At 37.2% G+C, this 72,089-nt stretch overlaps 3 protein-coding genes and 1 long non-coding RNA gene across 4 annotated transcripts; 1 reads left to right on the top strand and 3 right to left on the bottom strand.

Annotated features, from left to right (window-relative positions):
- Positions 1–34,046: 34,046 nt before the first annotated feature.
- LOC109166765 lies at positions 34,047–35,957 on the bottom strand. Its single transcript, XM_019315654.1, has one exon. It carries the CDS (start codon positions 35,955–35,957, stop codon positions 34,047–34,049), a length of 1,911 nt encoding a protein of 636 aa, XP_019171199.1.
- Positions 35,958–40,606: 4,649 nt separating this feature from the next.
- Positions 40,607–41,569, bottom strand: LOC109166764. The gene is made up of 3 exons (XM_019315653.1): positions 41,426–41,569; positions 40,835–41,335; positions 40,607–40,617 (listed from the first exon to the last, which is right to left on the bottom strand). Exons 1-3 carry the CDS (start codon positions 41,532–41,534, stop codon positions 40,607–40,609), a joined length of 621 nt encoding a protein of 206 aa, XP_019171198.1. The 5' UTR covers positions 41,535–41,569.
- Positions 41,570–44,920: 3,351 nt separating this feature from the next.
- LOC109166763 (disease resistance protein RPP13-like) lies at positions 44,921–46,789 on the top strand. Its single transcript, XM_019315652.1, has 3 exons — positions 44,921–45,104; positions 45,244–45,727; positions 46,262–46,789. The coding sequence occupies exons 1-3, from the start codon at positions 44,921–44,923 to the stop codon at positions 46,704–46,706; spliced, it is 1,113 nt and encodes a 370-aa protein (XP_019171197.1). The 3' UTR covers positions 46,707–46,789.
- Positions 46,790–49,163: 2,374 nt separating this feature from the next.
- On the bottom strand, positions 49,164–50,572 carry LOC109166751. The gene is made up of 3 exons (XR_002051727.1): positions 50,199–50,572; positions 49,369–49,523; positions 49,164–49,284 (listed from the first exon to the last, which is right to left on the bottom strand). It is a non-coding gene; the product is annotated as an uncharacterized LOC109166751 (long non-coding RNA).
- Between the last annotated feature and the right edge of the window lie 21,517 nt (positions 50,573–72,089).

The raw sequence follows: 72,089 nt of genomic DNA, 5'->3' as shown, positions 1-72,089 counted from the left end.
AGTTTCAGTTCAACACAACTACAGTTTCATTTCGATATAACTACAGTTTCATTCAATATTTATACACTCAAATATGTGAAAATGTTATTTAATTTTATTTTATATACGCTATAGTTTCATTAAAACACAACTACATGACCATTTCGATATAATTACAGCTTCATTGTACAATATGTTGGATAAAGTGCTTGTAATCTGTAATACATGTGAGACACAACAAAAATACAGAAGACAACAGGGAACAAAAAGGGGATTATTTGATATCTTCAAGCGTGTAATCACTTTCCTATAAGCTTTAAATCTCCCTCTATAAAAGCAACTAGGTTCAAGATTTAATCTTATGGGATGCAAGAAGAAGAATGAAATTCCCAAGTTGCTTTGTTTGAGAATTTCCTGTTGAAATGCAATACTGTGAAATATCTCAGTCTTATGCAAGTTTATTGCATGTGTGTTTTTCAGATGATTCTCCAGATTTTATAGATGTAAAAATCAGTTTCGAGAAGTTTACATGGAAGTTAATTATTTAAATTTAAAACTTAACTTCCAATAGATATATCTTATCTAATATATCACACATGGGAAAAGATAATTACGTATAATATATACGTAACTAACACAGTATGAACTTTCATATGCATACAATATTATTAAATAAATAATATCAATATATATATATATATATATATATATATATATATATATATATATCTATATATAGAGGAGTGATCACATGTGGCCATGTTGTTAGGTGTGGTCATATGGTCAATTATAGACCATTAGATTAGATAGATCTAATGAATCATATTAATCAAGATTTTTTCAGCATTTTCGCGCACATTCTTCTACCCAGCGAACTGTAAGGGTAAACTTGTAATAAAACACCGGAATAAGGAAAATCACATTGTTGTGTGTTTTATTACACTATTGGTGCATGTTGTCAACACTGTTGGTGTATTCTGGAACTCGACCGCTATAAATGGCCACTGTAATTACCATAACACGGGAATACACCATTGGTGTGTTTCACTATGGTGTGTTTTATTACACTATTGGTGTATGTTGTCAACACTGTTGGTGTATTCTGGAACCCGCCCGCTATAAATGGTCATTGTAATTACCATAACACCCCCACTTACTAAAACGCGCGAAAATCCTCAGAATTACCACAGCCTTTAGATTAAACTGATTCAACGACACAGATACGACCACACGACCACACCTAATAACATGACCACATATGAGCGTTTTTCTCTATATATATATATATATATATATATATATATATATATATATATATATATATATATATATATATATATATATTTTTATATATATACCTATGGTTTACTTGAGTGCATGTGACCATGCAAAGAGTAAAAAAGGATACACATATACATTCCATGCATACTGCATGCATAACCACACCAAATCAACAAAACAGATGCCCGTCGATTTGATGGACATCGAAAGCATTGATTCGTTTAAAACTAACGATTCGTTAACACCAACGAATCATTAAACTTTGGTTCCAAAACATTTTTCCCAACTTACTTTATACCAAGCTAAAATAATATTTATAACTCCACAACTCCAAATATTATTTAAGCTTTCATGGTAGTCCATCTGAAACATTAATCTCCATTACTATATAAATTTCCAACATTCCTCCTCCATTTATATAGTAAAAATTAATATTGTACCAAGATAAATCCAAAACTCATGCATAAATGAAAGTGTCTTAGAGATTGAACTTACACATAGTATTATATGTGTTACATTAATTCGGAGTGCAGTGATGGACGAACCTTGAATCACGCAGTCTCTTTGAAGAAACGTAGATATAACACACACAAGTTTTACAGTCATTACAACTCACTGTAACTTGACACTATTAAGGCCATGTGTCTGTATCCATTAATGAGCACATACCAAGTAAATCCCAAACTTGTTTGAAGCGGCCACACTTCATGCTCACAGAGGCTAATATTTTAACTCATGCATTGCATCTTGCATTTTTTCAAAAGATCAGTTAATAGTAAAACTCATCTCTACTTCAATGCAGAACCAAACATCACTTTTCCTTGGGATACAAATTTAAATTTAAAATTTTGATGCTTGCAATCACAAGATGAAGTACTCATCTACATTGAACTCAAGGCCTAACGTAATAACTTAGACGTGAGTTGAGCTTTCCTTCACTTGCAATTAAATAATTAGGCTTTCCATATCCCTTCCGATGTCTTTAGAACCATGTCCCTTGCAAAGACTTTTGCAAACGAATCCGTTAAAATCGGGACTGTACCAAGTCCAGTGCTACAACACTATTACTTAGGAGCTCCCTCACATAGCTATGCTACAACATAGAGTTTGGGAGGGGATGCCGGGAATGATGGTGATGAAGACCAAGAAGAGGAAGGAGGCGGGGAAGAAGCCAAAGAAGCCGAGGAGAGCAACTCCAATGATGAAGATAATCTAAGAAGGAAGGAAGCTAGAACCAAGAGGGAACATGACACCATGACACACGAGGAGCGTGTGGTCACCCTCCTTCGTCAGCAGAATAGAATGATAGAGGAAGGCTTCGCCTACATGAAGACGCAGTTCGTCGCGGTTAACCCGAGGTTGGACCAGCTCGAGGCCGGTTCTAGCCGATGAAGATTCAGACGAAGACACCGAGGAGTCGGAGAGCGAGTCTTTCTAGTTCGGAGTTGTGGTAATCTCGTCTTCCTTCCCTCGTTGGTGGTTATCGTTTTGTTGTTGCTGCTTGTTAGTTGTGTTGTTGTGTGTCTTGTGCTATCTTTCCTGCTTGTTAGTTGTGTTGTGTAGTTAGTTTTGTGGGTTGTTTTACTAGAATCTAGCGGTTTAGAACTCTAGTGTTGTTTAGAAGGCTTTGGTTGTTGTGTTTTGGCCTTAGTGTTTGTTGTGCTCAAGGAATTTCGTTGGTAACTTCTTGCAATGCCATGACTTCTTGACAATTTTTGCATCTTTTTGAATTCTTGAAGTTTGGTCAAAAGATGTTCTTGTTTTTTCTTGTCACATTGTTGGTTCATGTTTCCGTTTTGTTTGAACTCGTCGTACCCACGCTTCGGGGACGAAGCTTCTTTTTAGGGTGAGAGGATGTGACACCCCGTAAATCCAAAATCTATTTAAGGATTAAGTAGATAATTAATCCTAGTTTATTTGGTAATTTATTCCCAAAATCTTGAAAATTCAATAGTCGGAGGACTAGAAATTGACTAGTCAATCCAAGTCAAAGAGTTGTACTCTATGTGTAACACCCCAAATTTTCAAGACATTTTAAGCTTATATAATAAAGGTAATATCTCATTACATCCCAAAGTATATCATAAGTGTACGGGGTGCTATGCCACACCTGGGCTAGAGAACCCAGGTGCACAGGCTGTCTAACTAATATCCATTGAAACACAATGCATAATATGGCACGCAGGCCGAAAGGGAAACTACTCTACTTCTACGCTCCAGTTCTAGCGCGCTCCAGTGCTCTAGTCCTCTGTGCCTGAAAGCCAAATATATCTGTTCAGCGAGAGATGCTGGTAACCCACTCCAACGCGTTGAAATACAATACATATAGAGATATATATAGATATACGAAAACCATTTTGAGCATGAAGATATATCCTACGAACACTAGCTTTAAAACCGGGAATGACTCGACAGATAAGGCTAGACACAAGCACAGTTATAACGAGCACATACAGTTCACAACAGATAAGGTAGATAAGACAAAGCATAAACAATGATCATAACCCAACATGAACGATCCCCAATATAAATCCCATAGTCACATCCCCCAAGACACTCGTAATCACAACTCGTCCAGGTCACAACACATAACACACTTTGTTGGCGCCACAGGACCAATCGCATGCCCACACATGAGGGTCAGCGCATATAGCTCTGACACGGCCCCACAGCACCTTGCCCCGTATCGCAACACGGAGGGGTCGATCGCAACCGACCGATGAACCGCAGCTCATCATAGTGTTTGATCGCAACCAAACAGTGGACCGCAGCCCAAGAGAATGTCATCTGACCGCAGCCAGGAAAAACGACGAACCGCAGCTCGTATAGAAACGTTTGATTGCAACCAAACGGTGGACCGCAGCCCAAGAGTATCAATCTGACCGCAGCCAGCTTCTGAACCGCAGCTCAGGATAACCAATCCGATCGCAACCGAATTGGGGTAACACACACATAACACATAGCAAGCACATGCAACCCACATTACACAGTAGGAAGGGGGAGAAAACGTATAACAAAACCTATGCGTGATCCATCACTTACTAAGAATAGTCCTAAGGGGTTCATACTTCTTCCACCTAGGTCAACGGGATACCAATTCAACTAGCATGCAATATAATAGACTCATAAACCTACGAACGGTACCCGAAACATCAAACTAGACATAGGCACGATAAACGGAGTCCGTTGGGACACCACGGGGAACGGGGAACATCAAACGGGGAAGCCGGGATCCCGGGTGGGATGAATTTCCAGCGGGTAGCCGGTGGGTGGGGGGCCACCCGCCGGCTGCCCGCCGGTTTTACTGTTCCGGGCAGCTGGTCGCCGGCGGGCAGCGGGTCGCCGGCGGGCAGCTGCTCGCCCGCCGGCCACCCGCTGCCAGGCGGTGATTCTCGGCACCGGGTAGGTGGCGGGTCCCCTACCCCCCACCTACCCCCCACTGACTCTTTTTCATCAATTGCGCCCCGGGAACCGTTGTGGAACCCGAAACCATGCTTAGACACTTTACAACGCAATTAACGACAACACGTAGACAATTAACGGATCAATTACGAGAAACGAACGACACATAACCTATCATGCTTTTCTAAACACAATCAACACCCAAACATGCGATTTCCTCACCCAACAACCCAAGAATAAGATCATACGATACAACCTAGGGTTCTAATCGCTTTTATATCAACAGGAATACGATTCGTCTTCTAATTACAAGATTCGGTAAGAATAACGCATCGGCATCAAGAACATCACACAATTATCAAGAACAACACATAATTATCAAGAATCCCAAATAATCATCAAGAACATCATAATTATCAAGAGACTCCCAATATCAAGATTATCAAGATCCCTCATGGGATCATCACGTCAAACATCAACAATAATTATCATAACTCGCCAAACACAATAATATGGGGGAAACCCTAAGGGGGAATCATAACTATAAAAATAGGTTTTGTTGAGACATGGGTTACCTCTTAGCCTTAATTAATTCCTTGGCTATGAAGGATCTTTCTTTAAGCTTTTTTGCTTTCTTGATTTCTCCTAAGGGGATTCTTGGAGCTCTTTTGGGGTGGTGGGGCATTATTTTTTGTGGGAAGTTCTAGGTGCCTCCTAAGTCCCCTATTTATATATTTAGGAGTCCTAATTAGGAACTAATATTATAGGCTCGCTAATTCTATTCCTTTTGGAACTAAGGATTGGGTTTAGGGGTTGGGTTTATATATGAGGGCCCATGGACTATGGTGGGCCTTTTTCCCTAATTAATCATTATGATTTATTCTTTCTCTTGGGTTATTGATTAATTAATTAAATGGTTTTAGGGGCCGTAACACGGGGTGTTACACTCTCCCCCCCTTACAAGGGGCTTCGTCCCCGAAGCCCCGTGTTATAGTCTATCCTTTCACCCCTAGACACCTCGTAGCTCGGCTTCCTGATTAGGGTTGCGGCCTTACGTTTGTCTTGGCTTGGGGTAGGCTGAACTTTTGATGGTGTTGTGATAGAGAATTTTTCGGTTGTACCTCGGTTTCCTGCGCTGGAACTGGATGCACCACGAGTGCCCAAGGTGGACTCGATCGCTGCTACCCTTTGATCGAGTGCGCGTGTGGTGCGAATCAAGGATGAGAACCCTTCTTCCATGATTTGATTCTGCCGATCGAGCTGAGCGAGTATGCGTTCGTTGACCGAACCCTCGTTTTGTCCCCTCGGGTTCCCTCCTGGCTGTGGGTGCACTGACGGGTTAGGCCCGTCTTCCTCCTCTTGTCCCTCATTTCCCTCCGTACCTCCGCAATCTTGCATGGCTCGCTTGAGCTTTTTGTTGGAGATGTCCAATCGATCAACCAATTCTCTACGTTCCTCCTCGGGTTTTTGGCAAATTTCTTCGAGGGTGAGATAGTGTCCTCCCTCGGTGTAGTAGATGTCATTGCGGCGGAGGTTTTGGGCATTGAAAACCATGCCGTTGGCGGTTTTGACCTCGGTGTGGCTTAGGTCTACCCCCTTTTTCTCCATGATCCAACTTAGGATCATCCCGTAGGGTAGGCTAAGCCGGTTGTTTGTCTTGCAGAACTCTATGTGCTTTAGCATGAGTGCCGGCAGGTTGAACTTGATTTTATGTTTTAGGAGATACGCAAAGGTGCACTCCAAGCTCCCCACATCCTTGCTCTTGTTATGGGTGGGCAAGAGGCTATCGGTTACAATCATAACCAATATCTTTTGCTCCACCGATAGCCACTTTCGATTTGGTCGAGTGGCCGAGGTGAAGCCGTCCTCTTTCCCGAGTAAGTACCTAAGATAGTCCTTGTATCCCGTAGTTTGGGTATTAATCCACCCCTTTCGGTCATAGTCAGACACACCCGTGGTGGTCAATTTCAAGAGCTTGGCCAACCAGCCTTCGGAAAGCACAATTTCCTTGCCACGGACCTTGGTGGTAATTTCTACTTTGTCACCCCGCTTGGTGGCCACAAGGTGTTGGTAGAATTCTTTCACCAATTCGGGGTATGTGTCCCCTTTGATGGCGAGGTAAGTATCTAAAAGCCCTTGGTGTTTGAGCATGTCAACCAATTCCGGAGAGAATTGGTCGGGTTCAAGTGCTTTACCTCCGATTACGGTGTAATCGGCGTTGCTCCACTCCGGGGTGCGGAGTCCGAGGGGCTTTTTCGGCATCTTGAATTTTTCTTTTGGCGGTGAGGAATTCCGGGAGAAATTCCGGCAGCTTTCCGGCGGGTCTCCGGCGAAGTTTCCGGCGGCCTCTTTTCCGGCGGTGGTTCGAGCCGCTACAAGGTGGCGATGGTGGGGCGGAGCTCGGCAATTTTCCGGCGGGGCGGTGGAGGCCTACGGTCGCGTGGGCGTTGGTGGCAGCGGGCGAAGCTTGGGTGGATGGCGGGCGGCGTCGCTCGGGTAGGGAGGCAGCGGGTCGCCGCTGGGTGCTCTCCGGGCGGTGGGCGAGGTCGGCTGGGACGGCGGCGCGGCGGTGTGGCGCTTAGCGGCGGTGTGGCGCTTAGCGGTGGCGTTCGGCCAGCGACGGTGGTGCGTGGTCGTCGGTTCTGCTGGGGTGGGGCGGCGAGGTGTGTGAGGTGGGGAAGGGAAAGAGTGGGGAAGAAGAAGGGGAGGAAGAAGAATGAGGGTTTTTGATTTGGGGGTTTTGTGGGTTTTAGGGACTTGGAGGGATTTAACAAGGGGTTATCCCCTTAAGGTTTCAAGAAACACTCATGGCTTAGTGGTTGGGACTTGTATTTGTAAATGTGAGGTCTAGAGTTCAATTCCTAATGGTGACATTAGGTATTTCTTGGTGGTGTGGTCCTCCTTTGTCTTTTTCCTTATTTTGTCCTTTAGTGGGGGAAGGGTTGGGTTGATGATATAACTTGTGCTTTATCTTCGTAGTGGAAATTGAAGTTTGACCAAAGATCCTTATTCATAATACTTTCGAAGTAGCTAAGCTAAATAGACATAATGTTTTCGAAGTATTTAAGCTAAATAGGTGGTCCATACGATACAAGGGGTGGTTACAAGGGGTGTGATGGTTTATCCTACACAGAATTCGTTTTCTGGGTTTTCCTCGGTGGGATCCGTATGGTCCTCGTCTTCCGGGATTGGGTTTTCCCCTTCTAGGTCTTCTTCGTTTCCGAGTTTGGCTTGCGTGTGACTCATAACGAATACTTTTCCAGGAGCGCCGTAACCCCCTTGGTGACTGGTGCCCCCGTGTTGACCCACAGTGGCGGGGCGTGGTCTTTGGGGTCGAGTGCACTGGAAGGCCTTGTGCCCCTCCTCTCCGCAGTTGAAGCATCGCCAGGGGTTACCCGCGCAATCCTTGCCTCTGTGGCTTTTGTTACACCTTGGGCAAGGGAAGCTTCTTGGATTAGCTTCATTGTTTCCCAGGGGTGGCCTTGGGTTGGTCGGGTTGTTCGGCCTCATGCCGGTGTCGTTCCTCGTTCTTTTCACTGGCGGTGCCCCACTTCCGGTGTTTCTTCTTCGTATTTGTTCCTGAACCCCGCGTTGGAGTAGTTGGATTCGATAGAGGTTCGCGGCACTGGAATAAGCCTCGTTGAGGGTCCGGGGTCTGCTTACCTCTAGCGCTTTCCGAGCTTCGAAGTTGAGGCCTGACACGAACCTCTCTATCTTGGTTACCTCGGTGGGGACTAGCTCTGGTGCGAAGCGCGCCAGTTCGAGGAATCGTCTATGGTATTCTATGACGGTGGCCGTTCCTTGTTTTAGATGAAGGAACTCTTCGTACATGGATGCTTTTACGTGGGTTGGATAGAACCTCTCTCGTAGTCGTGTCTTGAGGTTCTCCCAATTGAACCCCGGTTCTTGTTGATAGGTGGGTCCCTCGTGGATCCACCAGAGATCGGCCTCGTGCCCGAAGTAGAACGAGGCTATCTCTACGCGGCGTTCCTCTGGGCATTCCACTACTCCAAAAATCTTATCAAGCGTCCGGATCCATTCTTCTAGGACCGCGGGATCCTCTTCTCCCGAAAACGTGGGTGGTCGGTGATTTGAGACTTGTCGGGCGACGTCCGAGTTTGCGTTTGATGGAGGCGGTGGGGGCCTATTGTTGCGAAGGGCCGCGTCACTTAGTGCCTGTGCGACTTGTGTTAGTTGCTGCAGGGTTTGGGTCAAGGGGTCGTCGGTGGCGGGCTCTGGAGTTCTGGATTGCCTTCTGTTTGGCGCCATGCTATCGTCTTTCTGGTCAGTGTTTATAAGAATGTTAAGTTAGAGTCTGATGCACTTCTTGTGAAGTGATGAGTGGGGAAGGGTAACGTGTAGAGAAGTTATGTGTAGGTTTCACAATCTCACCGCGCGTCCTAAGATTCCTGAGTCCTATGTTCCTAGGTACCTAGAGTTCAAGCCTAACGTCCTAAAGTCCGGTCTTAAGAGTCTTTTCCTAGGGTCAAACTTAGGCTCTGATACCAACTGTAACACCCCAGATTTTCAAGACATTTTAAGCTTATATAATAAAGGTAATATCTCATTACATCCCAAAGTATATCATAAGTGTACGGGGTGCTATGCCACACCTGGGCTAGAGAACCCAGGTGCACAGGCTGTCTAACTAATATCCATTGAGACACAATGCATAATATGGCACGCAGGCCGAAAGGGAAACTACTCTACTTCTACGCTCCAGTTCTAGCGCGCTCCAGTGCTCTAGTCCTCTGTGCCTGAAAGCCAAATATATCTGTTCAGCGAGAGATGCTGGTAACCCACTCCAACGCGTTGAAATACAATACATATAGAGATATATATAGATATACGAAAACCATTTTGAGCATGAAGATATATCCTACGAACACTAACTTTAAAACCGGGAATGACTCGACAGATAAGGCTAGACACAAGCACAGTTATAACGAGCACATGCAGTTCACAACAGATAAGGTAGATAAGGCAAAGCATAAACAATGATCATAACCCAACATGAACGATCCCCAATATAAATCCCATAGTCACATCCCCCAAGACACTCGTAATCACATAGTCCAGTGCCGCCAACCTCTACCGAATCCAACTACTCCAACGCGGGGTTCAGGAGCAAATGCGGAAGAGGAACCCCGGAGGGGGGGCGCCACCAGTAAAAAGAACAAGGAGCGACACCAACACGAGACCCGGCAACCCGACCAACAAAAGGCCACCTCGGGAAAACAACGACGCCAGCGCCAGGGGCTTCCCTTGCCCGAAATGCAACAAGAGCCATAGAGGCAAGGATTGCATGGGCAAACCCTTGCGATGCTTCAACTGCGGAGAAGAGGGACACAAGGCCTTCCTTTGCACCCAACCCCAAAGGCCACGCACTACCACCATGGGACAACATGGGGGCACCACCCATCAAGGAAACTACGGCACTCCCGGAAAAAAATTCGTCATGAGCCGCACTCAAGCCGACCTCGGAAACGAGGGCGATCTCGAGGAAGGGAACCAAGGCCTAGAAGACGAGGACCACGCAAATCCCGTGGGAGAAAGCCAAGAAGACGAATTCTGCCTAGGTTATGTTAGCAATTTCTTGTAATCACCTTTGTGGTAGAGTTACTTACTTAGCTTAATTACTTGGAAATATTATAAATAAAAGATTAGTTCGTAATTCGGTTCTACTTGCAAACTAGCCAAACCTCACCACTAGAAGCCGAAATAAGGAAAAAGACATAGGCCCCATCATCAAAGAACCGAGTGTTGCCAATGAGAATTGAACTCTAGACCTCCTATTTACAAGTCCAAGCCCCTAACCACTAAACCATGAGTGTTTCTTGAAACCTCAAGGGAATACGCCCTTATTAAACCCCTCCAAATCCCTAAACCCCACAAAACCCCCAAATCAAAAACCCTTCTTCTTATTCCTCCCCTTCTTCTTCCCCACTCTTCCCCTTCTCCTTCTCACACACCTCACCGCCCCACCTCAAAGAAACCAACAACCACCCATCGTCACCACCGATCAACCGCCGCCGCCGGCCGAACCCCACCCGCCAACGTCACACCGCCGCGCCGCCGTCCCAGCCGGCCGCAACCCGCCACCCGGAGGCTCCCCAGCGGCGACCCGCTGCTCCTCCACCCGAACGACGCCATCCCGCCATCTCACCCCCACCGCACCAACGCCGGACCTCCACCTCGCCGCCGTCCCCCTCGAAAACAAGAAACCACGCCGCCTAGAAACTCGCCGGAAAAACGCGTCGGAGCGCCGTTCACCTCGCCGGAAAAACACGCCGGAGCCCCGCCGCCGCCTCGCCGGAAAACGTCGCCATCAACCGAAGCACCACGATGCCAAAGAAACCCCTCGGAACCCGCACCCCGGAGTGGAGCAATGCCGATTACACCGTGATCGGAGGTAAAGCACTAGAACCCGACCAATTCTCTCCGGAATTGGTTGATATGCTCAAACATCAAGGGCTTTTAGATGCGTATCTCACCATCAAAGGGGATACGTACCCCGAATTAGTGAAGGAGTTCTATCAAAACCTTGTAGCCACCAAACGGGGCGACAAGGTAGAAATCACCACCAAGGTCCGTGGCAAGGAAATTGTGTTTTCCGAAGGCCGTTTGGCCAAGCTCTTGAAATTGACCACCACGGGTGTGTCTGACTATGACCGAAAAGGGTGGATTGATACCCAAACTACGGGATACAAGGACTACCTCGGGTACCTACTCGGGAAGGAGGACGGGTTCACCTCGGCCACTCGACCAAACTAAAAGTGGCTAACGGCGGAGCAAAAGATATTGGTTATGATTGTAACCGATAGCCTCTTGCCCACCAATAACAAAAGCAAGGATGTGGGAAGCCTGGAGTGCACCTTTGCTTACCTCCTGAAACATAAAATCAAGTTCAACCTACCGGCACTCATGTTAAAACACATGGAATTCTGCAAGTCAAACAACCGGCTTAGCCTACCCTACGGGATGATCCTAAGTTGGATCATGGAGAAAAAGGGGGTAGACCTAAGCCACACCGAGGTCAAGACCGCAAATGGCATGGTTTTTAACGCACAGAACCTCCGCCGCAACGACATCTACTACACCGAAGGGGGACACTACCTCACCATCGAGGAAATTTGCCAAAAACACGAGGAGGAACGAAGAGAATTGGTCGACCAATTGGACATCTCCAACAAGAAACTCAAGCGGGCAATGCAAGATTGTGGGATCCCGGGAGAAAATGAGGACCAGGAGAAGGACGATGAGCCCGGACCACCATTGCACCCACAATCAAGAGGGAATCCCAGGGAGCAAAACGAGAGCTCGATCAATGAGCGCATACTCGCACAACTCAACCGACAAAGCCAAATCATGGAGGAAGGTTTCTCATCCTTGATCCGTACGACTCGCGCACTAGATCAGAGAGTGGCAGCAATCGAGGCCGCCTTGGGCACTCGCGGGGCATCCAGCTCAGGAGCAGGAGACCGAGGTAGACCTAAAACCCTTCTACCACAACGCCACCAGAAATCCAGTCTACCCCAGCTAAGGCAAAACGTAAGGGCCACACTCCTAACCGGGAGGCCAAGATACGGGATGCCTAGGGGTGAAAGAGTGGATTAACACACCGGGCTTCGGGGACGAAGCCCCTCGTAAGGGGGGGAGAGTGTAACACCCCGTGTTACGACCCCAAAAATCAATTAATCAATTACCCAAAAGAAAGGATTAAATCACAATAATTAATTAGGAAAGGCCCACCATAGTCCACGGGCCCTTATCCCTAAAACCCAATCCTTAGTCCCAAAAGAAATAGAACTAGCAAGCCCATAATATTAGTTCCTAACTAGGACTCCTAAATATATAAATAGGGGACTTAAGAGGCACCTAGAAACCCCCCACCACAATAAACGCCCACCACCCCAAAGAGCTCCAAGAATCCCCTAGAAGAAATCAAGAAAGCAAGAAAACCTAAAGAAAGACCCTTCATAGCCAAGGAACTAAATAAAGGCTAAGAGGTAACCCATGTCTCAACAAAACCTATTTTCATAGTTATGATTCCCCCTTAGGGTTTCCCCCATATTATTGTGATTGGCGAGATATAATGATGATTATTAATGTTTGATGTGATGATCCCATGAGGGATCTTGATAATCTTGATGTTGGGAGATTCTTGATAATTATGGTGTTCTTGATGATTATATGGAGTCCTTGATGATTATGTGTTGTTCTTGATAATTGTGTGATGCCCTTGATGCTTATGTGTTATTCCTACCGAATCTTGCAATTAGAAAACGAATCGTATCCTTGTTGATATAAAAGTGATTAGAACCCTAGGTTGTGTCGTATGATATTATTCTTGGATTATCGGGTGGGGAAATCGCATGTTTGGGTGTCGATTATGTTTAGAAAAGCATGATAGGTCATGTGCCGTTCGTTTCTCGTATTTGATCCGTTAATTGTCTACGTGTTGTCGTTAATTGCGTTGTAAAGTGTCTAAGCATGGTTTCGGGTTCCACAATGGATCCCGGGGCGAAATTGTGTGATAAGAGTCAGTGGGGGTAGGTGGGGGGTAGGGGACCCGCCACCTACCCACGGCCAGAAATTGTATCTCCGGCAGCGGGCAGCCGGCGGGCGGGCAGCTACCCGCCGGCGACCCGCTGCCCGGAACAGTGTTACCGGCGGGCAGCCGGCGGGTGGCCCCCCACCCACCGGCTACCCGCTGGAAATTCTCCCACTTCGGGATCCCGGCCTCCCCGTTTGATGTTCCCCCGTTCCCCGTGGTGTCCCAACGGACTCCGTTTATCGTGCCTGTGTCTAGTTTGATATTTCGGGTACGGGTCGTAGGTATATGAGTCTACTGTATTGCATGCTAGTTGAATTGGTATCCCGTTGACCTAGGTGGAAGAAGTATGAACCCCGTAGGACTATTCTTAGTATGTGATGGATCACGCATAGGTTTCGTTATACGTTTTCTCCCCCTTCCCAATGTGTTAATGTGGGTTGCATGTACTTGCTATGTGTTATGTGTGCATGTAACCCCGAGTTGGTTAAGATCAATCGGGCTATACGAGCAGTCGGGTGGGCTGAGAACCATACCGGCTGTTAACCAGGCTGGTAGAGGCCGGTCAGGTATATAAATATTATATAGGACTAAGTTCCACTATACGGGCAGTCGGATGGGCTGAGAACCATACCGGCTGTTAACCAGGCTGGTAGAGACCGGTCAGGTATATAAATATTATATAGGACTAAGTTCCACTATACGGGCAGTCGGATGGGCTGAGAACCATACCGGCTGTTAACCAGGCTGGTAGAGACCGGTCAGGTATATAAATATTATATAGGACAAAGGTCCACTATACGGGCAATTGAATGGGCTGAGAACCATCTCAACTGTTAACCAGGCTGGTAAAGATCGGTCAGGTATATAAATATTATGTAGGACAAAGGTCCATCAGTCGGTTGCGATCGGCTCCTCCGTAATGTGAGACGGGGCAGGGTGCTGCGGGGCCGTGTCAGAGCTATATGCGCTGACCCTCATGTATGGGCATGCGATTGGTCCTGTGGCGCCAACAAAGTGTGCTATGGGATGAGATATAGATGAGTTGTGGTTATGAGTATCTCGGGGAATGTGACTATGGGACTTATGCTGGGGATTGTTTATGTTGGGTTATGATTATTAATTGTGCTCAGCTTTATCTGTCTTGCTTATCGTAGATTGTATATGCTTCTTATACTGTTGCTTGTGTCTAGCCTTATCTGTCGAGTCATTCCCGGTTTTAAAAGGTAGAGTTCGTAGGATATATCTTCATGCTCAAAATGATTTTCGTATATCTATATATATCTCTATATGTAATGTATTTCCACGCGTTGGAGTGGGTTACCAGCATCTCTCGCTGAACAGATATATTTGGCTTTCAGGCACAGAAGAGTAAGTCACTGGAGCGCGCTAGAACTTGGAACGTAGATGTAGTTAGTTTCCCTTTCGGCCTGCGTGCCATGTTTATGCATTTACTTTACCAAGGATATTAGATAGTTAGCCTGTGCACCTGAGTTCTCTAGATCAGGTGTGGCATAGCACCCCGCACTCTTGTATTATGTTTTGGGATTTAACGAGATTTCACCCTTATTTTATAAGCTTTAAATATCTTGAAAATCTGGGGTGTTACACGCCACCCCACCCGCGGGGTACATATGATTTTGGAGTGTGGTAACCGCGGGTGGAACCACGGGTGGAGGTCCACCCGTGGCCCCACCCGCGGGGTACAACTTTGTGGTCGGTCGGGGATTTGTTCCCCGTGATTCTTTTGACTCGGTAATTGATGTTTTGACATCCCGATGTTGTTTTATTGGGCTTTTTGAGTGTCTTCTTGATGTTTCGTATGTCTATAACGGTATAATAGGAATCCATGTAAGATTTGGCGTCTTGAATCGTGCTAAGTGTTCAACTTCGTGATTCGTTGGACCATGATGAGTCTTGTATGTTCTACGGAACTATGTTTGGTTACCCGTTTGATAAGCATGCTAGTTTGATGTTGAAATGCTAGTTGGTATTCTTGTCTTGTTGTTGTCTTGGGATGTTGATTTCCCTTGTTCTTTTGAGAGTGAAATAGAGTCTTTGCAATTGACTTTTCTCTATGACTTTTGAACTAGTATATACTGTATCCCGTTTCGAAAATGATTTTGTTTTATACTATCTATATATGCTACTTAACGCGTATTGATGGGTTACCAGCAATGTTCGCTGGCCGGGCGTCGTCCTCTTTCTTTATGTTGCTTTACAGGTCCTGAGTAGCTTATGGCGAACGCGTTAGCTGTCTGTTTGTTAGTGTAGCTCCCTTGGACTATTTAGTTAGTGTTTTTGGGCCTGTGATCCATGGGTTGTATGGATATGAATAGTATGTTTTGTTTAGACTAGCCTGTGCATCCACTTTGATGTGGATGTGGCATAGCACTTCCCGTTTTTCCCGTTTTTAAGTAAAGTCTTCCGCTGATGTTTAAGTTTATGCTACCTGTTAGTTACCTTGCCTTATGAATTTAAGTTTTTAATTTGTCGTGAAAATCGGGCGTGTTACAATTATAACCATTGTTATATGCTTTGGCTAGTGTAGTAGCGCTGTCACAGTGTACCAAAACTGGTGACCTCGGTTTTGGCCAAACCGGAATCTCAATAATTAAATTCCTTAGCCAATCAACTTTCTTGCATGCCAAAACCAATGCAATAAATTCAGATGCCAAAGTTGAATCTGAAATGCAACTTTGCTTTTTAGAAGTCCAGGAAAAAACACCTCCTCCAAGCAGATACACTCATCCACTAATTGAGGAAAACTCTTCCTGATTAGATATAACTGGCATCATAGAATTTTAATATTCAATGAATGAACTTGTGAAAATAAAATATTTGTTTGATCATACCGGAACCACTTTACATGTTCCTAGCCAATAAATATTTATTTTCATGTAAATTCTATAACCAAGAATTTTCAATCACCATGTAGAAATAATTAACAGTGAGTGATTCCTTAATAAAAAATTAAACATCCTCCACTTGGAATACCATCCACTTTGGAGAATAATCATATACTAATAAACCTCCTCCATTCAAAAATATCAATTCACTTTAGAGAATAATCATATATGATTTTAAGCTTTAACTTTTCATGTTTCTTCTAAACTGAAGAATCATACCTTAAATCATAATCCATGATTTAAATTTAAAATTTCTTTTCACTGTCAATTTCCATACTAGATAAACCAGTAAACTTTTTGGCTTTCAATATTTTAACACATTCTCAATATGAGAAACTTTGTGTTAAAGACATTCATAAATTTTATTAATTTCATTATGCATATCTCATGCATAAAAGTTACTGCATGCCTTTATAAGAAATATAACAGAATATTTCCTGTGTTTTCTGCCTTTATCAAAAATATAACAAATATTTCAAAGGCTTCATGCCTTAATCAGAAATATATATATATATATATATATATATATATATATATATATATATATATATATATATATATAACATAGTATTTCACACTTTCACAAGGATAAAATTATCTGTGTGATAAAATAATCAATAATTCCATGCATGACATTGAAATTAATTCCAACTTACAATCATTAAACATTGTAACCATGCATAGGAAAACAAGAAATTGATAACACTAAATTAATCCAAATTTGGTAAAATTATAGCACCTCAAGATCCAACATATTATATATGTATCTTGTATACTATGCATGCAACAGAAACAAAGTCTCACTATAAAAATATTTATACACATGCATAAACATATCCTTGTATTTAACAGGCTTTGCAAAACTCAACAGATTTTGCAAATCTTCTAGACATAATCCAGAACTTAGCCAATAAATAAAATAAAACTTACAATATTCATGCCAAGACCGAAACAAATAAAAAGTATTGTACCGATTTCATTCTATAACATGTATTTGCTTTAATGATCATCACTTCTGGCCTTTGATACGCTGAAACTGCACACCCACTCTAGGGAAGTACACATCTTCTCATGCCAATTAAATCATTGCTAATAAATGATTTATTTATATAAAATCATTTTCACATCTCACTAATCATCTTGGCATAATTTGATACCCCATGATTTTTGTGAACATGAAAACAGACTGCATAACATGGATCAAATCCATATGTACTGCATGCACACTACCTGCCATGAATACCATGCAAACATCTACAAAGAAATCTTCTTGTACATAAACAAAGACAAACACAAAAGTGATTTATGTCATCCTCCCATCACCATATTCGAAATCTCATTCCAAAAATATTACCGTAATGGGAAATTGTTTTTTCACGCCTGACATCTTGCCTTCAAAACTTTCAAGGCAAGACCAATGATCACAAGTTTATAACTTTAAAGCTTATCGATTGTTGGATAAAGTGCTTGTAATCTATAATACATGTGAGACACAACAAAAATACAGAAGCCAACAGGGAACAAAAACTGGATCATTTGATAACTTCAGGCGTGTAATCACTTTCCTATAAGCTTTAAATCTCCCTTTATAAAAGCAACAATGTTCAAGATTTAATCTTATGGGATACAAGAAGAAGAATGAAATTTCCAAGTTGCTTTGTTTGAGAATTTCCTGTTGAAATGCAATTCTGTGAAATATATCAGTCTTATGCAAGTTTATTGCATGTATGTTTTTCAAATGATTCTCTAGATTTTATAAATGCAAAAATCAATTTGGAGAAGTTTACATGAAATTTAATTATTTAAATTTAAAACTTAACTTCCAATAGATATATCTTATCTAATATATCACACATGGGAAAAGATAATTACGTATAATATATACGTAACTAACAAAGTATGAACTTTCATATGCATACAATATTATTAAATAAATAATATGAATATATATATATATATATATATATATATATATATATATATATATACCTATGGTTTACTTGAGTGCATATGACCATGCAAAGAGTAAAGAAGGATACACATATACATTCCATGCATACTACATGCATAACCACACCAAATCAACAAAGCAGATGCCCGTCGATTTGATGGACACCGAAAGCATTGATTCGTTTAAAACTAACGATTCGTTAATACCAACGAATCATTAAACTTCGGTTCCAAAACATTTTTCCCAACTTACTTTCTACCAAACTAAAATAATATTTATAACTCCACAACTCCAAATATTATTTAAGCTTTCATGGTAGTCCATCTGAAACATAAATCTCCATTACTATATAAATTTCCAACACAATATACACTCAAATATGTGAAATGTTATTCAGTTTCATTTTATATATACTGCAGTTTCATTTCACCACAACTACAGTATCATTTTGATATAACTGCAGTTTCATTTGATAATTTAAAAATAATACGTGAGGCAGTGTCGGTTTAAATACACTGTATTGTCACTCCGTTAACACTGCGCAGTGCATAATCGATTATGCACCGCGGTGCACGATATAACGACCCCTTAAAAGTGAGCAAATTTTTCTATGCACCATGAATACAAAGTACATTTTTAATAAGCAAGCATGTGTTGTTAAAACATATATTATGAATATGTTTAGAGTGTATTAAAATAATACAATATAAAATTTAACATGAACTTTTGTTAATTAATTAGAATCAGTATTGAGCATTGATGAAACGGTACACCTAATTTACTGTATATATTCAACATAGTAATTATGCTAGGATACTATCCACTGAGAATGTTTCCTTCTAAAACTACTATTGCACCACTTAATTTTATGAGAAGGTTAAATTATGCCACATGTCATAGTTATGCATTCTTTAAATACTCCCTCTGTGGCGTCTTTGTAGAGGCATTTTGGCCTTTTTGCGTTGAAATAAAAAATAAAAATTAAATAAAAAAAATATTGTATTTAGTTTTATGAAAAATTTGATAATCTTGCATTGATATACTAAAAAAGTAAAAGATACCGAATGATACTTTGATAAATTTTTAAACTCTAATTTAAAAATACACATTATGCATTAGACTATTCGCGCAATACGCGTGTGGTAACTAGTTGTTTAATAACCTCTAATTTTGTTGCTGCCCATGTTGGATCTAGCTACATCTAAATAAACACAAAACTTTAAAAATAACAATAAACAAAGAAGTTGTTGTGTGGTCCAAATTGTATGATTTCGACCCACTCATTTGGTAAAAAGAAATTACCAAGACCCAAAAAAAAAAAAAAAAAAAAAAGATAGTAATGAGAAAGAGAAATGGAAAGAACAATGGGTTATATTGATTTAAAGAGTACGCTTAATCTTTCTTTTTTTTTTTAATTTTGAAGTAGTATCACACATTATAGAAGTCAGATACACTAACATTTCACTATAAACTTAATTTCAACAAAAGTTCTCCCAATATTTATTTTTTTTCACAATTGGTTTTCACCTATGAATTTGGACAGATAGCTGCAGAATTGAAGAGTGTTGCTAATTTTTTTGCTTCAAGTTGTTGGCTGATACTAGGAATATAATGAGCAATATAATCTGCTTCTAAAGAGTGATTTGCATTTTAGTTTTTTAGCTTTTGTTGGGCTTTCTTTTATCTCTTTAAAATGTCAAGAGTTCTGCACGTACACTTACAAGCTTTAACTTTACTTTCTACTTCCTGATACAACACTAGATCACTGTTTGAAGGCTTTCAACCAACAATTACAATTGTACTCACAATGATAAAATTTTCACCACATGTTGTCTACTCTTTCCCGCAAAATAATAAGAGCATATTATGTTGGTACGAAGTAAAAAGTATGTCCTCAAAACTCCAAAACTGTCATTGTGAACTGTGCAAATAAACAAATGATTTGAAGGTTTTCATGGGCTAAAAACAGCGAGTAAGCAATTAAAAACTTAACATTATCAAAAATATTATTATATTACCTAATTCCAGTTGATATCATTCATCTTCATCTTCCTTCTGCTAACCTTCACTCCAACAAACTCACAAAACAACTCTCCTTTCCATTACACCTACAGAGAGAGAGAAGAATGGCTTGCGTGGCTCTACTTTCTCTTATGAGGACTCTAGAGCTTGAGTTTCAGGCTCGACGCGTCGAAAACTTCCAGTAACATTTCATCTTGCGCAGATTAGCGACAGTTTATTATTTTAATCATATATCATTCTAGGAATGTTCGATTGAGGTGATTCTTGCGCCATTGGAAAGAAGACTCGAAGGGCTACAACTCTTATGAAGACATCAATCAATGTCTAAATAATAAGAGAAAAGGGTCAAAATAATCTTTCAAACCATACCTATTGCACTGGGCGCAATTTTTAGGAACTTCCTAATTTAAAATGACAATATTCCAAAGCAAGATGGCTACAATAATTGCCTAATCATTTCAAAGATAAACTTCCAAATTTAGATTAAAGATAGCAAATTTCCAAATTTAAACAATTTCCAAAATAAACTAAATAGAAAATTCCTATTTCTCCCTAGCTTTGTACTTACTATAAAATCCCTCATTCCTCAACCCTAATGGGGGGAATTCAGACATTCAGAGATCTTTGGAGACAAGATAAAGAGAAATCAAGAGCCACAAGTTGTCTTGGGAAGCAAGAAGAAGACTAGGGAGATTCAAGAGAATCGTCTAGTTCATTCTTGTACTCTTTTGATGATTTGTAATTATTTATTTATATTTGTTATGTATGATTTAGCCATGCTTGGCTAAATTCTTTAGAGATTCTTGGGTAAAAGTGTTTATGAACCTATGTGCCTGAGCTCTCAGATTCTTTAATATATTATTATTTGGGTTTAATATTTGTGTTGCAATTGTGATTTAATTGTTTGATGCTTGTAATTAGTGGCCATACTTACTTGTTTCGTTTGCTATCTTTGTGTCACAACGAGAGTTGAGCATAATTTAGGGCACACACAATTGCAACTAACTGTTGCACCTTGAGAAAGGGTAATTTTGTTAGAGAGTTTAATTCTTGATTATTGCGCATCGAGGGATGGTAGTATTTAGGAATTTATGATGCTTGATCTTGTTTTATTGGGTGTTTAAGCCACGAGAGTGGAAATTCACTAGTGTTAGTGACTACGAGAGTAGCTCTATACCACCTTGCATCTTCACACTTGTTAAACCCAGATTTTAATATTGTCTTTAAGATTTGGCACTAGGTGATTAAATACTTGAATCCCAGGAATCTCATTTCCTCTCTAATTGTTTTCAAAATCCTGAATCTCTACTTTATTTTATTTATTTTTTGCAAATCAATCATCCAAACAATTGTTAGGATTCGCTCTAATGAATAAATTAGTAACTAGTGCTTGATACAACCACTTCTATGTGGATCGATAACTCGTACTCCGAAAATTATTTGTTTGCAAATATACTACGCATCAAATTGGCGCCGTTGCCGGGGAGGTGGCGTTCAGTATTGACATTAGTGAAAATTTTATTCTAGGAGACTAATCCATTTTTTATTTTTATTTTTATTAACAATTTTTTTAGTTTATGGATGGATATGAATTTCAAGGAACCATGTCACCGTTCTACCCTCATTCTCAGGGTTATGAGATGAGTTGGAATACGAATCAGGTATATGGAGGAATGGAACAACAATTTTCTTTCTCAAATTTTTCCTACTCTAGACAAGGATATTTTCAAGAAAGTTCATCTCAAGCATTCTTATCACAACCTCAATAGTGCTCATTTTGTGGAAAATTGTTACATGCTCAACCCCACCAACCATGTTCCTCGACAACCTACTCCAGTGTAATTTTTCATTTCCTCAATTTACTATTATTGTTAGAGATAATCGACTAATGTAAAGGACTGACTGATTCGGAGATGTGAATTATCAGTCCGTTAGATAGATTGCAGATTAGTTTGTAGAGAAAAAACTAAAACATATAATAAATCAACACATACGATGTTTACCCAGTTCGATACAGTGTGTATCTACATCTGGGGGACGATCACCGAGGTGTCTAATCCACTAACTCATAATCCAATGTACAAAGGTAGAGAAACAACAATCTCACCCAAGTGCCCCACACAAGGTACGTACCCAGTCTACAAAGGTTTAGTGGATTGTTGAAGTCGGAGAGCCACGCATGCAGAAGTCCAATGAAATCCCTTCAATTGGAGAGCTAACTCTGATGTAGTCCGCTTCAATGACGCAGTCCCACGTTGTTCCCACAACTGAGTGATCTTCGCGTCCTTTCGTTTAAGCAACGATAGTTCTTCTCAAGTTCTTCATCATTATCACCAAGAACTTATTATCTTGAGAAGAGGCATGATAATCAAAGATGTGTGTCTCTGTATAGCATAGAGTGTTTTCGTCTTCTATAAACCGTAACCCTAATTCTTGACCGAATAAGGATACTTATACTTCCGTGGTAAGAACACTCTCCAAAAATATCTTTGATTGTAGATGGTAGGACATATTGTGAAGAATGTAATCTTAAAGATTCGGTCCATAACTTCCAAAACAGATCCGCTGATTATCTTTCCAAAACTGTCTTCTCAAACCGCATTCAACATTGTGGAAACATCTTCCTTTATCAGATCTTCAGTGTCAGTGCGTCTGTTGATGAACCTGATCAATTAGTCTTCTGTAAAAACAAACAGACACCAAGCTAAACCATATCTTAGATTGTCATAATAATATTGCCAATTATATGTTGGGGTTTTTTGGAGAAAAATAAAACACTAACATCCAGGATTTTGTGCCAACATGAGTCAAGTCACTTATCAAAGATGCACACCACCTACTCCACAACCCTTATGATATGTGGTGGACCTCATGAGGCAGAAAATTGCTTCATCGTAGATCCCAATTACAAATATCGAGGGCAAGCTCAAGAGTCTCTATACCAAGAGTTTCAACAAGAATGCCAACCACTTGACCAAACAATTGAGATGAAGTCCATAGAGACCAAGTTAATGCAATTGTGCACGAAATTTATGGAGCGACAAGCTCAAATTGATCACATGATAGCTCAAATTGATCACACGATGGCTCAATAGCAAGATTTGATAATTCAAGAGCCATTTCAAGATTCATTTAATGGAGAGGCTCTAGAAGAGTTTCTCTTGCCAAATGAAGGTCATGAGGTTGAGAGTAATAAGAAGGATGGTGAGGACCTCGAAAATGATGATGATGAGGTTATGGATGAATGCATTGAGATGGAGACACCAAGTTGGGAGGGAAATGAAGCGGATGAAGTGAATGGTGGCAAGGAACACATGGAGAGTTTCTCGTTAGATGAGGAAGTTTTTGATGGAGTACATGATTTGAACGAAGATGTCTCACCAATGGAGAACACTTCCATTGGAGGGAACTTTAGAGAAGTTTTGAATTTTGGAGGCATTGGAGTTTTTAAGAATGGTGGCACACATTTGCCTATTTATACATCCAATGACTCCCAATACTTGCTGGTTCATGTGAATGATCCGAGACTCTCATTACTTGTTGAGCAAGAGAATGTTGAAAAAAAAGGAAAAGAGAATGGATGCATAATTCTTGATTCGGGCGAATGTGGTTCCTTACATGATGACATTTGAGCTTGAAGGAATTTATCAATGGCTATTACTTGGAGAAATATCTTGAATTCAAAGTGGATAGAGAAAGGGAGATTTTTCTTCTCCAATCACTTGATGGCTAGAGAGGTAACGTCGAGCTAACGACGTTAAACTTAGCGCTTCATGGGAGGCACCCCATGTTATCTTTTATTACTTTCCTTATTTATTTATTGCTTTCTAGATTCGTTTTATTTAGTTTTATTGCTTTCTAGTTCGTGATTATTTTATTGCTTTTCAGTTTTCTCTTTTCTCTTGTTCTCCTTTTCTTTTATTTTGCATCAGGGACGATGCAAATTTTTAAGTGTGGGGAGAAGTCAATAATTTGGGGATAATTTTAAAATTTTTGCTTTTTCTTGGATGACTCATATGCTATTTTTGGTGAATAAGTTACTTGTCTCATCATGCAGTTACAATTACTCTCTCTTGTTGGTTTGTGGTTTGTTTTAGTGGTACTTGCTGCATCTCAATTTGTGATTGATGATTTGAGGTGCAACACATAATTTATCTTTTCCCCTACCAATAGCTTTGTTAACCACTTAATAATTGGATTAATTTTTGACCTTGTGTGTTATGCATTGCTAGTGAATGCTTATGTGAGATTACGGTCATGGGTGTTTTGCTAGAACTTGTCTCATTACTCCCTAAGTGATGTCTAAGTTTTGCATGTTTTGAAGTGATTTAGGCCATTTTTGTTTAGTCATAGCCTTTAAACATGTCCCTATATATATTTTTATCATTTGTGTCCCCATTGTGCCTTTTGTTTGTTTAAATAAGTTCTAAGCACTTATCCCCTCATTGTGATTGTTTTTCTTTGATTTACCCCTATTATTAAACCCTTAGCCCTTGGCCAAATATTTCCCTTCCACCCTTTGAGAGAATAAAACTTTTATCTTTATTATTTCTGTAAGAAGAGTTTTATGGAGTTGTGCCAAAAAACAGTTGTTATTACAAATGTTCAAGTGTGGGGGTCATGAATGATTGGATTAAAATTATCTTGCTGAATTCAAAAGAAATCCAAAGAAAAAGAATCAAAGAAAAGAAGAGAAAAGAAAAGAAAGAAAGATTGAAAGTTTTTGAGTTTGGACCCCCACTTTACCAAAGAGTTGCTAAGTTCTTAAAAGAAATTTGCTACTTGAAATTATGATTATCTCATCTCTTCTAAATTTTGAAAAGTTTAGATAAATTGTGACATTCTCTCTTTTTGATTAATTTTTCCATACCACTTCTTTGTTAGTCATCACCTGTAGCCCCATTACAAGCTAAATAAAGTCCTAGTTGATCTTAACATGCTTTCTTAGATTTGATCTTGGGGAGTAAGAAGGGCAAGCCTACGGGATCTCATTCATGCATGAGCCGTGTCCTGCATAATCTCAACTGAGTATTTGCGCACACTTGATCCTCACGCTCTTAAAATTCTTGGTGCTTGGTTATTGGCTTGGAAATGGGTTTCTTATGTGCCAAACTAATTTGATTCTTGAAGCTTGTTGTTTTGTAGCAAGTTGGTTGGTGGTTTGAAAGGTTGTGCAAGAGTGAGTATGAGTAATTTGTATGTTTTGACTTGTGATTTATTTCTTGGTTTTGCTTGAGGACAAGCAAACGCTTAAGTGTGGGGAGATTTGATGTGCGTCTAATTGTGCACATTTTTAGCATTGATTTGATTATGTTTGTTAGGCTTGAGTTCATGATTTTTGTAATTTATTGGCATAATCCTTTATTTTATTATTTAATTATGGTTCACACTTGTTTTGAATATTTTACGGTGTTTATGAGTGTTTTTGAACCATTTTAGGTCAAAGTTAAAAGCAAGGGAAGTTCTATGACGAGTTTGGAGCCAAAAAAAAGTCAAGGTGAAGCTAAGGAGGTGGCTAAAATGCTTCAAAGCGAGCCAAAAGTGGTACTTTCAATTGTAATTCCCGTTGAATTCGGTGACAGCTTAGTATTTTGATCATATCTCATGCTAGGAATGTCCGATTCAGGTGATACTTGCGCCATTGGAAAGAAGACCCGAAGGGCTACAACCTATGATACAGCAGAAAACACGACACATCGAGTCCCAGGCTCGACGCGTCGAAAACATCCAGTAAAATTTCATCTCGCACAGATTGGCGACAGTTTAGTATTTTGATCATATCTCATTCTAGAAATGTCAGATTGATGTGATTATTGCGCCATTTGAAAGAAGACTCGTAGGGCTACAACTCTTATGAAGACATCAAAGTCTAGATAATAAGATCAAAGGGTCAAAATAATCTTTCAAACCGTACCTATTGCACTGGGCGCGATTTTTAGAAACTTCCTAATTTAAAATGGCAATATTCCAAAGCAAGATGGCTACAATAATTGCCTAATCATTCCAAAGCTAAACTTCCAAATTTAGATTAAAGATAGCAAATTTCCAAATTTCAACAATTTCCAAAATAAATTAAATAGAAAATTCCTATTTCGCCGTAGCTTTGTACCTACTATAGAAACCCCCTTCCTCAACCCTAATGAGGGGAATTCAAACATTCAGAGATCTTTGGAAACAAGATAGAGAGAAATCAAGAGCCACAAGTTGTCTTGGGAAGCAAGAAGAAGACTAGGGAGATTCGAGAAAATCGTCTGGTTCATTCTTGTACTCTTTTGATGATTTGTAATTATTTATTTATATTTGCTATGTATGATTTAGCCATGCTTGGCTAAATTCTTTAGAGATTTTTGGATAAAAGTGTTTATGAACCTATGTGCCTGAGCTCTCAAATTCTTTAATATATTATTATTTGGTTTTAATACTTGTGTTGCAATTGTGATTTAATTGATTGATGCTTGTAATTAGTGGCCATAGTTACTTGTTTCGTTTGCTATCTTTGTGTCACAACTAGAGTTGGGCATAATTTAGGGCACACACAATTGCACATAACTGTTGCACCTTGAGAAATGGTAATTTTGTTAGGGAGTTTAATTCTTGATTATTGCGCATCGAGAGATGGTAGTAGTTAAGAATTTATGATGCTTGATCTTGTTTTCTTGGGTGTTTAAGCCACGAGAGTGGAAATTCACTAGTGTTAGTGACTACGAGAGTAGCTCTATACCACCTTGCATCCTCACACTTGTTAAACCCAGATTTTAATATTGTCCTTAAGATTTGGCACTAGGTGATTAAATACTTGAATCCCAGGAATCTCATTTCTGATAAAATTTCAATTTTGGTGCACTGACTATTGCGTTTGTGTGAATTGCAACACTTGATTATCAAAAATGTTAATTTAGTACCTTGACTATGCAATTCTTATCAATTTTGATCACGCCGGCCAAATTACTGACCAAATGTGACCGAAAAATTTTAAAACTCAAAATAGTAAGGATATTTTAGTCTTTTACATGTATTTTTCTTTCTTTTCCCATTCCTTCGATCGGATCTTCTGCAAATTCGTCGGAGTCGCCGAAGAAGAAGGTCGCCTGAACATTATATCTTTAAAAAAGCGCAGGTCCGCTCGATTGCTCCCGGACGCACCGACCACGTCGCCAAGAATCGCTGGAACTCCAGGCACCAACAACTGCAAAAACGACCTCAACCGTCTGATATTCCAATTTCGGCGGCGGACGTTAACTCACCAAGATCTACAGAATTGAAGACGGAAAAATCATCCGAACGTACAGTGAGAGTCCGAGATTGAACACTGGTAAGAAAAATTGTGATGGCGTCTCCGGGATTGGGCGGTCACTTGAGGTCGGTTGAGAGCTTGCCGGCGCTGTTTTGGGATGCCATGGAAAATGTGATTGCCAAGGAAGTGAGGGATTACATTACGCCGTCATTAGCATGAAAGGGATGATGTTTACTGGTTGCTAATTAATTATTTGTTAATAGTTTTCATTTGGGAATGGAAATCTATGGCCATCATGAGATAATCATGGTCTGTTATTTGCTGCAAAAATGCAGATCGATTGCAGCAGATCGGCTAAGGAATGAAGAGGAAGAAAGGAGATGTAAAAAGACTAAAATATCCTCACTATTTTAAGTATTAAAATTTTTCGGTCACATTTGGCCGATAATTTGACCGGCGTGACCAAAATTGATAAAAATTGTATAGTTAAGGTACTAAATTAACATTTTTAATAGTCAAGTGTTGCAATTAACACAAACGCAATAGTCAGTGCTCTATTTCCTCTCTAATTGTTTTCAAAATCCTGAATCTCTACTTTATTTTATTTATTTTATGCTGTTGGAAAAAAGTGCTTGTATTCTGTAATACATTTGAGATACAACAAAAATATAGAATACAACAGGGAACAAAAACTAGATCATTTGATATCTTCAGGCGTGTAATCACTTTCTATAAGCTTTAAATCTCCCTCTATAAAAGCAACAAGGTTCAAGATTTAATCTTATTGCATACAAGAAGATAATGAAATTCTCAAGTTGCTTTGTTTGAAAATTTCCTGTGGAACTGTACGACTGTGAAGTATCTTGGTTTTCTGCAAAATGATTGCTTGTAAAAAAATTGATGTCCTTTCAGATGCTTCCCCAAACTATTTATAGATGTAAATATAACTGTTTAGAGAAGTTAATGAAAGATCTTATTTGAATTTAAAACTTAACTTCCATAAGATATATCTTAACTTATATATCAGGCATGGGAAATAATAATTACATATAACATATACGTAATTCATATAATATGAACCTTCATAGATTATGTATGCATACAATATTATTACGTAAATAATATATAATATATACATGTTTTACTTTAGTGCATGTGACCATGCGAAGAGTAAAAGAGTATATACATATACTTTCCATGCATACTACATGCATGTCCATCCACCGAATCAACAAAGCAGTGGCCAGCTGCGTTGATTGGCACCGAATGCATGCATGTACATAATCCAACGAATGGAGAGTCTTCCACCGAATTGACGAAAAGACGATTTGTACACAATTTTAACAAATTGTTAAAGGAGCGATTCTTGGCGAATCTTCCACTTGATTTGATCAACACGATTTGTACAATAATTAACAAATCGTTAAACACGATTCAATAAGTCACCAATGATTCGTTATCATCTAATCATAAAAACCAACAAAACGTGTATGTCAAATTGTGTACTATTTGGTTCCCACCGTCCGAGATATTCATATTTACCAACTTACTTTCTACCAAACTAAAATAATATTTATAACTCCACAACTCCAAATATTATTTAAGCTTTCATGGTAGTCCATCTGAAATATTAATCTCCATTACTATATAAATTTCCAACATTCAAATCAATCATCCAAACAATTGTTAGGATTAGCTCTAATGAATAAATTCGTAACTAGTGCTTGATACAATCACTTCCCTGTAGATCGATAACTCGTACTCCAAGAATTATTTGTTTGCAAATATACTACGCATCATAGGACTCACTTACCACTCACACCAAAATTATAGCTAGCAAAGACGTAACTTTATTTCCTTATAGATCGTCATCACATTGTTCGAGACATTAGGTGTTACGTTGGACTTGGCCTTAGGCCATTACTGGCTTCCGCCTAATGATCTCCTAGATAGTCACCAAGTGCTAGACTTGGCCTTTTTTACGGGCCTCCGCCCAAGTGATAGAAATAGACGTACAAAGTAATAAGATTCTTTTGTATAGGTTAAATAATAATACTCCGTATCTTAACTATAATAAAGTTATATGGTTTGGGAAGTAATTTATATTACAATTAATGGCACAACATCCTTTATTATAAAAAATAAAAAAATAAAAAAAAACACAACATTTGAAAAATAAAATAGCTATATATTATATAATCATATAAGAAATGTACTTTTGTAAAATAAAATAGCTATAAAGTATATAATCATATAAAAAATGTGTTCAATTAGAGTTTAAATTTACTCATACAAAATTTGAAATTTGCTTTCCAAATGTAATATCTTAGTTATTATTCGTATTGTGAAAATTATAATATAGATGAAATACAATTAAGAATAAATCAATGTAATTATGTAAATTCTCTCTATACCATCAGTGAAGGCGTTATTGGCTCTTTGTGTTTCAGTAGGTTGAGAAAGTATATGAACAGATACTACATTGTAATAGAGCTAGTAGCATTCAAAAAAAAAATGTAAATTCTCTCTATAGAGCTAGTAGCATTCAAAAAAAAATGTAAATTCTCTCTATAAGTTTATTTGGATATGCACATAACTATAGATTATATTAACCATACAAAATTTTAATTTTATTTGTAATTTTTTATTCTATAAAAATAATAAATACTTGACCAATAGAAGCTCCAAAATATTATTATATTAAACAATTTAAAATTTTTTAATTTTTTAATTTTTTATTTATATTTATAATAACATAATTTTTTCCCGTGCATCGCGCGAGTGAATTACTAGTTGAATACTAATATACAAACTCTACAATATTAGACTAACTATAAGTAGTCATTATCTTATCTATTTACACACATACTGTACGTAATAATAGGTATTTACTCGGGATTGATGATGTGTGGAGCATGGAGGAATGCGATGCTATCATAGGTTGTGCACCTGATGATGAAAATGGTAGTCGAATATTATTAACTACTCGCCTTAAGAAGAATATGATTTATAATAGTAGATACAGAAAGTACGTGTTTTATAAAATGCAAATGCACCCGTTAAATGAAAGCGAGAGTTGGAATCTATTTTGTATAAAGGCTGGCAGTACTGAATTTGAATTTGAATTTGAGACTATTGGGAAACCAGGCCAATTGTTGAGAAATGCGATGGAGTAGCTTTGGCAATTGTTATGGTAGCAAGCCTATTTTCAAAACTCAACACATTAAGTGAGTTGGAGAATATTGCTAATTTATCAGCTATGACAACTCTTGCCGAAGCAGTGAAGCACGGTCAAGAATATTCTCATCAAGTTGCAATAACTTGTCATATAACTTTCAAGCTTGTTTTTTATATTTGAGGGTATTTCCAGAAGGGAAAGTGATCTATGTTAAGGATCTTGTAAAGTTATGGGCCAGTGAAGGACTTATAAAGGAGTTTGAGAACCAGAGCCTTGATGAAGTGGGTGAAAGATGCGTACGGGAACTTTTGGATAAAAACCTGATTTTTGAAAGCAAGCAAAGTTATTGTGGAAGAAAAATTAAGGCCTTTGAGATGCATGGTTTACAGCATGCATTTTGTGTAAACCAAGCTCATAAAGAGAATCTTCTACATGTGGTAGGTGGAAATGGTTTCAATTTCTGTGTAAAAGGTTTCCGTTGGCTAAGCATCCAATCAACAGATTTTGATGATGACGACACTCGTACAATAATATTACATTCTTCTACATTGTGTCGGTCCATTTTCTATTTTTTTGGAGGCGGAAGCGAAATCTTTACATTTGAAAAGATTCAATCTATTGAGAGTATTCTACTTTAGTGATGCTAGCATGTTGTGATGACCCTCCAAACACAAGGACTGCAAAAGAAGGTGAGAAGGAGAAGCAGGGAGATTTAGGGTTAGGGAAGGAGAGAAAGAGGGGAAAGGAAAAGAAAACTTTAATTGCTAGAATCAACATAACATCCCTCAGCTACTTTTCAGTGTTTATATTCTATCCACACTCTAAGACTACCACTCCATGATGGAGGAAACAAACAAAAGTAGTTACATAAAGAGACAAATAACAGCTAGCCTCAAAACGTCATCGTCAGATTGCTTGTTGTAACAGCCAACCGCCCACACGTGAAACGACGTCGTTGGATCGCAAGCTAACCACCTCCAACCGCTGGTTATCCTGCGACGTCGTTTGATGAGTTTTCCCTTTCCCTGGTTACGGATTTCTCTTCCAATTTCTGCTTTTCCCTTTGCTCCATCCTCACTCGTTTCTTCTCCTTCTTTCTTCCTTCCAAGGCTGTTACATTACCCCCTCCTTCCAAAGATCCTTGACCCCAAGGATCAAATAATGGAAATTGGCTAGTTACATGGTGATAGTCTTCCCATGTAGCTTGCTCCTTGGGCAGATTAGACCATTGCACCAAAATTTGAGATACGGCTTGGTTACCTCTTTTCACTATCCTCTTGTCCAGAGTTGCCACTGGTTCAGCTCGAACTTCTCCCTCTGGGCCAACTGTTGGGGGGTCATATTGGGGCAGGCTTCCTTCTCCAACCCTCTTCTTCAATTGGGAAATGTGGAAGACTAGATGTAGTAGGGTTCCAGGAGGCAACTGTAGTTTGTAAGCAACTTCACCCACTCTTTTAACCACTTGGTAAGGCCAATAGTATCTGGATGAGAGTTTCAAGTTGTTCCTCACTGCCAGGGACACTTGTCTATATGGCTGGATTTTCAAGTAGACCCAATCTCCTTCTTCTAAGGTTCTCTCACTCCTGCCCTTATCTGCTTGTTGTTTCATCCTGTGTTGTGCTTGTCTGAGGTTTTCCTTTAAGGTAGACAAGAGAGCACTCCTCTCAGCTATCCAAGGGTGCCCCCCATTTCCAGCAGTAACTCCAATGGCCAACATAGGAGGTGCATACCCATACAAGGCTTGAAAGGGAGTGCATTTTAGGGAGGTGTGGTGATTGGTATTGTACCAATATTCAGCAAGATAAAGCCACTTAGCCCAACTCTTAGGCTTCTGGAACACCATGCACCTGAGGTATGTTTCCAAACACTTATTTACTCTCTCAGTTTGACCATATGTTTGTGAATGGTATGCTGTGGACAGACTCAGTGTGACCCCCATTCTCCTGAATATGGTCTGCCAAAAAGTACTAGTAAAGACCTTATCCCTATCTGACACAATATCTTTAGGGAGCCCATGCAGTTTGTATACATTTTCCATGAAAGTTTCAGCTACACTTTCAGCAGTATAAGGATGAGTTATAGCTAGAAAGTGGCTATACTTAGTCAGCCTATCCACCACCACAAAAATGACTTCCTTGTTGTGAGATTTAGGAAGCCCTTCTATGAAGTCCATATAGATGCTATTCCAGGCTTCCTCTGGTATGGCCAAGGGTTGTAGCAGTCCAGGATTAGCTACATTCTCAGCCTTACACCTTTGGCACACTTCACAGTTCCTTACCAGATTGGAAACATCCCTTTTCATTCCTTTCCACCAGAAACTCTGCTTCATCCTCTGATAGGTCCCTTGTTGGCCAGAGTGCCCTCCTAGGGCTGACTTATGTAATTGCAACATCAACCTTTTTTCTGAGGTCTCCATTTGACCCTACATAGATTCTCTATTTATATCTCAATATTCCTCCAACCACAGTCATTTCTGTCACTGCAGTGGGGTCAATGAGGCAGGAGGTCAGTGTTTCATTAGCCCAAGTATCATCCTTATAGCTTTCCAACACCTCTGTAATCCATTGTGGTTGTACTGCTGAGATGGCACTCAATTCAACCCCAGTTTCCTCCATCTGCCTAGATAGTGCATCAGCTACACAGTTTTCAGTCCCTTTCTTATACTTGATAGAGTAGTCTAAGCCCAGCAATTTGGTTAACCTTCTCTGTTGGACAGCAGTAGTGATTTTTTGCTCCAAGAGATACTTCAGGCTATGGTGATCAGTCATGATGGTGAAATGCCTTCCTAACAGATAGGGTCTCCATCTTTCAATAGCATTTATGATGGACAAGTATTCTTTTTCATAGATAGACATGCCTAGATGTTTCTCACCAAATGCTTTGCTAAAGAAGGCAATTGGCCTCCCTTCTTGGAGTAACACAGCTCCCATTCCCTTGAAACTGGCATTTGCTTCTACTATGAATTCTTTGTGGAAGTTGGGGAGTGCCAAAACTGGGGCACTACACAAGGCTTTTTTCAGTATCTCAAATGCTTCCTCAGCCTCACTGCTCCAAACAAATGCATTTTTCTTGAGGAGGTTAGATAGTGGCTTACTGATAACCCCATAGGATCTTATGAACCTCCTGTAATAACCAGCTAGTCCCAAAAATCCCCTTAGGGCTTTAACAATTAGGGGTTTAGGACAGGCAGAAATTGCTTCCAGTTTTGAAGGATCAGTCTTCAATCCTTCCCTAGAAATAATATGTCCTAGGTATTCCACTTGCTCCTGGGCAAAAGAGCACTCACTTAACTTGGCCAGCAACTTGTGGGACTTCATAACCTGCAAGACTTCTCTTAAATGCTGCCAATGTTCTTTCCAAGTGGTGTTGTAGACCAATATGTCATCAAAGAAAACCAACACTGATTTCCTTAGCCAAGGTTTGAATATGTGGTTCATTAGGGCTTGGAAGGTTGCTGGGGCATTTGTAAGGCCAAAGGGCATCACCCTGAATTTATATAGCCCATTGTGGGTTTTGAAGGCTGTTTTATACTCTTCTCATTCCTTCATCCTGACCTGATGGTACCTTGACCTCAAATCCAGTTTAGAAAAGCAACCTACCCCAGCCAACTCAGAGAATAAGTCCTCCACTAAGGGTATGGGGAACTTATTTTTTATGGTTATGTTGTTGAGGGCTCTGTAATCTATGCAAAATCTCCAGTTATTGTCCTTCTTTGGCACTAAGAGGACAGGTGAGGCAAAACTTGATGTGCTGGGGGTAATCACTCCAGCTTCTAACATTTCATTCACCATTTTCTCTATTGCATTTTTCTGATCATATGAATATCTGTAGGGTCCCATATTAACAGGTTTAGCTCCTGGAACTAGGGGAATAGAGTGATCAAGAACTCTGGGAGGTGGAAGGTCTGTGGGCTCAGCAAACACATCTTGGAACTCCTGCAAAAGAAGTGTAAGTTCTAGGAAGGGTGTGTGGGGTAAGGTTAGAAAAAGGTGGGGCTCATAATGGTGGAAAATTGTATGGGTTGGGGGTGTGTCATGTGGAACAATGTTGGGCTGAACTAGAAATCCTCTAATCCCCTTCTGATGCCATCTCCTAATCTGCTTTCCAGAGGCTGCCTTTAGCATAATAGCCTTAGTCAAACCCTTCAAGATGATTTTCCTCTCATCTTTGTGAAATGAGAGGCTGGGGGGTCTAGTGTGTAACTGAATAAGGGCATATAGGTCTATCCAATCCATCCCAAGCACCATGTCACAGCCCCTTAAATTCAACAATCTGAAATCCTTAGTAAATTCCTCCCCTTGCACTTCCCAATTCAGTCCCAAGCACACTGAATCACTCCTCACTTGTTCTCCATTAGCTATAGTTACTGTTAATGGGGATGCTTTCACAGGATCCTTCCTTAGTTGGCTGAGCAACTTTGGATCTAAGAAGCTGTGGGTACTACCACTATCCACCAATATAAGTATTTTCTGTCTCTGTACAAAGCCTAGCAGCTTGATGGTGTGCATACCCTCTCCCACTACCATGGCACACAGAGAGACCTCAGCCTCTTCCTTGTTTGTTTCTGGTTCTGCCTGCTCCACATAATCCTGGTCATACCCTTCATCTTCCTCTATCAAGTGGAAGGTAGGACCCTTGCATTTGTGCCCTGGCTTCCAACTCTCAAAACATTTGAAACACCTCCTCTGCTCCCTCAATTGTGCCTTGAACCTGGTCAATTCTGGGGAAGGTGAGTTTGCATATTGGGATGATAGGGCTGGTTTTTTGTTGTGGGGAGGGTTTAAAGGTTCAGTGGGGTGAGTTTTTGTGGGTGGAGTTTGTCTAGAGTTCCAAGGAATTGACCTGTTAGGTTCACTGGTTTTCAATCCCCTCTCAAACTGTCCAGCATACCATATGGCATCACTCAGTGTTGTGGGCTTAGCAGTTCGCACAAAACACCTGAGATTTGGTTTAAGTCTAGCTACAAAATTCTCCATAAAGTACCCCTCAGTTAAGTAAGGATGACCTACCAACAGTTGGCTCTTGAATTCCTCATATTTTTCTGTGAAATCCTCCACAGTTCCCCATTGTTTCAAACTTGCAAACTCCTCCATCAATGATTCCCCCTTGTTCTCAAACCTTTTGCAGACAGCTTCTGCAAAATGGTGCCATTGAAACCCCTGTCTAAGCTCACTCACATACCCCTCGTACCATAACCCCACCTTTCCAGAGAGATTAACAAACAACAAGTTCATAACTTCATTCCTAGGGGTATGGGAGAACATAAAGAACCTCTCACACCGAACAATCCAATTCCTGGGGTGCTCATAATCAAACGCAGGGAAGTCAGCTTTATACCTTGGATAGAAGTCTGCTTGTTGATGAAGGTTCCCCTCCGGTCCTGGTCTCCTTGGAGCCCACTCTCTTTCAGGAACCTCAACTGGATCTTCCTCCTGAGCTGGATCCATTGGGGCCTTGTCAGCCCTTCTGCCGGGATCTGCGCTGGCTTCTCACGGAGAAGCGTGCTGGGGAGCATACTCCGGAGCATGGCCACGCACTGAGGACTGACCCGGTGTCCTCTCCATCACTGGTGGTGCCGGGCAGTTCAACCGTAAAAGGTTCAGAATCTCCTCCCGGAATCCAGTGAACTACATATTGAGCTGATCGGATGAGGCCTGGGATTGAGCTTCCACATAGCCCTTTAGTTCTGCCAACTGTGCCTCCATGGTTTTCCTCCATTCTTCCATGATCACGAGCACTGATACCAGAAGTGATGACCCTCCAAACACAAGGACTGCAAAAGAAGGTGAGAAGGAGAAGCAGAGAGACTTATTAGGGTTAGGGAAGGAAAGAAAGAGGGGAAAGGAAAAGAAAACTTTAATTGCTAAAATCAACATAACATCCCTCAGCTACTCTTCAGTGTTTATATTCTATCCACACTCTAAGACTACCACTCCATGATGGAGGAAACAAACAAAAGTAGTTACATAAAGAGACAAATAACAGCTAGCCTCAAAGCGTCGTCGTCGGATTGCTTGTTGTAACAGCCAACCGCCCACACGTGAAACGACGTCGTTGGATTGCAAGCTAACCACCTCCAACCGCTGGTTGTCCTGCGACGTCGTTTGATGAGTTTTCCCTTTCCCTGGTTACAGATTTCTCTTCCAATTTCTGCTTTTCCCTTTGCTCCATCCTCACTCGTTTCTTCTCCTTCTTTCTTCCTTCCAAGGCTGTTACACATGTGCAAGAAGATTGTGGATCTCGTCCATTTGAGATACTTACCTCAGGTAGTTAGAGATTTTAGAATCTTAAAACTATTAAAGGCTTGGAATCTTCAAACACTTGATGATGGAAGGAACAACTTGAAGATGTTTCGACAGCAAAGTCCTTCCAAACTGTTGTTGAAGCCTTGTGATTGCACAATATATTTCTTTCTAAAAAATAAGTACCTTAAGGAGGTGATAGTTACAGGTGAAAGAAGAAATTGCAATGAGTGCATTGACACCCTTGTCTATTTACCGCAGCTTAGGGGACTGTATATTAATGGCAGTGTATCGGATTCTACCACTCCTAAAATGATTTCAATGAATAACCAAATTGGTTGCTTGAAAGGCATTGTGGAGTTGTCATTTAAGTGTATGAATTTTGAGTGGGAAGGATCGGAATTAATGTTCTTTGCCAGTTGCTTAGGCTAGAAGTGCTCAGGTTATTAATGTTTTCCGGCATAGGCAAGGAGTGTCCTGGGAATTATCAGAAAAGGATGTATTCCCTAGCTTAATTTATTTTGAAATATTTTCATCTGATCTCAAGCATTGGAAAGCTAGTTATGACCAATTCCCGTGTCTTGAGCGCCTACTCCTTCGCAATTGCTGTGAGTTGAGAGAGATCCCAGACAGCTTTGAAGATTCTTTGAGATGGAAGTCAATCGAATTAACAGGATGCCTTCCTTCTGCGGTGAATTCAGCCAAGGAAATCCAAAGTATGCAGATTGTGTCGGAGATAATGAACCAAAATCGATTTAATATCCCAAAATAATATTTATATATACACACGAAAATATAAAAAATATTATTGGATATATATGTCTGAAATATATATATATATACACACAAATATATATAAAACGGACCCAAAAGTTATATATGCATATATATCTACGAAAAGATATACCAATATATATCAACCAAAAATTGGAACTTATAATCCTCATATTATAATTCAAATCCAACGACAATATCAAATAAAGAGAGGATTTTGCTTAGAAGCATAATCCAAAACCGAAAGAAGGAAAAGATGGCTCGTGTATGAGTATAGGGTTTTTAGCGCGAGTCAAGAGACCACTCTTTCCTTAAAACCTTATTTGCCACCTCCCAAAAGTGCTAGGAGCGCTGTGGCCTAGGTTTCCTAGGATAAAACGAGCTATGGTTTGACGTTTGAGCACCCAAACAAACGAACCCGGTGAACTAGAGCAAAGCCTTGAACACAGTTAGGCTTAAGAAAGGAGTAGAAGCAGAAGTATTTTGAAGCTTGAAAACATAATTTCGTGTGTGAGCTCTTGTGCTTGTTGTAAAAAGCTTCTGCCCTCTACCCCTTCTTATATAGAGGAGGAGTACTTAATAGCATTGATCATGGCCATTAAAATTTGCCTATGTAACATCTAAAACAGCAAGCCTTTTAAATTCAAAATTAAAATTGGAATTAATTTCCACTTTTGTGGGCCGAAACAATGCTTAGTTCAGCAGTTCGGCCTGGACCGAGCTCAACCAAGTGGCTAGTGTGTTGGAAAATATGATACCGAAAGCGCAGGGCCAGCCAATTTTCGGACAACATTCGTGTCTGCACACACAAGATTAGTAGGAATTTGATTTGCACCCCACCTCCCCGCGCGAGAGAGCCTCTATGCTATACATTTCTACAAGCTCCAAAAGAGCTCTTGTATAAAGGGGGGCAAATCCTCTTTCCAAATCAAGTGGGACAAAAGCTCACTTTTTCCCTTCGTTTTCCAACTCAAATGAGTCTACTTTGAGAATCAATATCTCATTCACCCATTATCCGTTTTAAGCGTACGATATATCAATCTCTTCGTCTCACTACGAAGAATCCGAATCCACTTTGACCCGACCCATTTCGAAAGTGGACCCCACTGATAATTGTACAACAAAATAGCCACTTAAAATGCCATTTTAATGCTATTTTTCCAATAGATTGAATGTGGAAACAAAGATATGGTTGTGATTGAGAAGGAAACAATACTGCAGGTCTTTTGATCTCTATCCATTTCTCTTTCACTCTCAGCTCAACTCCTTTAATTTTTCTCTAAACATAACTTCATTATATAGTTTCATTATATCCTAATTTGTTTTCATTCATTCATGGCAACTTAGTTCTGATGAAGATGATGCAGAGGAGAGCTAGAGCAAAGAAGACGCTAAAGCTGCAGCTTATTAATTAATGAAACTTCATATATAATAATATTATATTATGTTTTAATTTAATACTCGGAAGCATAAATTAAAGCGTTCATAGACTTTTCTTTTTATGGCTTCATTCATTTAAAACTTTGAAATATTACATTGCTTTTTGAAAACCAAAATGACGATATTTTATTAAATCAAGTTTTGAATACAAATAGGAATTTAAGAAATCCAAGTAGAGAGATCAATCTGCGAATGTGCAGTCCGAGTTAAAGCATGGGCGGCCTTATTCGCTGATCTAAGAATAAAATTGAAAGATACTATTTCAAAGTGTCTTTTATAAGCTCTTATATCATTAATCACACAACCTGCATACAGGGACGGAGCCAGAAATTCGGTTGAGGGGGGGGGGGGGGGGGCGAAACAGTACAGACGGATTCAGAAAATTTTTCCAATAAAGGCGAAACATTAAAACAAAAGAGATAATTTAAAAATAAATAAATAAACTACCTAAGAAATATAATTGTAAATATTGTTCGATATGGACGGAAAATAAAACACATCGAAACTTTATAAAAATATTCATAACAAAATATGAAACATAATTAATAAAATAATTTGAATAGAAAACACATTATAAATTACAAATCTTATTGTAGAGTAAATAAATAAATAAACTACCTAAGAAATATAATTGTAAATATTGTTCGATATGGACGGAAAATAAAACACATCGAAACTTTATAAAAATATTCATAACAAAATATGAAACATAATTAATAAAATAATTTGAATAGAAAACACATTATAAATTACAAATCTTATTGTAGAGTGTGTAATCATAATTAGGGCTGTTAACGAACCGAACATAAACGAACGGAGCTTGTTCGTGTTCGTTTGTTAAGGAATTTGGAGTGTTTGTGTTCGTGTTCGTTTGTTAAGATTTTTGAAAATCCTGTTCGTGTTCGTTTGTTAAGCGTTCGTTAGTGTTTGTTAACGTTCGCGAACATGTTCACGAACGTGTTTGTTAACGTTAACGAACATGTTCGCGAACGTGTTTGTTAACGTTCGTGAACACGTTCGCAAACGTGTTCGTTAACGTTAACAAACACGTTCACAAACATGTTCATTAACAAGCACGTTCACGAACATATTCATTTACGTTCATGAATACTTAATAAACAAACACCTGCACATGTTCATGATCATAATTCGTTCGTGAACAATAAATAATATACGTTCACGAACAATAATCAAACAAACAACACAACTACAAAACTATTATAATATAATATAATATATGTTTGTGAACATGTTCGCGAACATTATTAAACGAACACAAACGAGCTTGTTCACGAACATTATTAAACGAATATAAACGAGCTTGTTCACGAACATTAGTAAACGAACACAAACGAGCTTGTTCACGATCTCTTAGCAAACGAGCTTACAACTGTTCAAGCTCTGTTCGTTTATTAACCGAGCTCTAAATTTTGTTTGTTAATGTTCGTTTACCTTAACAAACGAACATAAACGAACGCTTACCGAACACGAACACGAGTAGTTTGCCGAAAGCTCTGTTCGCTAACACCCCTAATCATAATTAATAAAATAATTTGAATAGAAAACACATTATAAATTACAAATCTTATTGTAGAGTGTGTGTGAGATATTAAAAAAGCTATTGAAAAAGAATTGTAAAACTATGTTGATGCTAAAATTGGAACCCTTAAACCTCATTATTATTAGTAAAGATGTGCTCCACCACCTAATCTAACTCACTTTTTGTTAATATTTTATAGTTTTTAATACTAATACTAAAACATGTACTATATATACATATATACATACAAAGACTATATATGGGGTGGGGGTGGGGTGAGGGGGGGCAGCCGCCCCCTTGCCCCCCCCCCCTCTGGCTCCGTCCTTGCCTGCATAAGATAAATCCACTTGCGGTTGATTAATAGCCCTGCAAACCATTTGACAATCTGAACACACCATAATTCTTGTAAAACGTCTATCCTTAGCCCAAGATAGGGCTTCCTTCACAGCCATAGCCTCAGCAATATGAGCATCTTTCAAACACCGTAGGCTTCCATTTTTTGCACCAATAAAACCTCCATTGCAATCTAGAATAACCACACCAAAATAGCCATGGTCAGAGTCGTTAAAAATTGTTGTACCCACAAATATTCGCAGGACACCTTGTGGAACACTTGGTTGCAAAGTTTCAGGAGAATGATTGGTTTGAACTGCATTATTTGGAATCGTCAGTACCTGCCACTCAGAAGATAAATGAACAGCTTCCATTTTCACAGACAATGAGTTCCATGGTTTAGCATTCCACTCCACCTCGTTGCGCCTCCTCCAGATACACCAACACCTTGCCAAAACTTGCAGCAGGGTAGTGATATTCCCATCCATAACCATCCCTGCCAACCAAGATGCAAAATTATTTGCCGCATCAACAAGAGAGAATCCAGTAAGATCAGACCAAACCGCAGCAACACAAACACACTCACACAAAAGATGTTGGAGTGTCTCTGGAACATGATGACACAGCGGGTAATTAACATCCAGTGTTACGCTCCGTGAATGTAGGGTAACCATCGTAGGCACGACCCCATGCATGCATCGCCAAATAAAATTTAATATGTTGGGTGGAATCTTCAATGCCTATAGCTTTCGCCAAAAGCCAACATTAGCCAATCCTTGGGTAGATGGGGAACCAGACAGAAGGCGATACCCATGCTTCGCTGAATAGCAGCCGCGAATGTCCCCTCTCCAGCTCCAGACATCCTCATAACTTTGTGAGATCGGAACCTGCAGGATCAAATTCACGTCCCTCGGCTCAAACAGCATATTCAAAAGCTCAATATTCCAATTATCCGAATTCGACATGATTAAGTCACTTACATAGCCTCTGTGGTTCATGTTTAGTTGAGTTACCATGATTTACATCCTGTCAAATGTTCTGTCGGGTCGGGGTATGGGGTGCTCTTAGGGTTGGGGTTCAGTCTTTTGGAAGGATAATATGGAGTATGTGTTTATTTTTGGAATAAGGGTAAAATAGGCCACTGAACTGCACACCAAAATGCAATTAGGCCATCAAACTCAAAAACAATGCAATTGGATCCCTGAACAACACAAAATCATGCAATTAGGTCTAAAATGACATGTTGACCTAAAATTGTGTTGACGTGGCGGATACCAATTTTAAAAATAAATTTAAATATAATTTTAAATAAATTAATTAATTAAAAAAAAAACTAAAACTAAAACTGTCGGAGACTAATCGTCTCCGTCAGTCTTCGTCTCCATGGCCGGAGACGAAGGGATGGTCTCCGGCCATGGAGACGAAGGGCCAGGGAGACGAACCTTCGTCTCCTGGCCATGGAAACGAAGACTTCCGGAGACGATTCGTCTCCAGCAGGTCTAGTTTTTTTTTTTTAATTATAATTATAATTTTAATTAATTATTTTATTTAAAAATTATTTTTAAAATTAGTAACCGGCATTTCAGGTAAACATGTCATTTTAGACCTAATTGAATGATTTTGGATTGTTCAGAGACCCAATTGCATTGTTTTTTAGTTCGATGGCCTAATTGCACTTTGGTGTGCAGTTCAGTGGCCTATTTAACCCTTATCCCTTTATGTTTCATAATGTGAATACTTTAATGAAAGATACATCAATAGTTATGCTGTGCAACCGAATGTACCATGCGCATGGTGCATACGATGCAAATCGACGTCGTTTTGACTAAAAACGCACGTCCCACTTTAAAAAAAAAAAAAAAATCAGGTTCGATTCTCGGGAATAGCATTATTGTGGATATATAGTTATGAATTTGTGGATATATAGTTATAAATTTGTGGATATATAGTTGTGAATTTATGGATATTTAGTTCATTCATTGTGGATATTTAGTTTATTCATTGTAGATATTTAGTTCATTCATTCACTGTGGATATATAGTTATGAATTTATGGATATATAGTTATGAATTTCTGGATATATAGTTATGAATTTCTGGATATATAGTTATGAATTTATGGATATTTAGTTCATTCATTGTGGATATTTAGTTCAATCATTGTGGTTATTTAGTTCATTCATTGTGAATATTTAGTTCATTCATTGTGGGTTTTTACTTCATTCATTCATTCATTGTGGATTTTTACTTCATTCATTCACTGTGGATATATAGTTATGAATTTGTGGATATATAGTTATGAATTTCTGGATATATAGCTATGAATTTTTGGATATATAAAAATGCTATTGCCGGGAATCGAACCTGATTTCTTCTTTAAGTGGGACGCGCGTTTTTTAACCAAAAACGGCGCCGTTTTGCAACCGTATGCACCTTGCAAGGTGCATTCGGTTGCACAGCATAATTTGCGAAGATACATATGGCCGGCCGGCCTCCACTAAAACGACTCTCCAAGTCTCCAACAGCTACAATATTTATTTAATTTTCAACAAGCTAAGACGCATTTTGTGATTATATATATATATATATATATATATATATATATATATATATATATATATATATATATATATTAGTTTAATCATGAGCTTAAAATATTATATATATTACAAATATTGTATACTATCTATTATATGTATTAGCATTACACAATTTTATAATATTAGAATAAAATTTTAACCCAAAATTATTGTAAGAATGGAAAAGTAGAAATCAATATATTTTATTATGAAGAGAGATTTTTTAGGAATTGGGCCGGAAGTTAAAGTTCAGGATTTTGTTTTTATATATAGTATAAATTAGAATTGGAATTGTATTACACTATTTTATAATATTAGAATATAATTTTAACCCAGAATTATTGTACGAATGGAAAAATAGAAATCAATATATTTTATTAGGAAGATAGATTTTTTAAGAATTGGGTGGGAAGTTAACAGAATTTTGTTTTTATATATAGTATAGATATGGGTTAGAATAGGAATAGTATTACACAATTTTATAATATTTGAATAGAATTTTAATCCAGAATTATTGTACGAATAGAAAAAGTATAAATCAATATATTTTATTATGAAGAGAGATTTTTTAGAAATTGGGCGGGAAGTTAAAGTTCAGGATTTTGTTTTTATATATAGTATAGATAGATAGTATAGATATAGATACATAGTATAGATTACAAATATTGTATACTATCTAGTATTAAATAATGCAACTAGTTGGAGAGAGACGGTAAATTATGCCCTGGAAACGTGTTCAGCATTCATGGTGAACACGGGTTCAAACGACGCCGTTTTTACGTAAAAAAAAATAAAAAAATTCGCGAATGTGGTGTTAACGGCGCACGTTTGGTCAGATTATGAATTTTCTGTTATGAGATTATGAATGTACTGTAAATTCATAATCTCATAACAGAAAATTCATAATCGCATAAAACAAAAACATTTATTAAATTATGAATTTTCTGTTATGAGATTATGAATTTACTGTAAATTTATAATCTCATAACAGAAAATTCATAATCTCATAACAGAAAATTTATGAATGTTGAAGAAGCTTGCGTTACAGAGGAGCAGTCATGGTTTCGGACGGGAATGTGTAGGCATGGTTCCAAAGTGAATGTGCAGGCATGGATTCGTAATTTATGAATGTCCGAAATCATTGCTCACCTCAAATTAAAGTGAAACCGCGAAATGTGAAAATGAAAAAGAAAAGTCATGCGATTAATTAAAGAAAAAAAAAAAAAAAAAAAAGATAACTATGCACTGACACTGTTGGGACCGTGTTCACCATCCACCAAGGTTCCATGGCATAACGATTGGAGAGAGACATATTTGGAATCTTTTGACAACGTTGAAACAGTTTTGGGCTCATCAGATTAGTGGCATTAACCAATTCCAATTCCAGTTCATCTTCATCTTCCTTCTGCTAACCTAGTTCCAAAAAACTTACAACTTTCTCACTCACTCATTTTCTTTCCACCTACATACACCTGCACAGATCAGAGCAAGAGAGGGACAAGAATGGTTGCTTGTGTGGCTGTACTTTCTCTTATGAGGACACTAGAGCTTGAGTTCTTTCAACCTCGGCCTCGTCCAATCCTACAAGAATTGGAACTCCTCATCCCTTTCAACAAAGACTTGATCCAATCTCTCCACCAAAGCCTTAGATTTCTGATGGAACCCTTTGATGAGAACAGAATAGATGGTGTTGAAGCAATAAAAGAGTTGGAAACATAACTCAGAGATGTGGCTTTCAGAGTTGAAGATGAAGTCGAATTCCAAATTGCACATCTTTACGATGATGATACAGTAGAAGAAATTGAGGATAATCTGCACTTCTGCAGGAACAGCACAGAGGGAATCTTCTTGTCATTCTTCCAAGCTTCGTCGCATTCTGCAACAAGCAGTAGAAGAAATTGACGGTATCAAGGAAGGGTGGGTGAAAATCAAGAACGAGGACAAGCTGCTGCGAGGAAGAAAGGCTGCAGATTCTTCCCAACCTCCTGCATCATCAGACTCCGACAACAAAATGGTCGGTAAAGACAAGGAGTTTGAGATTATAAAGGAGATGCTAATCCGACATTCATCAGCAAATCGAGAAGTTGTCTTGATTAAAGGCATGGGAGGCATTGGCAAGACAACATTAGCTAGACAACTTTATAGAGATCGGGAGATTGCATCACACTTTGACACGCAAACATGGTGTGTTGCATCTCAACATCATAATAAGAAACAAATGCTCCTAGCTCTTCTTAATTCAACGGGCTATTCAGAAAGCTCCTATGAGGACCTTGAGTCAAAGCTCTACCAACGTTTGAAGAAGCAAAGGTAATATCATATCCATCTATATATTATTGATAGGACTCTGATCTGTTGTGTATAAAAATGGCTCACGATGAACATCCTTTACATATTTACGCCCTGCAGTCGGTAAATGTCTGTTAGCCGTTAGTTGTTAACTAATTGAGTTAATTAGATGATATAACTATTTGATAACATTAGCTGATTGTAAAAAGGTATTTGGTAAATTAATTGTTAGTTAATAGCTGTTTGGTATAATTTCTTTTTTCTCAAAAAGCTAATTGAAAAAGATGTTTTGAGTAGATTTTTGAATTTTAGCATTTTGGAGTTACAAAAAGCTAATTAACCAAACAATTAATAGTTGTCAAATAAACTAAAATTGACTGATAGACTAACTATTTACCAAACAGGGCCATATTGTTAATTAAATTAATATATCTATCGAATATATTATACTTGAACTCAATAATAGTTGAGAAATAACCTAACTGTAACTTATAGTTTTACCCATCGACCTAGCTACTCATAATTAACGCATAACTCTACTCATATAACGTACAGGTACTTGGTTGTGATTGATGATGTTTGGAGTAATTGGGCATGGAATGATGTCCAAAGTTGCTTTCCTGATGATGGATGTGGTAGTCGAGTATTAATAACTACTCATCTTGAAGAGGTGGCTAGCTCTACTTGCTCTAACAAAGAGTCGTTTTATCATAAAATGAGCTTCTTAAATCAAAGTGAGAGTTGGGAGCTGTTTCGTAAAAAAGCATACAAAGTTGGTGATGATAAATTTGAGATGATTGGTAAACAAATTGTCGAGAAATGCGATGGATTACCTTTGGCAATAGTTATGGTTGCAGGTTTACTTTCCAAACTCAACACAGTGGATCACTGGAAGGATATTGCAGAATCTCTAAACTCATTTGCAACAATTATTGATGACGAATGCTCAACAATACTCTCATTCAGTTACAATCACTTGTCTCCCAACTTAAAAGCTTGATTTCTATATTTGGGAGTTTTTTCAGAAGATTATGAAATCAACACCAATGATCTAGCAAAGTTATGGGCTGCTGAAGGGCTTGTGAATGCATTAAAGGGTGATGAGAGCTTGGACGTGCTAGTTGACAAGCACATACAAGAACTTCTTGATAGAAGCCTAATTCTAGAAAGCAAGCGAAGTTGTTGTGGGAAAAAGGTTAAGGCATTTACAATGCATGGTGTATTGCATGCTTTTTGTGTCCAAGAAGCTGAGAAAGAGAAGCTTTTGTATACCGTCCTTGAACATGGTTCCAGTTCTTCTCAAGAAGGTTCCCGATGGGTAAGCATCCAATCCGAAGATCCCAACACCCTTGTAAATACATCCTTCCTTGAAAAATTGTCGATCTATCTTCTATTTTCCATTCTATCCCCTTTCTGAAACCACAACTCTAAACTTGAAAGTTTTCAAGTTATTGAGAGTACTTCACTTTGCTAGTGGAAGCATGTGTAGGGAGATTGTGGATCCCGTGCATCTGAGATACCTACCTCCTGCAGTTGGACAGTTAAAAATTTCAAAGTTGTCCCGGGCTTGGAATCTTCAAACACTTTATATCCGTGCGGATGACAAAAAGAGCTATTTGGAATTTCCACAACTGCAGTATTTTAGTTGTTTCTCTATTTGTGGACATAATCCTCCCAAATTTGTTCATCAAAACCTGCAGAGTATTTGTTGGATGAAGCCCAACCATTGCACAGAGGAATTCTTTAGAAGTGTTCCAAACTTAAAGAAGGTACGAATTAGTGGTGATAGAAGTAAATGCAATGATTGCATTGAGAACCTTGTCCATTTGGAGCAGCTTGAGCGACTGAATATTAATGCTTATGAAGAAGAGCATTATATGAGTCTGGATATGATTCCTATTAATAACCACATTGCTCTTTTGTCAAATCTTGAGAAGTTAACCCTTCGGAATACCAACTTTGAGTGGAAGGGAATTAATATTCTTAGCAGTTTGCCTAAGCTCAAGGTGCTCAAGTTGTTCTTCTTTGCCTGTGTAGGCGAAGAGTGGGAACTACGGGAGGAGGAGGTATTCAACCAGTTAATCTATTTGGGAATTAATTCAATTGATCTCAAGCAATGGAAAGCTGGTAGTCATAATTTCCCGGAACTCGAGTGCCTACTCCTTTATCGATGTACGAAATTAGAAGAGATCCCACCCGACTTTGCTGAAATTCTAACGTTGAAGTTAATCGAATTGAAGGGCTGTCTTACTTCTGTAGTTGATTCAGCCAAGCAAATTGAGACTGATCAAAGAGACAGTGGAAACGATGATATGATCGTCATTGAAGAAAATACAATACAGGTCTCTCTCCCTTTCTCTTACTCAACTGCATATATTTTTATTTGTATTTTTATCATATATATAACAAAGATGCAATATATAATTTCATGGATTATTGAAGAGGATGGAGATGGTTACTCTGATTAACAGTCCAAAACTTTCCAGAACACTTTAATATGAATTCTATTGCTATATTTATTTTCACTAACTCTATTTCTGTATTCTAAATTCAGCTTATGTGGTTAGCAAACCCTTTTATGTAGTATTGCCTCCATGTCTAGCTTGAGTTTTAGTTATGACAGATTTGGGGACCATACAACTAGGAGAATGATTATCAGTACAATTACTGATATTTATGAAAGGAGGGAGGTAAATTTTTATTTCATTTTAAAAAAAATCTCTTACAATAAATAAAACACAAGGTCCTAACAGTTTTGGATTCTAACATATTTCATTATCTAACTATTTGATTGGCAGTGTGGTGATTTTTGGTTCCTGCTATGGTATAGAATCTGGAATTTTTGACAGTGTAAGGGGACTTGGCCTACGGGTAGTGTACAACATTTAATTCCTTTTTTTTCTCAATAATTATGGATTTCTAATCACTTTTTAATGGTTTAGGTAATAAAAAAGTACAGGCACAACTCTGTTGTCTACTTACTGTCCTGAACAGCTTGAAGTTAATTAGTTAAGACAAGGATTTCAGTCTTAGGGGAAACTGCTGGAAGATGATTCTCAAAAAGATGAAGTTATATACGTAAAGAAACCCTACAAATCAAACTGTAACCACTTGGTCATAGATCTATGTTTTTTGTAATAGGTGTATGTTATCTATGTTGGCAGTAACTTTTCTTTCATACAGGGTCAATATAATCATTTATGTAATTGTTGTTATTATCTAATTGTTCAAGATATTGTCTCTATAGGGGCAAATAATTGTCTTAAGTAATATTCTGTATTTTTAAGTGTTTTTGCAGGTCAACATACATAGACAAAAGTGGGCCACATTTTTAGCAGGCTCAAATAGCTTAAGTATCACAGTTTCTACTTTTGTTCATAGGTTCAAGAAAAATTTGTATAGTCAAATAGCTCAAATATCACAGCTAATACGATAGTCTTCAGTTGAAGCAAATATAGTGGTGGAAAATATTAAATGAAGTACCTTAAGTTCATTTGAATCTTCTCATCTGAATTCCTTCATTGTGTTGAAAATTAGATAGTTTGCCTATCAACTGGTGATATTAAGTTGTGCAGCAACTACAACATCACACAAATCCATATCAATCAAGATTTTCCAGAATTCCATGAATTCAGATGGTATAAAAAATACAAAGCATGTACCTAGAGTCTTATACTTTAGTGTCCTACTGATGATAGCATACACATTTCTATGTAGGCTTAAAGGAGAGCTGACCCCAATGTGTAGCATTGTCTCCATGACAAGTATGAGCAATGGCAGTGCAGTTGAGGATTTTAGCTCAGGTCAAATGAATGTTCTAACCATTTCAGATATATACCAAAGGAGAGAAGTAAGCTTTCTTGGTTGCAGTGTATCTTTATCCAAAAAAATATTAAACATTTTTTCCAGATATTTGCGTAAATGTCTAGGATTACTTTCAAGACAATTGTGTCATTTACACTTTTAACTTGGTTTTTTTTTTTTTTTTTTTTTTTTTTTTTTTTTTTGCATGGGAGTTTATGGACTATGGTTCCTGTGGCACTGGAATAACACTATACCAGTATTTCTTAAGTTAGGTACTATGCTTTGTAAATTAGGTTCCTCTTTTGCAAGTATGAACAGACAGAGGTCGGGGAATGGAGACTTTGCACTGCTCAACCATGTGTTGAGATGGTCAAATGTGCCACATGGATATTCATGTCTTCATCTAATTGTTTCTCTAACCTACAAAGTTTTATATCTTCAGATTCTTGGGCAGGTATCAAAATCAGAGATCAAGTCAATAATAGCATGCATTGTGACCATGAGTATCACAGTTCAAGTATGCTGAATCTGGGAGGTTTGTAGAAGTGGTATGTAGTATAGGACAGAATATGATAGTGGAATACATGCACATTTGTAAGTAGTATGTAGTATAAGCCAGATTTGAGAAAAGTTTGTATTATGTAATGATTTGTAATTATTGGTACACATATAAGGAGATGCAACATACCTATGATGTATGCTTTATCACATTTATTTCAAATGTTATTATATCTTAAATCTTTATTGACTTCTGGAAATCAACCTACAATAAAGAATTTAAATCTAAAATTAATCAACCTTAATATGCACATTGTAATAATCGGTATATTGCAACTTTATATGAAATAAATAATAAGGCAGAAAAAGGAAACAACAATCTCAGGACATTAGGAATTTCCCATTGTGATTTCTATACAGTTCAACTCTATTATGAGCATGCTTGGTTAGTAAATATCATAGGAAACAACAATCTCAGGAAACAGGTAGTAAAACACAAAAAAAAAAACACAAAAAAAAACTTATTTTGTCTGGCCTGAAAAGAAGTACTGAGAAAAATGTATGAACGCTGTTCATTTTTTGCTCCATTATGAATTTATGCTTATCAAAAGGACAACACTTTCTATGAGAGCACATATACTGCAAAGCCAAATATTTTATTCAAAGGAAAAGAACAAAGAGAAACAGTTGAACTTCATAGGAGATTTGCAGTGACATAATAGAATAATATTTTCTTATTCTAATATTTTCTATTTTCTTTTTGTATTAATCTGTTTACTTATTTATTCTAATATTTTCTAATTTTCTTTTTGTATTAATATGTTTACTTATTTATTTTAGTTACTAGAATTGATCCGATGTGTACTAACCTGTTTTCTGTTACTAATCTGTTTAAATCTTTAAATCGGTAAGGGATGAAACCTTGATACACTAGTACAAAAAACATCAATAAAATTGATTAATTCGCGTCCAAAGTTAGAACTTTAGACGCCTAAAGTGTAGTGCGGTGGCATTTTTATAATTAAGATACCACTATATAAATAAATTTTTATTTTTATTTTTTATTAAATATTATTCGCGTCCAAAGCTCTATACTTTGGACGCGAATGATAGAATCCCATTCATCACTCGCGTCCAAAGTGCCCACTTTGAACGCGAATAATAGAATCTCATTTATCATTCGCGTCCAAAGTGACTAACTTTGGACGCGAATTATTTTTTTAATCCATAAAACCCTAGAATAATAGAATCGCATAGATCAGATCTCACGCGTAAACCCTTCATCCGCTCCCGCCCCGATCTTCATCCTCTCCGATCAATCCGTCGTCCGCCGCTCTCCAACAGTTGTCCCCGCCGTCCATCAGCCGTCCGCCGCTCGATCTCCATCCACACTGTCGCTGCTTCATCGTCCACCGCACTGCCGCTCTCCATCGCTCCGATCTTCATCCGCTCGCTGCCGCTGCCGCCCAAGCTCCTGTCGTCATCTTCTTCGCTCTCCGGCAGCCACCTCACTTCCCTCCACCTTTCTCCCTCTGGTACGTTACTCTTCCGGCATTCCCTTGTGTTTATTCCTTATACATAAATATATACATGTGTGTGTGCTATTTTAAGCTTTGGTCTTTGGGATTTGTTCATTTCGAGTTACCCAATCTTGAATTAGTACACTAATGAGCTGTGAATTTTGGTAGTTCTCGATGTTCTGAGCTTGATGATAATATCCTTTTGTTGTGCTTATGATTTTAGATAAAAATTTGAACTTTCATAAAAGGTTTGTGATATCTGCGAAAAGAATATCGGGTTTGGAAGAGGCCATAAGAATTAGAAGGTATTACTCCATTTTTCTTATATTACAGTATGTTTTTTTTGTTCTTGTGGTGGTAGCATTCATTATGTGTAATGATTTGATCTTCTGTACTATGGTGATGTACAAGACATATACGATTATCAGGCAACACCTTTAAGTGAATTAATGGCATCATTTCAATTGAATGGCATAGAGTAGCAAATTTTCTTCCTCCATGATCTTTTTGCAATGTGTATATTCTCCTTGGTAGCCATTCATGAATGAATAATCTCTGTATTTTGGTTAGTCATTGGGATCAAGTGGTGGTTTGTTCTTCAGATCTCATCAAACACAAACATATGGTGCTTTAGAAGTTGCTGGGGAAAATATGACAAAGTCTTCTGCATCTATCCAATGATACCATTTATGCTGTTTAAAGCACAAGAAAAAAGAATGTATAAAAAGATGCAAAAAGATTTTAAATTGTTATCTTGAAACAAAAGAATGTAATTTATTATTGGATTCTAAAACTTAGTATAGTTAGGGATGCATTGTGCTCAATCTTTTCTCTCCTTTCCTTAATGTTAGCCTTATGGTATGAAAGACACTATTACTCTCACGAGTCACGCCCTCTGGCGGTCCGGCTCTGCCCTCGCCAGTCGCTCCTCAGTCCTCACATCCACTTCTCCATTCTTGCCTCTCGGCTTCTGCTTCTCTCGCTCCTCTCCCTCTCTCCCTCACACTCTCCGGCAGACGCCCTCACCTAACCTCAGGTAACTTCCAACAACGATCTTTGGTATGACCATCTTTGTGGCAGTATTCACACCGAGGACGTTTGCCACGACGACCACCACCACCACTAGATGGTCCAGAAGGTCCTCTATCCACAGCCCGAGTAGCTAGAACTGATGACTCTTCAATAGGTTCAACTGAGGGAGTTGAGGCAATACGAAGCAGTCTGGCAGCAGCGTCAGTGTAGGCAGGCACACTAGGACTGGATAAAATCTAATCACGAATGTGAACCTGGTCAGGCCGAAGGGTAGCCAAGGTCATCACCATAAAGAACTTATCATACTGCTTCATATGACTTTCTGACGTCTCCTGATATGGAAGTAAATTATGATACTCCTGCTGTAAAGCTTCCATCCGACCCAAGAAATCCTGTGTACTCATATCAGCAGTGGAACGGAAATTAAGCATATTAGATACAAGGGAATATAGCCTTTGGATATCATTAGTATACAATGACTTAGCTTTATTCCACACATCATAACAAGTGTCATAAGACTTGTAAATAAGATATAATTTAGGGTCAATGGATTGCCACAACATATTGCACAATAACGCGTCTGACTTCTCCCAATCTGATTTCTTCGACTCTTCAATTTCCCCAACCTTTTTGGTTAGATGATCAGACATCCCCTGGCCTTTGAACCAGAGTGTCACAGAAGCGGCCCACGAAGTGTAGTTTTCACTCCCAACCAATTTGTCCATAGTAATGGTGGGATAAGAGGTAAAGGAAGCCATAGAGATTACCCAAAAAGAAAAAAACACACATTTGTCCATAGTAATTATGATACTTTAGTATTGACTTGCCTAGTGAGTTGTACTTTCTACATTTTGTTTATTTTATTTTTTCATATTAATTTCTTTTCAATGAAATTGCTTGGCATTGGGTCCTTACACTATTACTAGTGTGAAATTTTCTTAAATGGTTGTAGCATTGGAAAAGATAGAGATTAATTTTTAACATTAGGTAAATTTTGGTTTTGTTTTCACCAGTATTGGTTGTAGCATTGGAAAAGATAGAGAAGAGTTCAAGCTGTTAATTTTTTTCTTAAATATTTTTCTTTTTGTTTATGTTATAATGAAAGATGAAATTGTATACTCCTTGCATAGTGTAGATATATGTTGAGAAGTAGTTGATAGAATTGGTGTGTAGTATACATCTTAAATTGATTAATGTTGAAATATATTATTTGGTAGTCGGGTTGGACTTTCATTTGGAAGATTATGAGTTCAAGCCTCAGTGGAGGCGTTATTGGTTCTTTGTGTTTCAGTAGGTTGAGAGAGTATATGAACAGATACTACAATGTAATAGAGCCAGTAGCTTTCAAAAAAAAATATTATTGGGATGTACAGGAAAATATTGGTAGTTTTATAAAAAAAATGTTTTTTTTTTTAATTTCTTTTCACTATACGCGTCCAAAGTTTAGAAACTTTGGACGCGTATAGTATTTTTTTAAAAATAAATAAACACTATACGCGTCCAAAGTTCACGAACTTTGGACGTGAATTATCATTTTGCGCGTCCAAAGCTACTTTGGACGCTGATTGTTTATACAATCAGCGTCCCCGCCATCTGCGTCCTAGCTACTTTGGACGCGAATTAGCCTTAACTTTGGACGCGAATGACTGTTTCTGTACTAGTGATATCTGCCTACTGTTCAAACCTCAATGATAACCAAGACAAGGATCTTATATCTAGGATGATTGAAGAAGATGATGAAGGAACTGAAGATTCTGCAGAGGTAACTAAACTTGGATGTGCTACTTTAATTGTAGCATATAGAAAACATCTTTTAAAACAGTATATGAAAGTTGACTGCTCTAAATACCTATGGTTTCAGGAAGGCTCCCAAGGTGATGGGGTAGATAGTCCAGTCACAGCAACTAACAAGATTAAGTTAACTGAAGAGTCTGAAAATGTGAAAAGATGCATGCTGGACCAGTTCTCTTCATCAAAGAATCTTAAGAAATCTAAAAATGCCCATGTGAAAGTAGAAAAAAATTGAGCTTGGTTTGTGTGTGATTGACAAAGTTTACTATCTTAGTTTTTTTTATGGTCTTTTGGACTATTCAATTGGTAGCACTTTAAACAATGCTATCAATTTTCAGATGCTATTTTTGTAATCCTATCAGTTAACTGCTTGAAACTAAAATGCTCATTTTCTTTCTTTCACTTAATATTATATTCATGTAGACTTAATTTGTTAATTGATTAGTGCCCTAAGTGTTTGTATTATGCTGTTCTTTTCTATCACTTACAATAGATGCAGGATGCAGTGTGTAAGAAGTTAGGAACAGCAAAACATGAACACATGAAGAATGAGTGGAGAGAACCAGCAGAGATCAAGAATGAAGATTATCTATTGTTTGAGTTGGGATGTAGTTTAGTATTTCTTTCCAAAAATTAAAATTCGACCCATCTTCCATGCAAGTTTCAATCAAGTATATGTTCAAATCTTGTCAAACACATTGTGCTCAGTTGACACCTTTGTAGCTCTTCTTAAGTGAATGTCACAAGATCGAATTCTGGTGGTGAAGTATTCACTCTTTGGACTACAACAGATAGAGATTTTTGGGCTACAACCAATAGAGATACTATCTTGTAATAGAGTCGATAGTACTATATATATATATTCAAACCTTAATTGATTAGAAGATAATGTATCAAATTTCAAATAGTATGTCTTTTGAAAGTTATGAAGGATTTCGATGTAGATGCAAGAATATAATTAATGTGCTACCAATTAGAATGTCTTGGATTTACACCAATTTCAGTAAACAATTTCAAGTATGTCTATAATATGGAGTAAGTGTTTATTTTTCATAATGTGAATACTTTAGTTACCCATTATTCAAGATTTTGACAAGTGATTAATAAAAAAAAATTCTCAAATTTTGTATTTGTTAGATGGATAGATGCATATGGCCGGCATCTACTAAAACGACACTCCAACAACTACAATATTTTTATTTTTCAACGAGAAGCATATTGTGATTATATATATGTATTAGTTGAGTCATACTTGTGAGAGATAAATACGGATCTTAATTCATGAGACAGGTCGAATTTAGGATAGTTGCTTGTTATATATGATAAAAATTATAATACTTATTATAAAATATTTAATAACAATTTGGAATAAATAAATTGTTTCTCATAATAGATATTTTAATATTTATATGTGAAATTGTGATATTATTTAAGGTGCGTTTGATTCACTTAATCTTAGATTACTTAGGTAATATGACTGTGGTAATGTTATATTACCTTGTTTATGTTATAAATAATATTAAGTGTGGACATTATGATTAGAATATGTAACGGTCAACATTATTGTTGTCATTATTATTAGTCTATTATATATGTTGTACCCCCATTTTGTAATGTTGAGGATGAATGAGTATTGTCTATCTCTACATATTTTCTTCTCTCTTTCTCCTTCTATTCTGCAATGTTCATCGGTTAGGAGCTAAAGGCCATCGGGCATAATCTCCCACGTTCATCGGTTAGGAGCTAAAGGCCATCGGGCATAATCTCCCACAACACGTTATCAGCACGCTCTTTCTTTCGGTGAACGGTATGTTTATTTTCTAATTAACATTCCTAACTGTTCAAACTGCCAATAAATTGCATATTTACATTCTGAAATCCTGTTGGTTTCAAGTATATCCTTTAAAATATACATGCAATTTGTATTGGTACAGTATTGGTACAGTATGAATGTTTGTATATGCTATGAATGTTTGCCAGTATGAATGCTTCTAGATATGAGTTTTCTAAGCATTATTTCTAGATGTCTCAAATTGCATATTAGTATCATGAGATTCTGTTTATTATGTGGAATATGTTTTTGCCCTATATTTTATATGCCAATCAATATGTTGGTTTAACCCAGTGAACAAACATATTTTGTTCGAAATATAGGTTTCAACAAGTATGTTAGATTTTTTTTTTATTTATTTATTTATTACAACCTGCTTTGGCCTATATATAATCTGTTTTGAAACCTGTTTCTGTGTTCAACCTGTTCGAACACATCAATAATATGTTAATTTTTTTTACAACAAGTAAAACAATCGAAACCTGTTTTGGCCGATCTGTCATTTTTTTTCTCTCCGATCTGCGTTTTGCTTGGTTCGATCGTCGATGGACGCTGCATCTTTGTGTGTCGATTCAGTTTTTTTTTTTTTTTTTGTTGTTGTTGTCGTTATCTTCTCCTCCCTCATCGATGGCTACGATCTGATGGAAGACGACGATCTCTGTCCGGCGATGGCGTTGACGGCGCTGAAACGATCGGCGATCAGAGACGCTGGTCGGCGATGGTGGCGATGCTGATCAGCGATGGCGGCGACGGACGGCGAAGGCAGCGCTGCATGCTTGACAGTCAGTTGTTATATTATAGACCGCGGTGCATAATCGATTATGCACCGCGGCCCATATACGGCGCCGTTTCTTTAAGTAAAGAAACGGCCCGCCGTTAGAGTTAACGGAGTCCGTTTGTTTGGTGTATTAAACACTAACTGACACTACAGTATATCCAAACCGACACTGCAGTTATATCAAAATGATACTATAGTTATAATGAAATGAAACTGCAGTGTATATAAACTGAAACTGAATAACATTTCACATATTTGAGTGTATATTGTACAATGAAGCTGTAATTATATCAAAATGATCATGTAGTTGTGTTTTAATAAAACTATAGTGTATATAAAATAAAATTAAATAACATTTTCACATATTTGAGTCTATAAAATATCAAATGAAACTATAGTTATATCGAAATGAAATTGTAGTTGTGTTCAACTGAAACTGCAGTGTATACAAAATGACACTGAATAACAGAGTTACTTTTTGTAAAAGGGTGCGAAACAGCGGAAATAAACACTGTTAATTTTCATTTAAAAAAAAAGACGCGCGGTGCATAATATAATTTGCCCTTGACGATGATGGCGTTCTTCGCGAGCAACAGCTGTGATTTCTTCGTTTATATTTGGTCGTGCGATCTGCTGCCGTTTCTATCTTCATATAAGTGGCCAAAAGAGAATTAAATCTAATCCCTCATCTTATCTGGGCAAGTTTTTTTTTTTTTAATTCCTTATCATATTTGGGCCAATTTTTCGTTTGGGTCAATGTTGTGATATTCTCTACATGAGTTTTTTTTTATATCTTTTGGACCCTAAATCCCTTATATGCTTGATTTACAACCCACAAATAATTTGGGCCTATTGTTTTTTCTCTTCGGCCTAGGGTTTTCTATTAAGCCCTCTTTTTTTCATATCATTTATTTGGACCACCTTTCATGGGCTATATTCTCCCCGATTTGGTCCATTTAAAATAACATAATTTTTAGCCCATTTTGATGGATCATTTCTTTTAAATGGTCACATTTTGTGATATATTTATCCACATGTTTTATTTGGGCCTGATTTATTTATATATATAAATTGTTTTGGGGCTGCAATTTGATTTTTTTTAAGCATTGAGAACTATATTGCTTTCAAATTGCCATTCAATTTATTATTGAATATGCTCATAAATTAAAATTGCTATTTTGTGCAATTTATTTGGATCATATGATTTTATGAATTTCTATGCATATTCTGTTATATTAGCATAATATTTTTTATTATGCATTATGTTTTACAAGTGGACCTTCGGATTTAGCCAGATTTGATATGCATAGATTTGAAAGTTATACATCCTGGCTACTATTACCACACTTGTTCTGGACGGGAGTGATTATTTCATCCGGGCTCTTGATATTCAAATTTATCTTGATCCTACGTCATTTTGAAGACATGATCGTTGAGAAGTCCATGAACGACGCAGCCCAGAAAGCCAACGCTTTATTTTTCTTACGCCACCTGAATACCTTCTTGCAAAGGATCATTATGCCTTATAGAAATCCCCGAAGGATAAATTTAACTAGCATATATTCATTGGTCCTTTCTAAAATCGCAATTAGAATGCATTACCTTGATCTTTCAAAACTTTAAATCAAATTCCTGATTCTAAATCAACTATACGCAAAATTGTGGCCCAACTAAAGTTGCGTAAGCAGAATTTTTTTTCTGGCACGAATTTGATTGGCAAGCCCTTGTCTTCTTTTCCACACCATCCCCCTCCCATGAGTGTAGAAGCATAACCACATGTTGACGTAAATCTATAGTGCATGCCCAGTTGGTTCTGCACCGGTGCCCGAAGCACATGACGTCACCTAATTGTGCAACACTAAGAGGGGCTGAGGAAGAAGACGGGAAAGAGGTAAGGCCAAGGTGGCAAGAACAATAACTCCCGAAACCAGAATAAAAAGCAAAAATGATCCAATTCGTCAAGAACAACAATAAAGTCATAACTTTGGCCCAACAACAAGTTATGTTTCACGTATGGGTGTAAAAGGCACTACTCACGTGTGTTTCACACCCGAAGCATTTTGCTGAAACCTGAACGAACAGCACCATGTTGAATCCAACAAAGTTTCCTTGCCTGAAGCAAAGCAAAACTTCCACCTAGTAGACACATGTGTGACTGTTGTCAATTACGAACAAAACAATTGCCAAATTTCTGAGCAAACGTCATTTAATTAAATTCCCTATTTATCCTCTTAAGCATATAAGGATGGATAATGTTGGAGAATTCAACTCGTCAACTTTTGACAATTGTTATATGGCATTAGGCATTATGATAAAGCATCACATGCCTTATGACCACACCTAAAAGGGTTTAGCTGAATCTCTAAATTTAAATTACTTGTTAAACCATTATTTTTTCAAAATTCCAATGTGCCGGATACTTGGTGGGGAAATGCAATATTTATGCTAAAAAATTTCGGCACACTGCATATCCTTATTCCCCCTTCTATCTAATACGTGGTTTTCAAACAAACTTTTCCCAAATCTGCGTTTCTACTCTTATGAATGCAGTCCAATCTATTACATAACCACCATAGCATATCCATCTGTTGTCTCCAATATTTAAAGCCCCTATGAGAGACGTGATGGATACGCTGACTGCATGAAGATCGGTTCACGGCATTAGGGGGAGATATGGTCAAAATTGAAATGGAATGCCGAGAAATTTCATGAAATGAGCTTCAAAAATTAAATCCACGTACCAATTAAACTGACTGGAAGTTCAGAAAGAAATCAAACATATCTGCCAAATAAATCTATTTCATGAAAAAAAGAGTGACTTGGTCCTATACACATTCCCCAAAAATTGGACCATAGATATCTATCGATACTCCTTGACGCCAGAAGTGCAGGAGATTCATTGGGATAGAAGTAAAGTAAAAATTCACAAACAACTAGATCTAGTAAAGAATTTTTGTCACTCTTGAAAATCTTTGAGCTCTTGAAAAATCTTAAAAAGTTATATCTTTAAGATGATCGTCCAGATGACGAGAAAAATCCAATAAAATTATAGGTGTACCAAATATTCATAATATTGGGTTGCGGAACAACCAGATATAAATATCCGGGAAATAGCTATAATCTGGTTAACTTTGAAAATTATTTTTATATATATGAGAGAAATTCTTGAAAAATGTTATAAGTTGTCGACAACACAATTGCCTTCAAAATTGCTCATATTATATGACAATCTGGATCCAGAGCTAGGTGCCAGAAGCGCCTACATTGATTAACATATAAAGAGAGCAATTAAAGGCATATATAGCTCAACTCGCTAATATATTCCTTTTGTACACCATTGAAGTATTAACCCTGTAGGTTACAAATGGTGTCTGTATAAAGGAAAAACAAGAATGATAAGGTGGTGAGATATAAAGCGAGTCTGTAGCCTAAGGGTTAACGCAGAAACCCATAATCAAGTATACTCTCCCATGATGAATATTATTAAAAGTTCCGCTACATGATTGGCAGAATAATTCTAGATATGCAGCTTTTTAAAGTCATGACCTAGAAACTATGGGTCATTAGACACTAATGTTTATCTGAAAATCCTTGATGGATTTATAATTCTCAAAAATGAAAAAAAGTAAATATCACAACATGTTTGTTGTTGAAGTATAAATGCTTATTGATTGAGTAATTTCCTCTTAAAATAAGGAAATTATAGAAATGAATATGTACCATTAGGTACTTATTAAGGGGCTTATTTATAAAATAAAGGAGATGAAAAATCAAGTATTATATCGACCTGTAGATCGAGCATTTCCTTAAAAGGAATTTCACATACTATTTAGTCTATGTCCAAATAATCTCCCGTAGTAGATAAGGACCATTTTTACCTAAAAGGATGATTCAGGACCAGAAGTCCGATACTTCAAAACGTCACTTTGAATACCCTTTTCTTTGAGACCGAAAATTCCCAAATTCGCATTTTCTTTTTTGTAATTTGTAAAGAGTGATTTGGTGATTCTCCTAGAAAGAAAAGGAAATGATGTTAATTAATATCCTTAAGGTATAAAATACATCTTTCAAGAAGTCATTTGAATATTGGCATTATGTTAAACGCCATGACTTGGATTGATATATTACAAATCAATTTAAGCTTTAAGCATCTTAAAGCCTAAGGGATAATACTTGTTCTTATAGATGTATTTTGTATATTATCATCTCGTTATTACTTTCTCGCTTTGTCATAGCGACTTTTAAGTTACGAGATGATCAAGGTACAAATATTCATATTGATGCTTTTGACATGAAGTCATCATACTTGGGACAAATAAAAACGTATATAGTTTTTCATGGTATAAAATACCTTGATCCACATGAACTCCAGAAGAGTGATAAAATATTTGTCCAGAAGATTTGCTCCAATGACAAGTTAGCAAATGTATACCTACAAAATATCTATCAGATTGATATGCAAGAGTAAAGAAAATTATTTAGGGGGAGCGACAAAATATAAATAATTTTATTGGTCCAGATGATCATGAGAAAATATGATAAATTCTAACGACAATCCTGAAGATTGTACCATATCCTTTGATAAATTCTAAAGACAATCTTGAAGATTGTACCATATCCCTTCTCTACAACCTTTTGAAACGATGATTTTACTTTAAACAATGTAGAATTTGAAGATTGTTATCTTCAGGGGGAGACGAGAAGTATATTCACTCGAGTCAATCCTGTAGATTGGTCAATCTTGTAGATTGGGTCTTAAAAGACTAATAGTTGCACTTTTTGCAGCGTATATATTCACTCGAGTCAATCCTGTAGATTGGGTCTTAAAAAGACTAATAGTTATACTTTCTGCATCATATACATACCATGTACTCTTTTCCTCACTAGTTTTTCCCAATGGGTTTTTCTAGTATGGTTTTTAACGAGGTATGAGTATGATATATTAATGGGGGGTTATATATAAATAACTAAATAGACAAACCCCAAAATCCTGAAGATTATGCCTTGAAGGCAAATACTTAAATAGATAAACCCCAAAATCTTGAAGATTATGCCTTGAAGGCTTATGGTTGTACTCTTTTTCCCTTAACTAAGTTTTTCCCGCGAGGTTTTCATAAGTTAAGGTTTTTAACGAGTGGTGAGCTGTCGTAGGCTCCCAAATTAAAACCTTACAAACGTAGTAGCGGGAGTAAGGATCGATCCCACGAGGAGTAACTAGTTTAATGTATGTGTTCAAATTAAAGTAAAGGGGGTTTTGGTATGAAGGTGATAATCAAAGAAAATAAACGGATAAAGCAATGAAAACAATATATTGAAAACACTCAGAATAGAAAACCTTGGTTAGTAAAGATCCACCACCGAAATATAACACTGATCATTGATTCATAAAGCAATTAATATGCAATTGAATATTTGTCGTGAAATTATTTCATTTCCGTTTTCCCTTAGTTATAGGTAACTAAAGCGCACGCGATTTAATTACCCCTAACTACTAAATAACCTAAGACAAGCGCTATAGATTTAATTTAATAGCAGCAATAGGAACTAGGAAAACCGACAAACTAAATAACACAAGCACAAGCGGTTGCATTTAATTTAGGAAAATATTCTACCCGAGTCCAATTATCACTAAGCTGTCAATAATTAACCCAGTTGCTACTGAATATTAGAATAATTTGTAGCACAACATTATCTAATATAGCAAATAATTATATCAAGTAAATAACTAGTAAGCCTCCCTAGCAATTAAATGATACAACTATTCAAATAACTTAGAAGAATATTTAATACCCAAATGCATAAAAATTATATAATAAAAATAAATAAATAATCTTACAGCATAATCAATTCCGGGGCTTCAATTCACTAAACCAAGCTAAAGAAATTAGCAATGAATGGACATTGATAACAACTTTACAGAATAATCGAGAGGGGAAGAATGAACGTTTTACAATCGGAAACTCCTACTATTTATAGCATTCTAAAAATAGGCTAAATCAATTTCAACCATCCAACTTCCTACATTTGTGGCTCACGTCCGAAGACTCCTCCATTTGCTTCGCATGAATGAATCCGTTGAATTGAAAAACTCAATTCCTTTGCATCATTGTTGGACCAAAACCATATTTAATAATATATAATATATATACTTAGCTAGTACACGTAATATATATAATATATGTATATATATATGTAGTACGTAGTATATATAATTAGTATGTGTTTTATATATATTATATATTATATATATTTGAAGTATGGTACGTACTATATATATATATATATATATATATATATATATATCTAGCTCATTAATTGTTAAACTCTAAAAAGAACTAATTATTAAATAATATTAAATAATGAAAGTAAAATTATTATAAATATGTACCTAAAATATGAGTGTAAAATATGCCTATCAAATTCCCCCACACTAAAACATTTGCTTGTCCCCAAACAAAAATATTATTTGCAAAGTAAATTAAAATGAAATTTTCAAAACTCATAACATATCATGAACAACAATCTGAAGCACGCTGTAATTAATAAGGTAATTACAAGGTAGCACCCCTGTCTGAAAATTGAGAGAACTAAATAAGTAAGCCTTCACAGGAATATCACTCATCACTCAAGTGTTTGATGGGTATAAGTTTCACTCAAGTTCATTCCTATAAAATTGCTCTACCATAGGCTTGCATATCTTCTCAATCACCACTACAAGAGTCATGCATGACAGAAATCATAAGGACTTTTCACAGGTTGTAATGGGGCTAGGGTCAAGGTAGGAAATATTTAGGAAAGTAGCTTAAGCAAAAGCTTCAAACTAGAGGAGCAAATAAGTACAAGTAATCCAACACCCTCAATTTCTATTCAAAAACACAATCTATTGAGGTTTCAACATGACTATCATTCTTAAAAATATAGAATTCTTCCTCACTATTACAAGAACTTCCCCCTTACTTCCTTTATTTAGAAGTAACTTCAACTCAAAATCAATTGATGATTATTTCTCATAAATTTTCAGCAATATTTTTCTTTTTCAAACATATATTCTCCATTTTTCCATTTTCAATTTTTTAATTTTTCATGCTTTTTTTTTTTTTTTGAATCGTGAACTGCTTCCTCTTTTCTTTTTCATAGAAGACCAACGACATATTGGCAACGAAGATACAACTCACCTCACTCTCAATCATATTAATAAGAGTAAGTGATCTCCCCCACACTTATCCTTCCCAACCTCACGTAGATTACAAAAATAATTCAAAATTTGCTCCACTAGTTATTCAGCTGGGTGAAGGCATTATTTTTAGATATAAAAGGCTTATAATGTGGTTCAGGATAAAGAAAAGAATGGTCATAAAGCTCAAAATGGTTAACAAGGGGAAATAAATCATAGGACAAACCGGTTATTTGGCTAGTATAGTGAGGCTCAAGATCAAATAATGGCCTTAATCACACTTGAATCATGCATGGTCTAATTAGCTTTAAAAGAGAATCAAGGCAAGTTATAGAGAAACAAAATTATGGAAGAAATCGCACAATAGAAAGAAAATAAGACCGAAGTGTCAGTCAATGACTCAAAACACTCACATGTTTATTGCTTACTTAATATAGCCACTACATATCAAACAGGAAATGCTAACAAACTAATCACAATTTGCCAAACTATTTATTCAATCATATTATGAATTCCAAGAAGGGAAAAAAATATAATAATTTTTTTTTTCAAAATAATACTTATTTTGCATAAAATACTAGTAAAATATTTTTTTGAAAATTTTGACATAAGCAAACAAATAATAAAACTAAATTCCTTCCCCCACACTTATTATCAACAGTGTCCCCAATGTTGAATAAAAAAGCATAGAAAAAGGGTTATTGAATGAGAATAGGGAATAAAAGAAAAAAAAATGGAACAAACACACCTTAGGTTGCCTCCCAAGCAGCGCCTTTGTTTATCGTTGTTGGCTCGACTTATGATATTTCTTTAAATTTCCATCGTCTTTTTGAGTACCTTCGATGATTATGAGTATTCAAAGAAACGATCCCTTCATGCAGATTAGTACTCAAAGATGATTTATTATTATTTTCTTCTTTGCTTTCATTAGACGCAATTTCATCAAATTTAGCAAACATCAAAGAATCAACAAAAATTGCAAAATTATCATCACTAGGAGATTTCATGGTATCATAAATATTAAAAGTCACAAATTTACCATTAAACTCCATAGTAAGCATGCCACTATGAATATCAATTTTCGTTTTTGCAGTTTTTAAGAATGGCCTTCCTAAAAAAATATGATTATTATTTTCCATATCAAGCACATAAAAATCAGCAGGAAAAACCAAGTTATCAACATCAACAATCAAATCCTCAATCACACCCCTAGGATATGTAGTAGATCCATCAGCCAATTGAATTATTATACTAGATTTATTCAGGGGTCCAAGATTTAAAGAAGCATAAACAGAATATGGCATGACATTAATAGAAGCTCCTAAATCTAACATAGCATTTTCAAATTTCACCCCACTTATCATGCATGGAATAGTAAACATACCTGGATCTTTGCACTTTTCAGGAAGATTGCTTTGACTAGCCATAGAAACATTCTCTTGCACTTCCACTTCCTCAATTCTTTCATTATTTCGTTTCTTTTTCATAGTGCGTACCTCTTTTAGAAAATTTGCATAGCGAGGTACTTTTTCCATAGAATCTAAAAATGGTTTATTAGCCTCACATTCACGAAAGGTCTCATACAGATCATTATTTGAGTTTCCTCTTATTGGTTCTAAAAGAGCTTGAGGAAATTGGGGTACTGGTTCATAATCAGAAAAAGATGAAAGCTTACCTTGGGACTTCTCTTTATTGTTGGCAATGATTCCTGCACTTATTTCCTTATTTACATCAACATTCTTTTCCAGCGACATACTTTCAACATTAATTGCACTTACATTCTCTTTAGGATTAACAACCGTTTGAGAGGGTAATTTGCCAGAACTCTGTGCTTCCAACTGACTAACCGTAGTTGCTAGTTGGCCCATTTGTCTTTCCAAGTTTTGAATACTAGCATTTGTTTCTTGAATACTAGCCTTTGTTTCTTGATGGAATATTTGTGTTTCTTGTTGAGACTGCAAAGTGTTAGTAGCAAGAGATTTAACAATATCTTCTAGATGCATACTTGAGCTTGAGCTTTGGGTTGGTTGTTGTCTTGAAGGAAATGGTTGTCTGTACTGCTGAAAATTGGAACGATTCTGAACAAACTGGTTCCCTTGTGAGTTCCCATAGCTAAGGTTTGGGTGATCCCTCCATCCAGGATTATATGTATTGGAAAACGGATCATACTTACCTTGAGGTTGTCCAGGAAAACCTCCAGCCATGTTGACTTGTTCAATAGGTTCTTCTTGAAGAGTTGGGCAGGCATCAGTTTGGTGCCCAACTACCGAGCAAATTCCACATGCTTTTACAGTTTGCATATTGCATACAGCTAATTGACGAACAAGAGTAGTTAAACCAGTAATTTGTTGTTCAAGAGCAGAAATATTTACCTCATTCACTTGCTTAGACGGTTGGACAAGTTTATTGCCAAACTGTTGAGAATTTGCAGCCATGTTTGCAATTAGAGTTCTCGCAGCGTCCAGTGTCTTGTCAACTAAAGCACCACCGCTTGCGGCATCAATCATGCTTCTATCCATTGGAAAGAGTCCTTCATAAAAGTATTGAATGAGTAATTGATCACTGATTTGATGGTGTGGGCAGCTTGCACAAAGCTTTTTGAAACGCCCCCAATATTCATACAATGACTCTCCATTGTTTTGCCTTATACCACAGATTTCCTTTCTAATGTTGGCTGCCCTTGAAGCTGGGAAATATTTTTCAAGGAACATTGTTTTCAAGTTATTCCATGTGGTGATGCTCCCAGAAGGTAGATAATATAGCCAATCCTTCGCTGAATCTTTCAACGAAAATGGGAAGGCTCTCAACTTGATTTGTTCTTCAGTATAGCCATAAATATATGGGGGGTTATATATAAATAACTAAATAGACAAACCCCAAAATCCTGAAGATTATGCCTTGAAGGCAAATACTTAAATAGATAAACCCCAAAATCTTGAAGATTATGCCTTGAAGGCTTATGGTTGTACTCTTTTTCCCTTAACTAAGTTTTTCCCGCGAGGTTTTCATAAGTTAAGGTTTTTAACGAGTGGTGAGCTGTCGTAGGCTCCCAAATTAAAACCTTACAAACGTAGTAGCGGGAGTAAGGATCGATCCCACGAGGAGTAACTAGTTTAATGTATGTGTTCAAATTAAAGTAAAGGGGGTTTTGGTATGAAGGTGATAATCAAAGAAAATAAACGGATAAAGCAATGAAAACAATATATTGAAAACACTCAGAATAGAAAACCTTGGTTAGTAAAGATCCACCACCGGAATATAACACTGATCATTGATTCATAAAGCAATTAATATGCAATTGAATATTTGTCGTGAAATTATTTCATTTCCGTTTTCCCTTAGTTGTAGGTAACTAAAGCACACGCGATTTAATTACCCCTAACTACTAAATAACCTAAGACAAGCGCTATAGATTTAATTTAATAGCAGCAATAGGAACTAGGAAAACCGACAAACTAAATAACACAAGCACAAGCGGTTGCATTTAATTTAGGAAAATATTCTACCCGAGTCCAATTATCACTAAGCCGTCAATAATTAACCCAGTTGCTACTGAATATTAGAATAATTTGTAGCACAACATTATCTAATATAGCAAATAATTATATCAAGTAAATAACTAGTAAGCCTCCCTAGCAATTAAATGATACAACTATTCAAATAACTTAGAAGAATATTTAATACCTAAATGCATAAAAATTATTTAATAAAAATAAATAAATAATCTTACAGCATAATCAATTCCGGGGCTTCAATTCACTAAACCAAGCTAAAGAAATTAGCAATGAATGGACATTGATAACAACTTTACAGAATAATCGAGAGGGGAAGAATGAACGTTTTACAATAGGAAACTCCTACTATTTATAGCATTCTAAAAATAGGCTAAATCAATTTCAACCATCCAACTTCCTACATTTGTGGCTCACGTCCGAAGACTCCTCCATTTGCTTCGCATGAATGAATCCGTTGAATTGAAAAATTCAATTCCTTTGCATCATTGTTGGACCAAAACCATATTTAATAATATATAATCAGTGGCGGACCCAGGAATTTTTTTCAGCGGGGGCAAAATATTAAAGCAAAATTGATAATTAGAAAAAAAAAAATGAAACACTTAAAAAGTATAGCCATAAATAAATTAAATAATGTTGAATATAAGAAAATTATAAAACACATCAAAACATTATAAAAATATTCATAACAAAATATGAACATAATAAATTTGATAAAATAATTCGAATAAAAGATCCATTATAAATTACACTAATAAGAAAATGAGATGTGGAAAGTAGATAAAGGGGATTCGAACCCAGGCATGCATTCAGACAAACCAACGCTCAGCCAACTAGATAGAGGGGATTCAAACCCAAGCTTGCATTTAGACAAACCACACGCTCAGCCAACTAGGCTAAGCTACACTTTGTTAACAATTCTCTATTTCTAAACTTTATACTAAAACTTGTACTATATATACACATGTACATACAAGGATTATATAAGGGATGGGGGTGGAGTGAGTGGGGGCAGCTGACCCCACTGCCCCCACTGTAGGTCCGCCTCTGTATATAATATATATACTTAGCTAGTACACGTAATATATATAATATATGTATATATATATGTAGTACGTAGTACATATAATTAGTATGTGTTATATATATATATATATATATATATATATATATATATATATATATATATATATATATTATATTATATTATATATATTTGAAGTATGGTATGTACTATATACAGGGCCGGTCCTATCATTTTATAGGTCCGGGGCAGGATTAAAAAAAAGGGCCCCGATTAATATATACTTCATGCCTAAAATTTAAATTAAATAAGAAAAACTTATTAATATCAATAACTTTAAATAAAATTAACAGCGAAGTACCTTGTGCTTAAATGGCATATAGTGACTTCTCTCATGTTGGAGGTCATGAAATTGAGCCTCAGAAAAAAATAAGATTAACAAGTTTTTAACAATTTTACATACACAACAATAATCATGAAAAATATTATAGGTGTTTTCCTTAATGCAAAATAATAAATAATCCTATAAGTGCCTTCACAAATAAATAATATTATAATTTATAAAAATGAATAAATAATTTAAAATTGAGTAAACTTATAAACAATAACATTGTTATCATAATAAATAATAAATTAATTATTATTAAAAAATTATAAAACAATAATTACAAACATATGTGAAGCTAAAATTTTTTTTGACTAGGAGCAAGAAATTAAAATATTTTAAAACGCAATAAAAAATTGCAAAAAGATATGAAACATAATTATCTAGATAAAATAGTTTGAATATAAAGCATATTATAAATCACACATCTTCTATATTATTTATATGATTTTTATAAATATTTTTTCTTTTAAATAGATAAATTTCAAACTTTTTTAGAATAATTTGAATACAATGACACATGATAGAAACTTCTATATTACATTGATTAGATATTCATAAAAAAGTATAGAGTAAATTATCTTTTAACTTTTTTTATAATGCAATCTCAAAATATATCATATAACCCCCTCCGTCCTATTTTTACGTGTCTTGTTTGGTTAACATGAGTTGATTGAAGTTTTTTTAATTCAATTTTTCATAATATGTTTTGTATAAGTATATAAAAATTTATAAATTTTAAAACTGCATTCAAATTTTAATATAAAAATTTATATATTTTATATAAAAAAATTTCATAATATGTTTAGTATAAATATATATAAAAATTTATATATTGAAAAATCATATTAAAAATACTACTTCGTATTAAACACAAAGAACCAATAAAAATAAATGAAAAATTTTAAAGGGAAGGATTGGATCACTGGCCTATGATTAAATGAGGTTAAAATTCAAGTGTCTTACCAACCAAGCTAATTCACTTTACCATAATATATATGTATATAAATTACTTATACTCAATACATATATACTATATATATAAGAGATAGGATGGGGCCCTCCCCCAAGCATGGGCCCTGGGCAAGGGCCCAGCCTGCCCTTGCCCCAGGGCCGGCCCTGACTATATTATATATATATATATATATATATATATATATATATATATATATATATATATATATATATATATATATATATATATCTAGCTCATTAATTGTTAAACTCTAAAAAGAACTAATTATTAAATAATATTAAATAATGAATGTAAAATTATTATAAATATGTACCTAAAATATGAGTGTAAAATATGCATATCAACGAGGCAATCAGTACAATATATGAATTTACAAATATCATGTACTCTTTTCTTCAACTAGGTTTTTCCCACGTGGTTTTCCTAGTGAAGTTTTTAACGAGGCATGAATGTATTCAAATATACTATCCATATACCTTGTACTCTTTTCTCGACTAATTTTTTTTCCATAGGATTTTTCTAGCGAGTTTTTAACGAGGCATGGTTATAGTAAGATAGTGTCCAAGGGGGAGTGTTATAAATAATATTAAGTGTGGACATTATGATTAGAATATGTAACGGTTGTAACGGTCAACATTATTGTTGTCATTATTATTAGTCTATTATTTATGTTGTACCCCCATTTTGTAATGTTGAGGATGAATGAGTATTATCTATCTCTACATATTTTCTTCTCTCTTTCTCCTTTTCCAATATCATCTATTCTACAATGTTCATCGGTTAGGAGCTAAAGGCCATCGGGCATAATCTCCCACGTTCACCGGTTAGGAGCTAAAGGCCATCGGGCATAATCTCCCACAACAGTTTAGAGCCGTCAAAAATGGGTTTTACCTGTCGGGTCAATCCGTCCCGTACCGCCGTAGGTAGGGACGGGTTCTTCAAATTCTGATCCGCCAGGAGGCGGGCTTTTTAGCCTATCCCGCCTGGATCACGAGTCCAGGCCGGGCGGGTCAGGCGGGTCACGAGTTTAGCCGACGACATGCTAATACATATATATTTTGTTTATATATTTAGTATTTAATACATGTTATTTTGGTTTGTGTAATTGTGTTAGTGTGTTATAACTTATACGATTATAGGTTTATAGGAAAACAATACTAGGTAGTGTTACTGTGTTAGTGTACTGTACGTCTGTACAGTGATTTTTTTTTTTTTTTTTTTTTTTTTTTTTTTTTAAGGATATTGTACAGTGATTTAAAAAAAAACAAAAAATAACACAGTGAAAAAATTTATTGACGGGCAGGCCACATTCCAAGCCCGCTAAGAGGCGGGCTTTTTAGCCCGTCCCACTACGAGGACGGGCTTTGTTGTACTTTGGTCCGTTGTGCCCCGCGAGACCGTTTCGACTGCTCTAACCTTGTTTGATTCAAGTTATAAGTTACTTATTAATGTTATATTATATCAAATCTAATGCGACGATAATGTGTCAAGGTAATGTGATTACCTCTATTTTCTTAACTAATCTAAGACTACAAAACGAACATAATTAACTAAAACTTGTACTACCAGGACTATGTGGTCCAATGGTACTCGGGTTGGACTTCCATTTGGAAGATTATGAGTTCGAGCCTCAGTGGAGGCGTTATTGGTTCTTTGTGTTTCAGTAGGTTGAGAAAGTATATGAGCAGATACTACAATGTAATAGAGCCTGTAGTACGTAGTGGGATCTCATGGGTAAGGATGTTACTGATTTTGTGCTTAATTGTTTATCTCAATCGTCCTTAATTGTTTATCTCAATCGTCCTTAATTGTTTATCTCAATCGTCCTTCCCTGTAGAATTGAATGATGCAAATATTGTTTTGATCCCAAAGAAGGCAGCCCCTGAATTGGTTGGGGATCTCAGGCCTATTGCGTTATGTAATGTGGTATATAAAGTAATGGCCAAGATGATTGCTAATCGTATGAAACCTCTGCTTGATAGTATTATTTCGGAGTCACAGAGCGCCTTTCTGCCAGGCAGGCTTATCTCAGACAATATTCTTATTGCGTCTGAG

This window comes from Ipomoea nil, unplaced genomic scaffold (assembly GCF_001879475.1).
Source record: "Ipomoea nil cultivar Tokyo-kokei standard unplaced genomic scaffold, Asagao_1.1 scaffold3105, whole genome shotgun sequence".
In the NCBI taxonomy this organism is placed as follows: domain Eukaryota; kingdom Viridiplantae; phylum Streptophyta; class Magnoliopsida; order Solanales; family Convolvulaceae; genus Ipomoea; species Ipomoea nil.
This window is presented reverse-complemented; position numbering and strand designations above follow the sequence as displayed.

Excerpts from the sequence above, each read along its gene's own strand:
- LOC109166765 (XM_019315654.1), bottom strand. The coding sequence starts at position 35,957 with ATGGATCCAGCTCAGGAGGAAGATCCAGTTGAGGTTCCTGAAAGAGAG.
- LOC109166764 (XM_019315653.1), bottom strand. The coding sequence starts at position 41,534 with ATGCATGGGGTCGTGCCTACGATGGTTACCCTACATTCACGGAGCGTA. Across the intron at positions 41,336-41,425 it reads GACACTCCAACATCTTTTGT|GGATGGTTATGGATGGGAAT; the intron begins GTGAGTGTGTTT and ends CTTGGTTGGCAG.
- LOC109166763 (XM_019315652.1), top strand. The coding sequence starts at position 44,921 with ATGGTTGCTTGTGTGGCTGTACTTTCTCTTATGAGGACACTAGAGCTT. Across the intron at positions 45,105-45,243 it reads TGATGAGAACAGAATAGATG|GAACAGCACAGAGGGAATCT; the intron begins GTGTTGAAGCAA and ends GCACTTCTGCAG. Across the intron at positions 45,728-46,261 it reads CAACGTTTGAAGAAGCAAAG|GTACTTGGTTGTGATTGATG; the intron begins GTAATATCATAT and ends TATAACGTACAG.